The sequence below is a fragment of the Tauraco erythrolophus genome, chromosome 6 (genome assembly GCF_009769465.1).
Source record: "Tauraco erythrolophus isolate bTauEry1 chromosome 6, bTauEry1.pri, whole genome shotgun sequence".
NCBI lineage: Eukaryota > Metazoa > Chordata > Aves > Musophagiformes > Musophagidae > Tauraco > Tauraco erythrolophus.
This window is the reverse complement of record NC_141470.1, coordinates 13,915,715-13,987,803: the sequence shown is the minus strand read 5'-3', so window position 1 is coordinate 13,987,803 and position 72,089 is coordinate 13,915,715.

The following is a 72,089-nucleotide window of genomic DNA, read 5'->3' as shown; positions in this document are numbered from 1 at the left end:
TTTATAACCAAACGCTTCATGGCAAAACTGTATGCCCAAGACTAATATGAAGCTTGACTGACTCTTCATTTGAATAGAATCATTTTTTGACACATCGGTTGTAGCGAATAAAACTATTAGTTCAGTACCTTGTGGAACAAACGTCAAATCTTGTCTGCCTGTTTAAAAGATAGGATACTTCTCTAGACCACGTTTGACATATATTGATATATGCATAGAATCGAGCATTCCAGTCAGTGAACAGGATATGCTGTATGTGTTTGAGGCATGGGAGAAAAGGCTTTACACATTTGATGGTGATTTATCTTCCAGTGTTTGGTAAATTTATATTGATGTTCTTATTTCTTTCATAGGAATTAATTGGGGAATGGGGAGAATGAGTTTTAATTTCATTTTAAAGACCATGGCTTGAATCTTAGATTATATTAAGAATGTTTAAGTAAAATGATACTAAGTAAGAGAGTTCTATTACTACTATCTCCTTTGCTCTCCCTCCTTTTTTCCAAGCTTTCTTCATCTATGAATCTGATAACTGAGTATGTCAAAAGATATTTGCATCCATTTTTCAACTTACAATACTTGCAGGTAAGATATCATTCCCAAATCACTAGAAATGGTTTACTAATGCAGAATCTGAATATAATATGGCAACTTCTGTATTTTTCTTCATGCTTCATCATCCGTATACTTGCAAGAATGTACACTTAGAACATAATGTGGCAATATTATCCCTAATTACTGCATCAATAACTTACCAACACAAGTAAAGATAATGAATAAAGTTTTATGAGTAGTTATTAGACCCCGGCCTTTTATGACATATCTAAGGTAACACTTCAGTCTTGTTCTAAATTACACTTCTGGTGGACAGCCATGGCTCCAGAAAGCATGTATGTCATTGAAAAAGTAATTGTGTGAAGATTTACTGTTCTTCCATCTCCTCCATTCCTGGATTTGGCATTATCCATATGCAGAACAGGGAAGAGCTTCAGGCAAAGACACCTGTTTCAAATGATTGTACTGCTTCAGATCAAACACGTCTAGTCACATGTACCAGATGCTTTAATGAAATGCTGTAAGAACAAGAGGAAGTGCATAGTGATAACTTCCCACTTTTTCCCTCCCAGCTTCTGGCAATCTGAAGTGGAGCTCGGTATTAGAGCTGTATCTTTTTGTTTAGCATTCTTTAATAAATGCTTCTTTCATGAATTTGCCTAATAGCTTTTCGAAAACATTTATGCTTTCCAATTCCACAATATCTTTTGGTGATGAGTTTTACAGTTTAATTACATGTTATATAAAAAAGTGTTAAGTTGTGTTTGTTTAAAATTTGCAGCTGAAAATTCCATGGGATACTTCTCACTTCTTACATAGAGTGATAATTTTCAATTCCCTTCTGCATATCATTCATACTTATATGTATCTCTACAGTATCCCCTCTTAGCTGTTTCCTTGCAAGCTAATCCATTTAATTTCTTTTCGAATGGAAATCATTTTTGGTTTCTGATCATCCTCTTATCCTTCTTACATCTTCTTTAGTTCTACTGTATCCTTCTTGAGATGAAGTGACCAGAATTGCATGAATGCTGTGGATTTCTTTAATAGCAGTAAGGTTTTCTGTCATAAGCTCTTAATGCTTTCTAAATAATTCCTAATGTTCTGTTTGTCTTTTTAGCTGCTGCTGAGCAGAGCTGACATTTTCATAGAAGTATCATTGCAAGATCTGCAATGAGTTCAAGATCTCTTTCCTGACTGGTTATAGATAGATTAGCATCTATCACAGGGTAGGCCTAGTCAGGCTTTTTTTTTTTTCTTTTTTCTTCTCTGTATGTATCACTTTGAATTTACCAAATTGAATTCTATCAAGCAGTTTATCATGCAGTTGCTCCATATTGTGAGATACTTGTGCAGCTCTTTGCTATTATTCTTTTCTTCTTTTTCCTTTTGTAATTACATTTTAGGTAATTTTTTACTATCAGAAAATATCTAGTTTCTCAGCTCCTTTCTGGATCTTTCAGAAATACATTGAGAAGCATACATCACCACAGGATTCCACTGGTAACTCTTGTACATTATGAAAACTAACTACTGAGTTCTGTTTTTCACACTCTGAAATGTATAGATACATAGTTACCTGCTTTCCACTTATTAATGCGTTCGTCTTAAGAAATACATTTAAGAAAGAGCCTTTAGTGAGGACCTTTGCCATAAGTTTGTTAGAAATTCAGGTGTATAGTATACGTCAACTGGATTACTCCTATCAACACACTCGTAGGACTCCTTCAGAGAGCTAATATATTTGTGAGGCTTGACTTTGATCTACAAAAATGTCTTGGCTGTTGCCCACTATATCTTATTTACATGCTTGTCTTCCTATTCTACTCTTCAATATATTTCCACTAACATGTCTATTGTAGAAATAATATTTACTGCTCTATAGCTCCCTAGAATCTCCTGGAACTTTTATGGAGAATTTGCTTCACATTTATTACCTTTCATTTCTTTGTTATTGAGGGTGATTTATGTTGACCACCAAAATATATCATACTTGCATTTCTTTAGAACTCTTGGATGAATTCTGTCTGTTCAGGACAATTTGCTATTATTCGTTCAATCATTTTTTCCTATTACCTCTTCTACTGACTCTTCAATTCCAGACAAATTCTCTGATGCATTCCTCATAATAAAAGGCTCCTTTTGGACAACCTCTTGAGCTCCTTCCTTTGGCATTTTGGTGCAAATAGTTACTTTAACTCTTCTGGTCTAGCGTGATGTTCCTTAACTGTTCTTATTACACTTCTCCTGTGTAAGTCCTAAAGGATTCTTAATAATATTTTATTTGAGAGGAATTTGAAACAATTCTATTAACAATTCCAGTAGCTTACATGCATTGTTTCCTAATTTCCCATGTTTGACCATTCTAGGAATTTCTGTAGATGTTAGACTTTGATGAATTCCCTTTTTTCCCTAAACCTCTATGATGATGTTGCCTAACTAAATAGTCTCCCTGACATCCTTAAAATTTTTGTTCTTTTCACTGCTCCTTTTAATAAGGAGATCTCCTTTTAACAAACAACTTCACTTTTACACAGCTTTCCTTTCTCAAAATGAGTAACTGCTGCAATAGAATTTTTTGTTTGGATGTTTTGCTTTTCCTTTAGATCAGAAAAACTTTCCCTCACAGCCTTCTAGGCAACACATAGGAGACCAAACTAATGCAGATTCAGTCTCACAATCATGTATAAAAATATTCATAGTGATTCCCTTTGGAATATGTCATGACTTCTGAAGTAGCTACCAACTTCTGATTCTGAATCTCCACTGTATTGCAAGTTCTTTATATCCATAAAAATGAATACATAACGGTAGCAATTTATTTGACAATATTTAAGACTCGTTTTCCATGTATAAAATGACACAATGTAAGGGGGTAGATGACACAGAAAGAAAAGCCTTAAATTTATTAAAAGAAAAAAATATTTAATATGACTGGAAATGTGTTACATTAATAAAAAAGACTTAAATGTCTGTCACTGTTCAGTTTACGTCTTGCACAGAACCATTGCTGAATAACAGTTTATACTTGTCATGTATATTATTGTTATCTATTTTGAGGGAAAATGTATAACCATATTCCATTCTGTTAGAATGTCTGTTTTATGAAATTTTGGACTTATCTGAATTATAATTAAAACATTGTTTTGTTATTCTTTTGGATAGAAAGGTACTTAATTTCTCATTCTTTTTGTATATGAGGCTTTGAGCGACCTGGTGTAGTGGAAGGTGTCCTTGCCCGTGGCAAGAGTGTTGGAACTAGATGATCTTTGAGATCTCTTCCAACCCTAACCATTCTATGATTCTGTACACAAATATATGTCTTTCTGGAGGGGTGGAATTTTATGGATCACGTTCTGTTGTTTTTTGGTATTTTTCTTCAAAAAGTTACACTTTATTTGTATGTATTTACTTATTCCATCTGAAGATCTAATGTACTGGCTTCTTTCTCTCTTTAATTGTATTTATTCTGTGGGCTATTTATTTGATCTTTGCATTTCAGATAAAGGAACAGTACTAGTATTAAAGATTTTATGCTATATAATTTTCTGTCATGATTTCAGAGAAATAAGAAAAGCTTAACTGCCTAGGATGAAAAAGGAGCACAACTGTAGACAGTTCTATTAATGGCAAATGTTTTGGAAGCCTCTTAAAATATACCTGTAATATTTGCAAGTTCTCTTTTATTTTTTTTTCCCCAAAGGTGTTTAGTTCATTTAGAAAATGTCAGAGATTTGTGAATATAATTGTAGTTGTTTATATTTTTGGCTCTCTCCTGATTTAAGTAAGAAGCAGGTTTACCATATACATGTAAGTATGTGATTCACTGAAGTCCCTTCAGGCACTCCTCTCATCTCTTTTCTTTTCCCATCTTTTATGGATGTGAGAAAAGTGAATGTTGGATTAGACAAATTATGAATTTGGAAAATAGAAATGTTTATTGGATGGAGAGTGGACTGATTAATTTATTCAGGAAAGATTGTTGATGTGATCAGGGAAAACAAATGAGTCATATGAACGGTAGGGGCAGGCAAAGTTAGCATCTGAATGGTGGCCCAGAGTGTGGAGTGCTGAATAAGCACATGAGTAGTTGACTATCCAAGAGTTAGGCATTGTGTATCAGCAAGCATATAGTTCTTTGTGACTTTGCCACTTTGGGCTAATGTTGACATGGACATACATGCACAAAAATGTGCATGCTTACATACGCTTCTTTGTTAAGAAGATGAAAAAGGGTAAAGGAGTGTGTTAGCAGAAGTTTGTTTCTGTGTCCCCATTCAAGAGTAGATGTAGAAGTGCTAATGCAGTGTTTGTATGGTTACAGATACACATATTGTGGCTGTCAGTGTTCATGCAAAGACAGGCTATGAGGCACTTTTCTGAGCTGGTAAATTTTCTTGACAATTCCAGAAAGTTAACAGGCGTTTTAAATTCTTAGTGCAAAATTAAAGGAGATTTAATGGAACGCATTCTTTTAAAGCATTTTCTAAAAGCAAAACCCCAAAATAACTCTTAAGTATCACATTTTTATTTTTACCCCCACCTAATGTGACACTTCTTAATTTCCTTTTGGCAAGCCAGTTGTAATCTTTAGCTGGTAACTAATTTGGTCATAAAATACTGACCCAGATTTTTCTGGATAATTGGCAAGTCGGGAAAATCAGCAGAAGCAGGTGTAGTATATTTTCAGTACCAGTGGAGAAAAGCAGTTAGCTGGTGTTTTAATTCTCATTTCCAGTAATGAACTATATAACATTCTGGCTGGCTAATGCAATTAGCATTGTCTCTTCCTCCTCTTACTTCCTCACTTTAAAAAAAAAGAAGCTCAAACCAGGAATTTATAGAAGGCCAAGAATTACTGACCCTTTTTGCACTCTTCTTACAGTCATGTTATTAACCTCCTAGATTGAGCCTTTTGTAGAACAGCAATAAAAAATTTATACAAATATGTATCGTGTTACAAGCTGAGACAGAAAACAATGTTTCCATTCTTCAAGCAATTAATTATTGTGATTAATATATTCCTCCTTCTCTAAGCACAATTCTGCCAGACAGAGCCAGCCCATTGACATATTGTAGAATTATAATGCATATCTAATTAAAGGTGACCTGAAAAGGCAGAGTGTTTAGCCTTCCCTGTCAGGACCAAGAAACTGTTAATCAGAAAGTGCTTGCCTTTCACACCACCCCACCCCTCCCTTTTTTTATTTTTGTGCTAATTTCAAATCTTCTCCCTGCATCAGTGAGCAGATGAGATCTTCAGCCAGCTTTCATCTTTCAGAAAAATGAATAGTGCAGAAAGAACATTATCAAATGAGCTGTTGAAGAAGTCAGTGAATATGTCATTGAGTGTGACTGCTTCCAGAATGAATTTAGATTTATCTCTGTTATCTCCCCTCTCCCGACTCACTCTCCACACTCTGTTTGCACTCAGTCCACATGTCAAGCAGGGTGGGTCATAATGAATCATGAGGGACAGTTACTTGTAGTATAGTGACAGGTCCAATTGTGATACAACTTGTTCGGGAATTAAGTTTGTTAACATTATAAATTGTCTCATTTGACCAGAGGTTTAAACACCTAGAAGCTTTTATGCATGCAATTTCTTAAAGTATTTCATTTCCATTAGGCAGCTGCTGCTTTACAGTATTCCACAAATGAAATTGTTTCATCACATCAATAGCTGCACAAAACAACTGTGACAACGAGAAGACTATTTTTGCCCCCATCTTGCAAACAAATATCATTCAAATCAATAAACTGTGGCAACTGCATAACACCAAGAGAAGATATTACTTAAACTCCATTTTTAAGCACATTTCCAAATGCTTATGCTGATGCAAAATTCTGATACAAGCCAAGGAGTTTTCATACTGTCCTGTTAGGTTTCTGTAGAAATAACCCTCTGAGTTAGCAACAGCTTAAGTAGAAAACCAATAAATATTTTCATTTTTCTTTTCAAAGCCACTAGTTACAGTTTTTTCTATATGTGATGCAAAGGTGCTGTCATAGTGAAGATTATTTTTTGCATATGATGGAAAATGGTATGAGTGAATTGCAATATTTTATCCACAGGGAGAAAAAGAAAGACTAATATTTTTCTTTTCATATATTGTCAGTATTACCATGTAACAGAATGTGATATCAAAAAACGTGCAAAGTCAGCACACCGTCTGAAACATTTGTTTTGTGCTGTAAACCCTTTGGGTATTTGACTAGTTACTTCATACTTGTGATCATACTTGACTAGGCTAGTCCTACACAACACATACGTCTTAGATGCTTTTCAGTTAAACAAAATTAATAAGCAGTATCCCTGAAGTTTAAAAATATATTTTACAGTTAATGTTTCAAAATCACCAGAATAACTATCAACTAGGTAGTTGATACCTCAGATTTTTTTTTTTTAAATTTGATTTTATTTTTATAATCATAAGCTGCTTTCATGTTCAGAAGTCACGGGAGTTTCTGCGAAGTTGTTTTCTTGTTGATTTTTCCATGGGTTTGCTGTTTGGCAGGTGGAGGTTGGCACTGTTAGATGTATGTTTTTCTTCAGATGTCTGTGAGAGCGAGTGCACAGATGCACATACAAACACGTGCTATCCTCTCTTTTTTTTCATACACACACAGAGTCTAGATGTCCCCTGGAAAAGCCTGATCAGCTGTGACATGGCCATTTATGCTTATATGTATACCTTAGGCCGGATAAGGTGTTTGGATAGTAATCTGTCATAGAAATATGCAGAAGTCCTGAAGAAGTATTTTAGTGTGAAATACTCACACCTTGGAGTTTGCTTCCCTCGCGATCCTTTGAAATAACTAAGGCAGACTAGTTGTTTGCTATGAAAATGCCTATGAAAAATCAGGTACCAGTCCTATTGCATGCCAGAATAGGAATTTTTAGGTTCAGTTGGTTGCCTGTGCCATGCGTAACCTGTAAAGCTACTTGTCGTATTTCATGCTCTAAAGTTAAGTACTAAAAATACAGTGAGCCAGTAGTGATCGCTGTTGGTCCTGCCAGTTGTCTCCAACTGACATCACTCAAAACTGCAGAACTGTCCATGCTGTTGTGGTAGAAATAAGGACTGCATATCAAAACTTGTGTATTCATGCTAGCCTGAGATGGGAATGTTATCATGTAACCTACTGATCAATCCCAGTTTATCCTGCAACTCTGATGGCAAGCCCATGTTGTCTGAAAAGAATTATTGGAAAACAATTAACATTTTTTTAGTTTTGAATTTTTTTTTCTGTTATTATGTCTGGGTTCCAGTGCTTACATATTGGTCTTATTGATTAATGAATTACAGGCATGTAAAAAGGTAATGAAAATCAAATGCTAAACAGTGAATTGAAGAAGCAATCAAACCCCATCTTAAAGCCAGGGCAAGTTTTGGTCCTAAAATCTATCATTGTGGTGGGAAAACTGCAAAGAATCATAAGTGAAAATACTGTCATTTTTCTCATTAGCAATATGATGTACTTACAGTTCTTCATATTTTTAGCAGTTCCAAATTATATTGCTATATTTTTTTATTCAGGGCTGTAGTTGCAAAAATTATTTACAACCTCTGAACAAGGAAAACATTGTTTTCTTAGCAAGTGCTGTTTTGCAGAGGAGAAACTGCAAGGAGAAACTGCAAAGAGAAACTGAGGCCTGGTTCAACTAAGCAATTTTCTAAAAGACACAGAGGCAATTCATGCCAGAACTGAGAGCTGAAATTCTTCCTCAACCTCATCCATTGCCTTTATTAAAAAGTAATCTTTGCCTTCTACCTGACCCTCCCCCATGCTTCTAAGACTGTAAATAACTAAGGAACATAGCAAAATTGGTAAGAAAACTATACTGAACGTTATTCATCATCGTATCCTCAACCATTAGATAAAAGCACCTGTCACGTGTATTCTTCTGAAGCATTTACAGCTATGTAAGAAACTTCTGACATAGGTGAATTTCTATACAGATTATCTTCAAGCATTAGAAAATCTAATCTTGGTTATTTCTAAACTCAGGAAAGCTGTTTTCTAAGTTATAGCATACAAAGCAAAATGTATATTTTCTTTCCTCTTCAAAATGATCAGAAGATCGTTCTAACATTAAGCAATCCACAAGGAACATATTTTGTCATCTTGGTCACAATGTTAAACATCATTTTCTTCTTCATACAAGCACTTTGTTTTAGGCTATACATATGGATATGCATATATACATACATGCATATATATATACACGTACGTTGTTGACTGTCTCACTTTTAAATTTTCCCCAGCAGAATACGTCTAACTGATGAACAAGAACCATTCCCTACCATGCACTGCTGGCTGATTTTTTGCTTGCTCTTCCTTTGTCTGACCCAGGTTACTGTTACTATTCGCCTTCACGTTTTGAGGATGTATTTTTTTATTTATCTTTTAATAACCGTTTCCCTCCATAATAAATATAAACAAGCTTTTGGAAGGCTAAGTTTTCTGATATAAAATGCAGTGTATAACCCTTCAGTCTTCACAGAGTTTATGTTCAAGTAAGATTCCTATTAATTTCAGTGGGATTTTTGCTTGATTAAGGACGAAAGATTTCAGGATTCCATTCCCCCAGCCTTAGAAAACATCAAGTAAAATGTTTATTGCAATTATGCTAGAAATAGAGCCTGCAGGTAATAAACTATCACAAGCACTGATAAATCACAGAAGTAGAGTAAAGCATTTGAATAGATCAGGAGACACTTAAATAAGAATTAGATGTTGTTTGCATGAGCCCTGGAGTCACCAGCAGTATTTTCCTTTCATCAGATAGTGCTACAATTGATTGTTTTGAAGGTCTTCTAGCTTTATGGTACAAATAAGAAATTTTACACAAACAATTTTGCCTAAATTTAAGAGACACAGGACATGAAAATTTGACACTGAAGAATGGCAACATTTTTGTTGCTTGTAAAGTATCTTACTTGCATAATTATTTATATGACATGAAATAGATAATAAAGATATTTCCAAGGTAAGTTATACCCCTTATAACGCATAAAAAACAAGTTTTGTTAATTATTCAAGAATTCTATTACAGAATACAGTTAGTTCTAAATGCTAGAGATTAAATCTCAGAAGAGATTTTTAAAAATATTTGTCATTTTCCTTATTGTGTGATGGGGAAATCTTTAAAATACTGAAAAAAAAAAACCAAGGAAATGCTGAAATTTTGCCTTGTATTTTAAATCTCTGCTGTGGGAGAAATAAACATCAAGAAATTTTTTGGTTAACTGTTCCAATGTGTACATACTCCAGACAAAAAACCTTTTGTCTGAACTCATATGCCCCTATTAGTCCCGCGTAGAAACTTGTTACTCAAGTGATGGACCTGTTCCGGTCAAGGGGTGATTTCATGGAACATGAAACACGTACAGCTTGGCCTGTGTAAGGCTGATTGAATCTGTGTTGGAGTCTCATTTCTTCATTTAATGTGTACTACTTTCATCTATCACGGGATACCTTAAATCAGCACGAAATTAATGCAATAAAGTATCTTAGGCAAAGACTAAGCCTTCCCAATGCTTTAAGCTTAGGAATTGTCCATCTGAATACTGCGTGCCAGTTGATACTTCAGTTCATAGATAAGACAATGACTGATCATAGCTTCAAGTAGCACTCAGTTACCGCATCAGGTCCTCTGTTACTGGCAACAAAACTGGAAAAAGAGGAGTGGGTTTTGATTTCAGTTATGTGTATAGAAATCCCAGTAATTCTATTTAATTTAGAGAAGTCACTCCAGATTTACACCAGTGCTACTGAAAATCAAAATCTGGCCCATTGTCTTAGCAAAATACACCAAGTCAATATCAGTTCATTACAGAGAGGGAGAGAGAAAGGGAATGAGAGAGAAAACAAGGATTTCGTTAGCAATGCATTCTGTAGTATAAAAGATAAAAAGGAATATCCAATTAACACACCACTATAATTGCTTGCAGACATTCTTTTTTATTTAAAGATGAAATAGCTAAGAGTTCTCATCAAAACTAGGGTCACAGCCTACATATTAAATGAAAGAAATTGATTGGGCTTTATTACACCCTGACTACTGCAAATGTGCCTCAATCACTGATTGCTATAAATTTATTCTTATAAACTACTAATTGCCCAAGTCATAATGGTAACAATGGTATAATGAAATTATCTTGATCAAGCTGATGCACAAATTTTGCTTGACAACATGAGCAGTGTGAGAAAAAAGGAAAGAAGACATGCATACAAATACATAATGTTTCATTAAAATTAAAACCAATGTTAAAACAACTGTTCTCTGAAGTATACAAAGTTCTGTATTAGAAGGGCTTCCTTTAGAAAAATCATTTAAGAAGACAGGCATTTACATTTATAATAAAATGATCTTGCATTTTTTATTTGTCTTGAAAATTAATGACTTACTTAATCACATTTGATCAAAGGAGATAAGTTGATGTAGTCATGTGTTTCTGATTGCATTAAGCCTGATCCAGAGTGGCATGATGGATATTTAATAGTCTTGCTGTCCCTCTGTATCTTGTCACCATTTCTTGATATGCATGGATACTGTAGAGTACACCACAGCACAAAACTGCACTTTTAATAGAACAGACTAAGTTTAGAAAAAAAGGAAATTCTTTGGCACTTACATGGTGGAGCTTTTAGAAGTAAGTTATCACCATCAAAATATTTTTCTATAAAAGACAAAAACCTCACTTAACTCTCTATATAGCCTGAATCATTTTCTTCTTTTAAAACCACATTTTGCTTCTATGCTGCCTGTATTAAAAGATATTGCTATAATAAGTTTCAAGGATGAGACAGAGAGAAAGTACGCAGAAACAAAGCCATCCTGAAAATGTAGGAAATTTCTAGAAGCTGGAATGCAGAGCATTGCGTAAAATGCAAAAAATTGATGCTATTTATATTGAGCTAATCACTGTTTCTACAAGTGTCAGCTGAGCCATTCAGAGGGATTGTTGGTATGTATGAGAAATTATTTCTGAGTAGTTCAAATGTAGTCACAACTGTTTCAGAATTAATCTCACCAAAAATTTTAGTTAAATTCATGTCTAATTCTTTCGCACTGAAGTATTTCGTCAGTATGGAAACGGTCTTTTTTTTTTTCCTGAGCGTGTCTTGCTTTACTCTCTCAAAACACAGGTCCAAGGTTTTATGCAAGGGTACAATGTTTTCATTCTTGAAAATAAATTGCTCATAAAATGGGTATAGTCGATGCAATCCTATAGGAACCCAGAAAACTCAGAGAACACCAAGGTGGCAGGATTTGCGGAGGCCTTCAGTTTAGCCAGCAATTCCCACCCAAGCTGGGCACTGTGTGCAATGAATAGGCTGCCCCACATTTTAAATTTTTAACTGTTGCAGCCTCTGTTTGTCCTAATGCCAGAGGGCTTTTTGCTGATGGCTGACCTAAATCCCTTTTGCTGCAATTTGTGCTTAGTGACACGCGTTCCACGTGTAAGGACCACGGAAAATGGATTATTCCTTCGGTCTTTGCAACATCTTTGGCACGCAGGAGGTCTGTGGCTGTGGCTCTGCCTCTCCCCCGGTCTTTACACACCACGCTCTTCCCGCTTCCTTCGTATCGATTTTTAAGCCCTCATACCACGAGAGCTGTTTTAAACAGAAATAATGTATATACAGAGCCCTGCAGGGGTGGGGCGGGGAGGGGCGCACCCCGGGCACCGCCACGTTCCCGCGCCCGCCGGGGGAGCCGGCCCGCTGCCTCCCGGGGGCGGCCCCGGCCCGTCGGAGGAGCGGTGGGGAAGCGGCGCCACCTGCGCGGCTGCGCAGCCCTCGGCGCTGCCGCCCTGCGCGGAACCTTCGCGAAGCCTCGCGGCGCCTCAGCGCGGCCCCGGGCGGGGCGGTCGTCCGTCCCCAGCGCGGTCAGCCAGCTCCTCACGCCGCCGCGGCGAGCCCTCAGGTGGGTGCTAAAAGATAAGACGCTAAGCAAATGTAACGTCTGGGAGTGAGGGAGAAAGCGTCTTGTTGTTGTTTTTCCTTTTTGTGCGTGTATTTCCCTCGCGCCCCAGTTTAGCGCTCCTCTGCCTTTCAGCGAGGGCTTCCTAAGCGCACGGCTCCCGCCGGCTTTCTTCACTTACACGTGTTGGTGGTGCCTCTGTGGAAAACCGTAACTCGGTTCTTGTACTAACTTGGAATTTATCAGTTCAAAAGGGCTTTTGCATGTGAGCATCCAGCCGCTGGGAGCTTCTTGAACAGAAGTACCTGCTTTTTTGAACTGTTTGTCCATCTCCATCCACCCTGCCTTAACGGAATTTTCCCCAAAGCCTTCACCAGCTGTTACTACCTTTCCTGTAAGACACATGCATAAGCTTGTTACCCCGAAGGGCTGGATTTGAAGCAGGTTTTTAGGACTGACTGGATTTTTCTTTCTTGCAAATTGGTTTTGTTTGTTGGTTTTTCTTCACGAGTAAAGTAAGAGCATGTAGAACTTCAGGGCCAAAAATCATTCAACTCATTGATGTGATAAACGTATTGTTAATTCCATGGCGCTAATTCTATTCTAACGAAGCGTGTGGTGGCAACTAATAAGATCTTACTGAACCATGTTTGTGTGTTTAGTGAAATATTTGGATTTTGCTGAGGTGTTAATGCAGTTGTAGGTAGGGGTTTTTTTGTTTGTTTGTTTTTTAAGAAAAACAAACCCTTGGCTTTAGCATGCAAGCCCTTGGCTTACTGTTCCTGGCTGCTCAGTAGAGAGATCAAGGGTTATAGAAAAGGGAAACGAAAAGTTAATTTCTCTCACTAAATATGGTTTCACATACATAGGTGAGACAGCCTGTAGATCACTGTCTGTAGGTTACACATTCCATGTGTATGTGCAATGCCAGCATGTGTATTTTAATGTTCACTTTAAACTAGATTTTGTGTTTTCTATCATAAGCATTCTGCAGTTTACATTAACAGTGGATACTAAGTAACGTTAGTACTGTGAATATTGATAGTTACTATAGGCTATTTGCATTCCTCTTACTATTTTGCTTTAGGTTGGTTTATTATTATTATTTAATCTGAGTGGAATAAAATGCTTTAGCCTTTTCTTAAACACTGTTGCATGGGGCTTCCTGAAAAAAACATATTTTCACACCTGGAAGCCAATTTTTAGGGTTTTTTTTCCTCCATTGTTTTTTTCTTATCATTATGTTGCTGATTTTCGTTGCTGTTTTCTGCTTGACTTGTCCTATGACCAGCTAGCATTTCGAAAGGTGTGTGTATCTACAAGTGGGCATTAGATTCAGACTAGAGAGAAGAACTAGCCTGTACGGGAGATAGTTGGCGTAAAATTGACAAATCTCAGAATGGATGTCAGAGCACAAGAAATAATGTAACAATACTTACAAGAGAATAGTGAGGGTTTTTTTTAAATGTTAAAATCGGGATTTCAATCTATTATCTACTGAGAAGGTTAAGAAAGTTCCTTAATATTATTAATATAGCTAGTGGATGATATCTGGAATGCTACGCTGTGCAGTATTAACAATTATTTCTGGAATTTGTAGAACATGAGTGCAAAAGTTGGGTTTTCAAAATGGCCTGTTCATATAATGCTGTGACACTTGTTCTCTGTCTTACTCATCCATTCCTTTATCCATCCATCTCTCTATCTATCACAAAATGACAATCCTAACTTACTTTAAACTCTCCAAAGGTATGTTCTTAAATTTTAATGTTGGAAAAGCTTCATGATGACTGGTACTTTGGCTTAATGCGGTATAGCTTCTGACAGCTGCTGCTGTAAGAAAAGCAAAGGATGACTGCATTACTGTCAGTTTCTGTCAGATTCTGGTTGCCAAACTCTTGCAGGGATGATGACAGTGAACCAAACAAGAGTGACAAAAGGAGTCAAAGCTGTGATTTTGAATGAGGAAGAGTGGACACTTGAATTGCATTTTGTTTGTGATGTTCATTCTGTTCTACATGTGGACTTCTGTGTGGCATGGTGCTTGCTCCCAAGGACTTGTACCTGCTTTTGGCACTCTCAAAAATAATAATTAAAAAAACAAAACCCCTTGACAAGCACAGAGTAGGTCAGAGTATGAACAGAAGAATAACTGTAGTTGTGGAATGTACTTGAAGGAGGAGACAATCTCAGAGGTGTGACCCCCAAGTATACTGAAACCTGTCTGGACAGCAGCTTGCAGTTGTAGGTGCATTGAAAACACGACCTTATTTTCAAGCCAAATAAAAGTAGGGGGCATATATTAAATTAAGAAACTATCTTCTTTTGAAACACCACTTAATTTTCCTTTTCAAGCTAATTTCTATATCTTCATTTATCTGAAGACTGTTTCCTGGATGAGTTTCTGAATAAAAGAGCTGTGTGTTAGATAGAACAATAGCCGCAAAAGCCATTTAAACACAGGACGGTTATCTGTCTCATTCGATTTATTTCCAAGCTTTCTCACTCTACGATGACAGAGTAGCAGAGCAAAGGCATAGAAACAACCTGGTTTTACATATTATTACTTTCTTGTAGTGAAGTATAATAGCGTGACACTACCTCAGTTTGCAAATAACTGCAGATTTGTCTAAGTGCCAGTGATTGCCAAGATTAAGGGTGAAGCCGAAAATGTTGCCTGGATCCTGGTAACAGGATTCCGAAGGATGCAGTGAACTTTTCTTGATGCGTTCTATTTCTCTGCTTTCTCCAGTGGCCTCTACTCCCTGTCCTTTCCATCTGTTCTTGACCCTACAGCTGTGATGAATGGGCTGAGTGGGGATAACGACATTATATATGTATTTGTTTTGTTTTGTCCTGTGTTTCGTTGACTTGGTACCTGAAAGAGCTTTCGTTGTGCTTACTTGCTATGTGAGGTTTCTGCAATTGTAGGTGAGTTTCTGCAATTGACAGAAATACAGTTAAGCTACAAAAAGCTCTATGCATAGGTGTGACCATTTTATTGATAGATAAGACAGTTATTTCCCATATTATCCACACTGAGGTAACTATTAGTGCAGTACTCTATCAAATGCTATTGAGAGTTGATACCTATGGCTTATTTTCTAAATTTATATGAAAACATTACTAGACTAAATCCACTGTACGTTTTGTATTTTGTGTCATTGTTCTTCAAAACTGAGATTTGCTATTTGTTACATGTTCTCTGGTATCGTCAGCTGAAACGCGCTGTAGCAGTCACAGGAGAGAATATTGTGACAGATTGCAAAACAGTGTTGTTTATGTTTCAAGTTCCATTAGGAATGAGCTGTTTTAAAAATTATATCAACTGTGGTATTTCAAATTCTGGGAAGTGTTTTTCCAAGGGCCTCGTACTGGGAGATAATAAAAGATTTGTTTGGTTTTTCTTAATAAGTTTGCTTAGTTTTGAACTAGAGAGAAGTTTGTAATACTGAATGTGGAGCCTTGGTGAACCCCAAGTCTGATCCATAGAATCATAGAATGGTTTGGGTTGGAAGAAATCTTAAAGATCATCTAGTTCCAAACCCTTTGCCACAGGCAGGGACACCTTCCACTAGACCATGTTGCTCAAAGTCAGATCCAACCTGGTCTTGAACACTGCCAGGGGGATGGGGCATCTACAGCTTCTCTGAGAAACCTGTTCCAGTGCCTCACCACCCTCAGAGTGAAGAATTTCTTCCTTATATCTAATCAAAATCTGTCGTCTTTCAGTTTAAAGCCATTACCCTTTGCCTTATCACTACCATGCCGTTGTAAAAAGTCCCTCTCCAGCTTTCCTGTAGGCCCCCTTCAGGTACTAGAAGGCTGCTATAAGGTCTCTCCGGAGTCTTCTCTTCTCCAGCCTGAACAGCCCCAACTCTCTCAGCCTGTCTTCATAGGAGAGGTGCTCCAGCCCTCTTATCATCGTGACCCTCTTCTTGACTCATCCAGCAGCTCCATGTCCTCCTTATGCTGGGGACACCAGAGCTAAACATAGTACTGCAGGTGGAGAGCAGAGTAGAGGGGCAGAATGACCTCCCTCGACCTGCTGGCCATGCTTCTTTTGATGCAGCCCAGGATACGGTTGGCTTTCTGGGCTTCAAGCGCATGTTGCTGGCTCACGTTTAGCTTCTTATCAACCATCACTGCCAAGTCCTTTTCCTCAGGACTTCTCTCAATCCATTCTCTGCCCAGCCTGTACTTGTGCTTGGGATTGCCCCAACCCAAGTGCAGAACCTTGCACTTGGCCTTGTTGAACTTCATTAGGTTCTCAAAGGCCCACCTCTTTTAGCCTGTTAAGGTCCCTCTGGATGGCATCCCTTCATTCCAGCATGTCAACCACATCACACAGCTTGGTGTCTTCAGCAAGGTGCAACTTCAAGGTGCAACTTCAAGGGTGCACTCGATCCCACTGTCCATGTCACTGACGAAGACTTTAAGTGCACCAGCCCCAGTGTCGATTCCTGAGGAATCTACTGGTCTCTACTTAAACATTGAGCCATTGATCGCAACTCTTTGAGTGTGACCATCCAGCCAGTTCCTTATCCACTGAGCGGTCCATCCATCAAATCTATGTCTCTCCAATTTAGAGACAAGGATGTTGTGTGGGATAGTGTCAAATGCTTTGGACAAGTCCAGATAGATGACGTAAGTTGCTCATCCCTTATCCAGCAACGCTGTAACCCTATTGTAGAAGGCCACCAAATTTATCAGGCACAGTTTGCCTTTAGCGAAGCCATGTTGGCTGTCACCAATCACCTCCTTTTTTCCCATGTGCCTTAGCGTAGTTTCCAGGAGGATCTGCTCCATGATCTTGCCAGGCACGGAGGTGAAACTGACTGGCCTGTAGTTCCCTGCGCCTTGTTTTTTTCCCTTTTTAAAGATGGGGACTGTGTTTCCTGTTTTCCAGTTGGTGGGAACTTCACCGGACTGCCATGACTTCTCAGATATGATGGATAGTGGCTTAGCAACTTCATCTGCCAGTTTCCTCAGGACCCGCGGATGCACCTCATCAGGTCCCATGGCCTTGTGCACCTTCAGGTTCCTTAGATGTTTTTGAACCTGATCATCTCCTACAGTGGGCAGTTCTTCATTCTCCCAGTCCTTGCCTTTGCCTTCTGTTATTTGGGCGGTGCAGCTGGAGCTCTTGCCAGTGAAGACTGAGGAATAAAAGTCATTGAGTACCTCAGCCTTCTCCATATCCTTCGTAACTAAGTCTCCTGTTTCCCTCCAGAGAGGACTCACGTTTTCCCTAGTCCTCCTTTTGTCACTGATGTACCTGTAGAAGCTTTTCTTGTTGCCCTTGATCTACCTTGCCAGATTTAATTCTATCCAGCTTGATGATGTCTGTGTTCCTAGTTCTAGAGCAGCATTCAAATACTTTTAGAAACAGGGATTTACTGAGAATACATCTTGTTATTTATTCTAGGAAAAACAAAACTATTGTTTTCCCAGTATGTACTTTTTTTTGAGCAATATAATTTGAGTGTTATTTTGTATTCCTAGGAAAGATACGTGTAGCGCTGTCTGAGTTCCCTGGAAACATTGGCTATGCTGGACTTTTCCCTCCATCCCCACCTCCCTTTTTTTTTTTCTTTTTTTTTTTTTTTAAGACCAACTTTGTTTTCTTAGAGGTCAGAATTTGCAATCAAAGCCTACCTGCATAGAACAGGAAGAATATCCTTCTACGGTGTTCCTTAACCATGATACTTGTACTTAGGCTTCCCTGTAGCAACAAAAGCCTGTGTGTGATGAATGGTTAGTTTGTTTTATTTTACCCTCTTTGACTATTGTGGTCACAGAATAGCTGGTTAGAAGAGTGGTGCTCTAATCTGATCTGAAGTTTTTATGTGATCTTAATGCCTTATAAATGAGTTATGTGCTTGTCTGTTGGAGCTATGATGAAGCTTTGTGATATGATTTTTGAAATCAGATGGTTAAATGTAGGGTACTGTATGAGTACAAAGCATGCTCTCTCTTCTAAACTTTCTTCAAGCTTAAAATAGGTGCTTCTAGTCCTAAAACAAGAGCATGATCGAAGGTCACATAGTAATTAACTCTTGGACACAATTCATTGGCATTGGAAGGGTATTCTTCAGTTATTTTGTGATGCAGAACAAATGCTTCATTAATCAGAAACATATCAACCTGAGACTGGAAACTAATAAAATCAAGTGCTATGACTCGACATTGCTGAGGACACCACATAATACACATATTTCTTCATGCAATTTTCAGCATAAGTATCAGGATACTTTTCTTGAATGTGAGGATTGTAGAAGACTTTAATAACCCAGGACTTGTGAGAAAATTAAAAGAGACCAAAGCTGTCTTCAAAAACAGGAAAAGAAGGGACAAGTATTTTCTATAAAATATCTAGACTCTTTATTTCACACACAAATTGTGGCCATTATAGTCTCTTCAAAACTGTGGGGAAAAAATGAAGGCAGTTATATAAGGCCGTAATGAACTACATAAAGGCTAGTTACATTTTTTTTACTCTAGTGAAGATTTTCCATGCACACCAGTTTTGAATATTTTGTTGTCTTTTTATCTGAAAGGAAGGATGAAAAAAAATGAGGCTGAGGCAGACCTCTCTTTCTCTTAGCGGGGTAGAATTTGAGGAGCAGGTCACTTGAGGAAGTCAGCTCCTTGGTTACCTTGCTATTAGCCCTGGGCTCTGAACAGACATGGCTTAGAGTGTGACAGATCATCTTTTTTTTTTTTTTTTTTTAATCCTTATTTAGATGCCTGAAGATTTTTCTAAGGCAGATAATTTCATTTGTTGCGTTTTGTGATTTCACTGTATTTTGTAATTTTGCCATGCATCGCAGTTTTAAGGAAAAAAGAAAGAGTATAGCTAGCAAGGGGAAGAGTCTCCATATTCTTTATCTGGAAAATTTTTAACACTACTTATCTTTTTCTCACTGTGTCAAACGTGTTAACGTATCTGGACCTGAAGTACTATTTAAGTGCTTTGTTGTTGTTGTTACTGTTTATTTTTTTTTTTAAGAAATTGTTGATAATTAAGCCACTTTTAAACGTAGAATTAAGCCACTGTTGAAAGTAGAATTTTCTCAGCTGCAGCACTAGTGTGAGGAGAAAAAAACAAAGACTGAACAAAAAGTCATAAGACTGACTATCACAAATGACTCTTGGCCTAGAGCACTGCAAAAATCACGTTATCTTGTTTTATGTTTTGCTGGTTGCCACTTTTGCATGTTGACGACTATCTTTCAAATATGTTACCATTCAAATATATCTCCATGGCACAAAACATAATTTGTGATCTCCCTTGATATTACCATCTGACTAATTTCTGTGTTTATTCACTGTACTTTGTATACTTTCAAAGAGGAGACTGTTATTTCTATCACTGTCACATTGTTTTCCATTTTTTCCTGGCTAGAACAGTGGCAGAAACAGATTAGGTATACTGTTTTATAAGCGGATGCATGGTTAAGATATCTTATAAAATAAACAGTTAAGCTTTCTATCTGCTTCAACAATCTGAATGTTTCTTTTGATATTTGTTACCTGAGTCTGAAAGATTTAAAACTCAAAAATACCGTCAGAAGCTTCTAGCAGTTTCTAAAATTTACTTTTAAAAGTGTATTTGACCTGGAAGGAAAAATGTTGCAAAGACAGTGCCAGTACTTTTCTTTGCAAACCTTTTCTGTAATGTACGGGCCAACTCTTGAATAAATGGTTGAAAGCAGAGCCAACCCAAACTTCAAGGGTTTGTTTTTTGAAAAATTCCATTCTAAACTTAAAAAAATCTGCTGACATTGGATGACCAATTATCTTTGGTCGGGGGGGGGGAGAAGTCACACAGGAGTTATTTGTTTTAGTCTTCAAAAATTAATTAGGGCAGAGCTATGTGACAGTCCTTCTGAGCCTCACACCCATTAGGTGTGGGACTGAGAATTTAGTATAATGTATTTGGGAGCATGAGGCTATGTGTTACAGAACCTGACTTGATTAGAGTTAATTTTATTTAGAATTACAGAAGATATCTTTCCAACTTAACTGGCTACTGCTCTTGCCTTTCTCAGGAAAGTGTGAGATCAGTCTTACAAGGGCTGCTCTAAGAAAGTGTCATCTCAGAGATTGGTGGGAAGCTTACCTTAATGGTTGTTGTCAGACCTAAAATTTCAGTTCACTCAGAACAGAGATATGTGATCTTTGCTGTCATTAGATCAGTTATTTCTCTGCAGAACAGAATACTGAGCTTTATGGAGAGAGAAGCTTCTACTCCTCTGTGAAGATTTTTAAAAAGTATTGGAGGAATTATTTCTTTGGACTTGATAGATAGGTTGTCTGAAAAATTCCTTATGTAATAGATGGAACAGATAATTTTTAGGTGAGATTTCAGACTTTTGATTTCCTACTGAAACGTAAAGAGAACTTTGAAACTCTACACCATGATGTTGTAAAAACTAGAAGAAAGGGTATGGGTTATAAAAGGTTGTGCAGGTACTTCTTATAGAACTCCACTGTTACGAAAAGAAGTGGAGTAAAAAGTACATGACAAACACTAGAAAGGCATTTTTATTTGTACCATATGGTGATGATTTTATTTAAAAATGTGAGGTAGGAGAAAATATAAAAAGAGAACCAGAGTATTCTGTGACTAAATGAAACGCAAGGGGAGAAAGGCTTTTTGAAACAAAAGGGCCGAAAAGCAAGATTCGTTAATTTTGTTGACGTATGCTGCAAATTGTAACAGAGCATTGATATCATGGTTACTCATGATGGTGTTTCTTCTTCACTGTCATAGTACCTAGTTTAGCAGCCGCAGTACTAACACCATCTCTGATTCCTAAATGACAAATAAAGTCACTTCAATTCATCAGCACAAAGTTCTAGGATGAAACTGGACTCATTTCACTCAATTCTTAAAGAGTCTTGGGCTCCAGTTGTTTGTCCAGCATTTGGAAGAAGTCTGAACTCTGATCTGCTCCCACCATCTTATGAATCTGTAAAGACTATTACCAGCTCAACTGTCCAGGGGGAACATCTGCTACATCCTTTGTCTTACATAGTCATTCCTTTGAGCAGAGAACTTCAGAAGCAAGCAGTTTTGTTCTTTATACTGTGATCTATCCCTTCATCCTCTTAGTCTCTCAGTGCTGAACCTGGTCGTCATGTGCTTCAATAGTTTTAACACTCCATAAATTACAGACAATAAAATGCCTTGGGTTTTCCCACCCACCCATTTGCCTCCTTTGTGTCCTTCATTGCCTTCATGTTCTGTTCTTTGCTTCCTTCTGCATAGACGACTCTGTCTCAGTGGGTTTTATTTCTGTTTCCAGGCTTTGACTCTTCAGTGTGCAAATTTCACTAAGCTAAACCCCGGTAGGGCTGACTCGGCATTCAGTGTCATTTGTCAATTTCATTGATCACTCTCTCACCAACAGCGTGAAGGGAGACTTGCAAAGTCAGCAGCTAGCAACTGGCCTTTTCTAGGATTATACTGTAAGAACCTCCAAATTAAAAATAAAGAGCTTTCTGATTTCTCTGCAGTGGGACTTTCAAAATGAATTTTAAAAAGTCTCCAGTCTCCCAACTCTCTTGCTTCATTCAACTGTAATTTTTCTTATTAATTCTTCCTCATTTTCCAAAAGATGACTCTTGTGGAAAAGGAAATTGTGCTTTACGTGTTTAAATAATCTTACATTTTATTCTATTTCTTGTTATAACTTTACATCTGTATGAGTCAAGAAAGCACTTCACATTCTAGAGTGTGTCCCTGCTCCAGTTTTCAGAGGGGCACGATCTAAGTTTAAAGATGTGTTTTCACTACTCTCTCTCCTCCTATCTCCCGCCCTTCTTTTACATGGCATCATCTCCCTAATCCATATAGGAGAGTGTGTGTTTGAGAGACAGAACAAATGCTTGAGTTGGGGATAAATATGGTTCCTTCTCAACTATCTGACAAAGAAACTATTTTTATTTCAACTGAAGAAAAACTTTGTAGCATCTCGACTGCTACAAATTCTCCCTAGACTGAATTTATTTTCTCAGAGTATCCACATGTTTTGAAGCATAAAGTCTTTCCTAAATAGCTCTTCAATGAGTATTTCCACAGGAGATGGATTGAACAGTCCTTTTCCTGCCTTTCTGTCCTTTCTTTCTCTCCCTATGTATATGCTCTAGACTCTTATCTCTTTGTCAGGAAGCAGATCTGCAGATTCTTCATGAAAGTGTCATCATTTTGTCACAGAGTGGAAGATTTGCACAATGGACAGTCAGCTAGCTGTATTTTATGTTTTCACTTCCCAAATACTACTGCACCAACAATTCCATATAAAGCAAATGCAATCGTTTGTATACATGACATAGTCTCTGTGCATTCCCTTCTCCTCCCCACTGCTCTCTTCTCTCTTTTGCTATTGAATGGGACTCATATATGAAAAGGGGTGGAGTTAAGATCTGGGATTATGTAAGTGTTATTTGTATGCCTAATTTTGTACAATGTAGTGATAAATCAAAAAAATGTATTCCATTGTCATCCTTGGCAATGATATTTTAAATTATTTAAATCTCACTGGGAGAGTAATTTTTAGTCTTGTTCTCTCTGAAGCCTGCAACCCTTTGTTCAGCAACTGGAATGTAAACGTAATTGTTTTCACTACTGTATTCAACAGTCATGAAGATTCTGTGCTTTGTGGATGGTCAGAATACTTTATTGCTCTCTTTCCTTTTCTTCATATAATACAGAACTCTTTTGGAGGATCAGTCTGGCTTAATTTGTTTAACTTATTGATGCTCACTTACTAGGCTTATGATTGATAGAAGTGGTGGAAGATGGTTTAACTGAAGTTGTTGTTCTAGTAACAAATCAGTAAAGAAGTCCTGTATCTTGTAGCATCTCACTGAATTCACTGATGGAAACATAAACTCCTTTCCTTCCAAACTGAATTGTAGCTTGCAATATAAAAATCAAAAGGGAAAAGAATTTGATTCAAAGATGACAAAAACCGCCTTTCACTCTATAATGTTGATCATCAGTATTTACAAAGCAAATGAGCACATGCACAGGGAAATGTTACCATGTTATTTAGTTTTTATACAAAACGGTAGCTGCTGGTTCTTTTTAGTGTGGTTTTGGAAAGATGCCTTTGGTTTTATCTAGGTTATCTACTATGCCCTTTACCTGAGCAATAATGTGTGAGCATCTTCCGATGCAATTTAATTTACGTTTTGAAGGTTTGTACATCCCCTTTCGTCATTGTCCTTCTACATATCACAAAAATATAAATTTAACAACAATAATACTAATTATGTAATTTCACTTTTCCAAATGGCAAGGTAAACTATTTATTAAAAGTTGCTCTATATATTTAAAAAAAAATTGCATATTTTTTCTTGTTTGTGTCTCAGCAGACTTTGGAAGGAAGAATAGGGAAAAAGCAAAACTCAATGTGGATTCTAATCAGGATAGCTGTCAGGATCCTGAACTCCAAGTCTGAAGTTCATCTGCTAGATCTAGCTCCTATAAAACACTTTGTTTACCTCAGCTCAGTACTTGTTACAATGGAACCTAGCACCTTGAAGTCACAGAGGGAATTTGAAGGGGTTTGTGGTGCTCAGTCTCTATGAAAATGATACCATATACTACTCTAAGTTAAATGTGATATTGTTTTGTGACAAAATAGAATGGTTACGAGTAATAGCTGCTTGCTAAAGTTCCACATTGAGTCACATGTTTTCTTTTTTAATTCTGCAAATAGGGTCTTTTCAAACTCATGGAAAAACAAAACAGGTATTTGAAATGCAAATCTGAGAATCCCATAATTTATTTTTCCCAAACAGCCTCTTTGTGAGAGACTTACAGGTACTTGTTTCACAGGTGAATTCTACAATATTTTATACAGGCTGTTGAAGGTTTTCACATAGTTAGTTTGTAATTTGCTGTATATTCCTGTGACAATATTTCTTTCATTAAAAGAATGTCCTAAGCAGAAAAAATATTTGATGTAATGTACAAATTATTGATAACATTTGTTTATTCACCAGTGGCCAGACCAGAATGCCTCCTTGACTGTACATCTGATCTTACTACTTTACTAAACTCCGTCTCTATACCTTTTCTGAATGATAAACAGACACCCCTGCTGTGTGATTATGACTTAAAGTTGTAGGGAGTTGATCTGTTGAGTTAGAGTGCAGAGGAGGAATGGTTGCAGAGGAGGGATGTTTGGGTTTTATACTGCTGTTAAAAGTAAACAAAAATACGAAATTATGTGTTCCAAATATTGTTGGTTTTGTGATTGACTTTCTGCTAAGGAGAAGTTAGCACAGCTCTTCAGTGCTAAATTAACAGGAAACTTACCTTCAGTTTAACAAGCAGATTTGATGTCTTTTTCATAGAACTTTGGCTTGTATCCTATGCATATTATACACCTGTGTCTTGTGCTCTTAGGCATTGAATGTTGTCTGAGTCGGATTAGAATCTGACTCAGCAGAGTCACAGAAACAAGAAAATAATCTGCTTTTACAATAATTTACTAAACATGATTTATATTATATGATTTATTGTAAAGGGCCAGGTTATGGCTAGATCTTGTGAATACCAAACAGTAGTGGAATTGAAGTGCCTACAAGGAAGAGCTCATAGATAAAAGGACACCTTTGGGACAGCCAATATAGGACAAAAAAACACAAACCAACAACCAAAAAAACCCATAAACAAACCCAAAACACCTAGCAGTTTTTAGCTTCTTTCTTTCTTCCTCACCTTGCAATAGGAAGAAAAAAAATAGTTAAAATCATGCTAGCATAGTTTGGCATTGAATAGCACAGAAGGTAAGAATAATTCCAGCAGAAGTTATATGCTTCGTGAATTCAGACTTGGCTGATGAAACTAAGGAACCTGTGGTACCCACGAGGCTAAAACTCTCATTAGAGGTTGCAGCCTTTAGCTTTTTCTTCAGTTGTTTCTCTACAATTCTGATGCATTCAGGACTGAGATTAGTTTCTTTGCCATATTAGGTACTCATTGCAACTGAGTGGAAGGAAGAAGTACTGCTGAGCTGTAGAAACTGGATGAGGCATGTGCCTTTTGTTTGGTCCCTTGTCTATGCTGTCTTTGCACTTTTACACTCCTTGCCCTTAGGAAATGTGCCTCCTGTCATCTTCAGGAATTTTTGCACTTCTAGCACTAGATTGTCAGTTGCCTTTCTTGTTTCATGAATCTAATGTCCCTACATACTAAAGTCTTAGGGAAATGGCAAATAATCTCTCAACCATGAAGAGGTTCCTTCCATCTGTGTGCTGTGATCTCAAAAGCAGATCCTTCCCCGCAGAAAGCTTCAGAGCACAACTGTGATACAACTCTTCCAAGAACACAAAAAATGATGCAATATACATGTTTTATTCCAGAAATGTTTGCATTAAGGTTGAATGTTTAATAAACTTTTGCTAGCTGCCTTTGTTTACAGTAAGGAATTTACTGTACTTTCTTTTGGTTTTTGGTTGTTTTTTTCCCCTAAGTAATTTAATTAGCTATTTGAACTGAAAGTATGAAATGCTTGTGCTGCAAGGTTCAGTTGCCTTTTAAGTAATCAGAATGGATCTTAGAACTAGGGTTCTTTTGAATAACAAATACCAATTCGGAACAGAGACAACAGCTAAGCTATAACAAGCACGAAGATTAGGAACTTCAGGTGAGCAGAAATTCATCTGAGTTCTACACAGAGTTCGGTCCCCAGCTTTCTCCCGCTGAAATGAGTGGCCTGAAGTCTACTGACTACCTCAGTCCCAGATGTATACCACACAGTCTGCTGTGTTACTACAATCCCCCTCCTAATAATGAGTGGTAGAACGTGCAAAGCTTGATATAAAGATATCCTGAGGCATATGCAGAGAGGTAAATGAAAAAAGATGGATACTGTAAGATGGGGACTGCAGGGACAGTACAATATGACAGTAGTAAGAAATGGTCAGTGAGAATAAAGAGGAAATACAGTTGGAAGATATTGCACAACAGTGTTGCTCTTAGTTGTTGCAGGCTTTTCTGTGCTGAATGGTTCACATCTCATTTTCCATGACAAAAAGTAGTTGCTGCAAGAGATCTCTAAGGTGCTTTTGGGCTCCAGATTCAAAGGTATAGTTCACTATTGTCTCAATGCAGTTTTACTTGAGTATAAAACTGGAAGCATGCAGTGATAGCTAGAACTGAAGCCTGTGGTACAGGGTGAATGACTAGGTGAGAATCTTAAATACTAGGTTAACTGTAAGGGAACTTGGTTGGTTTTGGCTGAATAATTCATGTCAAATGTTGCCATTTTATAATAAGTCTGAAACAGCTACTGAAGAAGGATGTCTGAAAAATTCTTTCAAACAGGAAAAAAATTCCACAAAATCCCATGGTTCTCAAAGATGAATATTTGTGTAAATGTCTGAAAGGAATTTGACATTTTCAAAGCCACAGGCTTTTGGCAATTTGCTTGTTTTAATCCCATCAGAGCAGAGCTCAGCCCTAATAAAGAATAAAGCAGCAATAGAAAGGAGAGCAAGTGGCATCGTATTTTGCAGGTCAGTTTTTTACTCAAAAGCAGTGAGTAGATTTAGTAGTGTAAAATGGAAAGAGGAGTTATGTCTAACCACATCTGGACCCAGTGGTTCTCTGCTTACTGTTTGAGTGAGATGTCTTCCTTTGCTCTCAAGTTTGCAAATGCCAGTCTCTTTTTGGGCATGACCAACACTTGTATGAGGAGAAGAGGACCTCTTTCAAAGAGATTTACGGTCTTGTTACATGTTCTCTCTCATATGGGCTATAAAATAAATAAAGCCTAAATATGAATCTTAAAAACATGTCAGTTATTATCTTTGATAACTAGAGAAACTTGCAGTCTTGTATGGACCTGTCTTTTTTATTAAAATCATTAAATGTGCAGTATAATACTTTGTGGCAGTTTAGACTGTAAGAGTTGGACTCCCACAAGGCTGGATGTTTTCATTGTCTTGAAGGCTCAAGGAGAGAATCCTCTTTCATGACAGCAAATAAATGTGGAGTTGAAACAAAACTGTATTAGTTCTCAATTTGTTTTTTACTTTCTTCCTTGCCATGCATAAGGCATACAGGATGGGGACAATAATTCATGCATAAAGTCTTCCCTTTCTCTCTTACGAGTTGCAGTGACAGAGACTATGATGTTTGTGAGTGGGTAAAATGACTATCAGTGTTACAAAGTCAAACATATACATCTAAGTATATATTTCCAGTTGATTTCTTAATGCAAAATAATTTCTTGATACAAAGTCACTGCATGCCTTTAAATAATATTTAAATACTCTGTTAATATTATGGAGAGTTAAACAGTTTAAAATGCTGCTGATCTTATAAATTTAAATAATACTAATATAAAAAAAATTTGCTGACGCAAATGTATTGGAAACAAACCTATATAAAGGAGCAGTTAACCCAGAACTATTGTGAGATATATAATATATTGTTTGACATACTTTCATATGAGCAAGCAGAAGTACCCTATCCTTTAGACTGTGGTAATGTGCCTTATTGTTAAATTCAATAGGAAAAGCTATTCATACTGTAGTATGATTGAAAAGAAAATTGAATCCTTTTGATGTTATAAATGTGTCTATTACTGCATGTGCACACAAATTTTCCATGGAAATTATGGTGAAAGTAGTGATTCTCCTAGAAAAATGCATTAGTGTTGACATGTTCAATTTTAGCCACATCAGAATATAAATACCCTTTAACCATGGTCAAATTGTTGGGAATGTATATAGCATATCTACATAAGTCAGTTGTCTGTCTGAAAATATACGTTCCTATAGTCCAGTTATGTTCTCTGTTTCAGCTGAAAGGGAAATTAAAAAGGACTAAAACGTGTCACTGTTTTTTTGCCATGTTGTGTTTCAAAATATTTCAGTATGTGAAGTGTATTTTATATAGCTGTTCATGATTACATTTAATTTTGAAAAACAAAATATACTTAACAGGACTTTGGTTATGAAGCAAATTATATGTGAAAGGTTGACTGTCCATTCACTTGCATGGCAATTGATATTGTGTACCAAGTGCTAAATTTCTTCCTAATAGAGATAGTCTGTGCTCCTTTGCATTGACAATTGAATTAAAAAAAATAGCGTATCCAGCAGCTAAAGATTTACGGTAGTGGCCCTTTCAAAGTTTGCCGTTTGTCCAGGATCATAACTAGAAAAAACAAATGTTTTTTTTCTATCTGTGAAGCCTGCTGTATGCTGTCAGATAAAAATTACACACACTTGTTTGAAATGTATCACTCATTGCACTTTGTATATTAAGGTACATTAAGTTATATGGCATAATGCAATAAGAACTAACCTGACATAAGCAGACATGGAAACTTTATGTATACTGCATTGGAATTATATGAAAACACCAATGTTTTTAGGAGGGAAAATTTTAATTCTTCAGTGAGTAATTATACTCAATTGGTATGGCTATGGCAGTAATACTTCCTGTTGTCTTAACCCCAATGAAAAGTACACAATATATGTTGCTTGCACTTTTTTTGGTTTGGGGAGGGTGGGGGTAGTGGTTTTTTAGGTTTTATGGACAGAGATTTAACTTGCAGAGTATTCTAGCTAACTTCGCAAAATGATAGAAACCTAAAAGGGACCTCAGAAAGGCTTGCAGTTCCATATTCAGCTGACAGACAATTTTATTTAATACCTGCATATTAGCATCTGCTCTAACATCGGTTTCTCATACTACTGCAGCATGATTTATTTTTTTCTGCTTGAGTAATGGAACTAGTTACATGAATGAGATAGTGCTAAATGCAAAGTGCACAAGAAAATAAATTTTTAGAAGCACTATCTTGAATATTTTTAATTGAGAAGTATTTCTTCTAAGGTGAAAATTTAGATTGCCTTTTTTTTTTTTTTTTTTTTTGGTCCTAGAAGATTGAAGAGCCAGAGCTGTAAATGTTTTCCTTTGATGGATGGTTTCCTATGCTGGACCCTGATACAGATTTTTGGGTTCTTTAAACTGAATCATTGATCTCCTAACATTCAGGACAAATGTATGAAAAGGTCTTTTTAACTTAATAAGAGTCCTGCTAATTTTTGTTGTCTTTTAGGGCAGAATTCTGGAAAAAAAGATATGATCAGTTGGTCTAATTTTTCCATATCTTACTATTGTGATGTTTAAAATTAAACACTGAAAACAATGGAACAGAAATAGAAGAGTGATACAATGTTAAGTAGAGAACAGTAGAAGAGGTTAGTTGGTAGCATTCAGATAATGGAAGCAGCAGCCTTTCATGGTAAATCCCTGAAGCTGCTATTTAGTGAAGAAGAGAGCTGTCACCAAATCACAGAAATATATATACTAACTAAAAGTGAAACAATTATGCAAAGAATGTACGGAGAACATAAAGGGTTGATTTATTTTACAGTAAACTCTGGATTCTTCTGACAGAAGGCAGTCTGCCTTCAATGTTTTGGACCCTTGTGAAACAAGGAACTTGGTCATTAAATTGTTTTTAACACTGTAACCTCTGAACTCTGCTTGTGATTTGGACAGTGATAATGGTTGAAACAGTTTATTGCTTAAAGCTCAGTGGAGTCATGTATGAGTATGGGAGAAAAAATGAATCTTGATTCATAGAGGTGACTTCTGCATTGAAACAAATGATCTTAATTGCAATTGCAAGAGAGAAGACAGTGAAAATTACATTATTATATTGATTAGCTCATTGATATCCTTTGTTCTAAATCATGAGGAAGTTTAGCTGGAGAAGAGATGGAAAATATTTCTGCTCAACCTTTTTCTAAGAACAATAGGATTTTCAAACATGTTTTAATGACTGGGGAGAGCAAATTCTTTTGATGTTTAATAAATCATGTGCTCTTAAACAGTTCGGAGTTTTGTGTAATAATATTATTTTTCTTTTTTTATCTTTCTCCAAGTCTATCCATCTGTTCCCTCAGTTTCTTTTAGTAGTGCAGAGTCTTAGTAGCACGTGACAAACCATTGCTGAACACCGATAGTGATACTGACAGTGATCTTAGCAATACAGTTTAAAGATCCTCCTTGTCTTCCTCTCAATACTTTATTGCAAGATGAGCCTAGATGTTTATTTAAATAAATTATACAGTTTTAAAATTAAATTTCTGAATATACTTGAGAGAAAATTAAATTATTTAACAGAAAATAAACTTCAAGAAACATTGTAAATGATGAACACTTACAAAGATACACATAGGCTATTTCAAAGTGAAAATTGCTTTATACCCATCTAATTCCACTTGGTGTGCTGAGTTTGATAGGCTCAGTACAGCTGAAATACTCTGAGTGTTTTGAAGTATTGTTACCCCTCCAATAGAATGATAATTTCAAAATCATCTTCATCTATAGTCAGTTATCTAATATATAAATTTTCTGTTGTAGTACCTGAACACCTTTCATGAAATTTAAACATATTGATCTCTGTCTTTAACCCTGACAACATGGGCGAACTATAAAGTTGTTGTCATAATTTGAATATAAAATATATTGATGGGTACATATAATATAAAGTGTGAGTGTGCTGGTATTTTGGAAAATAATTTTGTACTTGTCTTTGTTTTTGTTCTTTAACTCCTCCCTTCCTCTCTTTCTCTCCTCTGTCTTTCCATGCTCATCATCTACGTTAGTGTATCTTTTCTAAATCGTTCAGAATGCGAGTATGGGTGGATATATTTACACAGAGTGAATTATGTCTGGATGCGTTCCTATGTCAACATGAGCCACGTTGATTTCTTACAAAGTAGATCATTATTCTGTGTGGCATAAATAGTATTACCAGACTGATATGATTAAAGCCAGTGAGTCATTAATTAGCATCTAATTAAAAGAGACTAGCAATGTGTCCATGTATACCCGCTATTGTGTTACATTTTCCTTTACAGGAAAAAGTGATTCAAGCTTGCATGACAATATGCAAGTTACGTGTCTCCATTATATTGTATATAATATAATGGGAGGGATGTGAGTCTGAGTGTAATTTGTAAATTTTGATGGAAAATTCTGTGTTATATTTGCAGAAACTAAACCCTAGGTTATAAGAAAAATATACTTTGGCAAGGGATATCTAAAAATGCAAAAAGCATTTCTCTGAACACAGTCAAGGTAGATGTTTTATTGTTGTGTGACTATACTGGCACACATGAGCGATTTAACTGTTAATACAGGTGCAATAGGATCACAGTCTTTTTGTGTTCTGAGACATTTGTAAGGTAAATTCACGGTGAGGGAGGATAAGACACTGTGAATACAATGAAGTTGCTTAAGCCTAGACTGACTCTTCACTTCCCACTTTTCACTGTCAATTGATTATTAACGTATCGTCATGGTCTCATAGTGATGACAATTCAGAAGAGCATCATGTAGATGAATCACGAAGCATGGAGACAAGGGTTTAAGAAAATCCATAAAGTGTGGGTGAAATACGTATACTAGGCCAGACTGAGTATTTCAGTTTGACAGGTTTGCTTGAACATGAATTTTTTACAGAATTGCATGATACACATTCATAGTTTCTTCATAAATCACTTGATTTTATTCCTCTGTTAAAAATGCATTACTACTATACGTTTAAGACCGTATAAATGAAACTGCAATCAGAATATTATTAGCATTGACAATTTCTTCTTCCAACTTTAAGACAATGCTTTAAACTTGGTTTTGTCTTTCATGTTTGCAGCCTAGAACCTACACTTCATACTTACATCACAAAAGTCAGTGTGAAGACTGGAAAAGTTTTTGCAAATACAGATTTCAGAAATATTCTAAAAAATCATGATTTCTACTCTGATAATGATGCATCAGAAAAAGTTTTGTGGGAAGGAATTTGTCTCCTATTCAAAGCAGAATATAGGTTTATTTTGCATCACCATCCAAGTTTTCAAAAAGGATATCAGAATCTCACCTACAGATATACACGTGCAGAAAACGACATGTAAAAATTGAGCAACTAAGACTTGTATAAAGTAAATTATGCTAAATCCCATAATTTAGACATTAACCCACTATAGTGATTATCTTTGGTCATTTTTGTCCAAAATGTTTTTTCTTTTTAATGTCTTTTCTGTTATTCTCTACTATGTCCACCTTTCCCCTTTCACACTATGAATGAATTCTAAAGTTTCTATGAAGTTTCTAGTTACTAATGTTGTCATTTTAGACTAGTATATATTTGTGATCAGGGGTTCTCAAAGTGATTCCCAGGCATTAATTGTTTAAGCTCATTAAATTTCTGTTAGATACAATAGGTATATCTCTTCCAAGTTATGTTTTTCAATTGGATAATTTAAGACCAGCTATGAAGACATTAAGTTTAAGCTTGATACAGTACTAGGTTTTTAGATGCCTTGCTCTGCTGTGTTGAACCTTCTGTTAAAGATTTCGATTTTTTTAATGTAATGCATTGTCGTGGTTTTAGGCTGATCCAGCAACTAAAACTTACACAGTCTCTCCTTCTCCAGTAAAGTGGAGAGGAGAAAAATATAATAAAGGGACTGAGGGTTGAGACAAGAACAGAGGGAGCACCCACCAACCGTGGTCCCGGGCAAAACAGGCTGGGCTTTCTTAAAGCAAAACAGTTTATTATTGGTTACTTAAAAGGACAAAGGGAAACAAAACCGGTTACTTGAGAGGATAAAAAGAAACAAAGACAGATCTTAAAACAGACACCTTCCTCTCCACACACCCCCCCGCGCGGCTCCACCATTCCTTTTCCTCATGGCTCTATCTCCTTCCCCCAGCGGCGCAGGGGGCAGACACTGGGGGAGTGCAGGTCAGTTCATTCCGTGCTGTTACTGCTGCTTCTTTCTTAAAGGAGGAGGAGTCCTTACACCCTTTTCCCCTGCTCCAGTGGATCCCCTACTCACGAGGAAAAATCCACAAACTTCTCCAGCGTGAGTCCAGCCCACAGGAAGCAATCCTTCCCCACGGATTGCCCCAGTGTGGGCTTTACCACAGTCTCGGCTTCTTAGGGAGTTGTAGCCATTTGCTCTGGCATGGGTCGTCACGCAGACTCCAGATGCCTCTCTGCCTTGTCGTGCGTCCCAACACAACTGTCCTCAGGCTCAGGCATCTTCTCCCCACGGGCTGTGAGTGGGTCTCTACTCCACCGAGGCCGTCCTGGTTGCAGGGGGGCCGCCTGCCATCTCACCACCAGCTGCAGGGGAAACTCAGCTCCGGCACACCTCCTCCCGCTCCATCCTCACTGACCTGCTGTATGCAGCTGTTTCTCTCAGATCTCAGTCCTCTCCGGGTGAACTCAGCCCAGTGGGCACCCCGGGAGTGGGGCGCTCCCCGAGTTCCCCAGCTGGCTCCGCCGCAGCCATCCTCAGTGGGCGGCGCTGGCCTGACGCAGGCAGCTGCCCGGCCGGGAGCCAGGGAGCGGGGGCAGTGCTCTCCTCCCTTCTCTCCTCGCTCCTGGGCAAAGCACCTTTTCCAGTTCCTTTGTCCCGACTTAAATAGGGCAATTCGCAGAGGAGCTGATTGGCTCAACCCCGAGGGGTATGGGAGTCCGATCTGGTGGCCAGAACCAAGTCTAACCTGGTTCCAAAACCAGGGAGGTCACAGGGAGCAAAGCCCCTCTCCTGCCACTAGAACCCCCACCCCACCCCCATCAAACCATGACATGCATGAATAAATAAATAAAAATCAGAGTGAGATTCAAAATTTCAAACACAGAGCAGAAAATTAGCAAGTCTAAGATATTGCTGTTCCTTCAGGGCTTTGATACCTTGGTTGGGGCTGCAATGAGTTTGTTTAAATGTTTTTTTTCTTACTTGTAGCAGATAAGACACATTTTCCTTTCAGGAGAAGAAAAACGAGGGGAGGCATTTGCCCTGGAAAGTGAGATAACTTAAGGTCAATGACTTTTACAATCTGAGGTTCTTCAGTCCACATCTTTGGTCTCAGGGCAGTGCCACACTTAACAGGCTCCAGGCTGGGTTGAAGATGCTTCTCACAGAAGTCATTGTACACTGTACTAGCAAGAGCAAGAAATCTGCTGAGACAGACAAAGTGTAAAAGGAAACATGATCTTCTATATTAATGGTCTTACAGCAGTTTCTGTATTTTCTATGAAAAACTCTTTGTTGTCCTATATGTATCTGACTGATCAACTACTTATATAAAAAGATGAGCACAAACACATCACTATAGTAAAATAAAAGCATTAGGAGCAAATGCATTTTCTTAGGTATCCTTCCCAGGTTTATTAGAAACTCAATTGAGTTTATGAGAAATACAACTGAGTCAACTTTATTAGACACTTGCTCAATTGTAATCCTCAGTTGGGTCTTGTTTCTGGATCCAAACCATGCTCAAGCAAGGTGTAGGTGACAGAAGCAGTGTCCTCGCATTTTAAAGGCAGAGAAAGATGCATTTTTTGAATTAAAACCTTCTCAGAGTTAAAACAGTTGTGAGGTGTTTGGTTTTGTTTTGGTTTCTTGTCTCCTAGGTGAACACTGCATTTAGGCAACCAGTTTCTGCCCATTCTACTGTCAGTGTCATAGCCTTTGACGGGGCTTAATTCTAAATGACTTTTAAAAAGTGGGACAAGGGGGCAGTGGCATACTCAGAAATAAAAGTGGTACTATCTTGACCTCTTAAATCTCTTTCAAAGACTACTGGAGTGTTTCCAAAGTCCCCAGTTCCTGTCTTTAATTACTAAACTATTGTAGTTTTCCCCTCAATAGAGATTTCTGATTGTGACGATTAGGTCTGTGATCTTTGTCAGACGTCAGTTAGGCAGAGTTGCCTAGCTCATAGCCATATACTTACACCTTTCCCAAGAAAACAATAGTTCCATTACAGCAAGATTTGGAAATTTATTCTTTGTGGTTCTGGTTTGCTTGCTCTGAAGCCTAGGAATTAGATGACTCTTCTGACTTCACATTTGAGTTTTCTAACTTAACCCACCACAGCAACATTTTCAATCTCTCATCTGAAAAATATTATTATTGGCAAAAGTTAAGCTCTTCCAAATTTCCAGAGACTGTGAAGATCCTAAAGAAATCAACGAATGAGATGAAACCCAAGCTTTGAGAAACTTGGAATTCCTGTGTGTGTTTGTAAAAATCAGCATTAGGGCTCAGAAAATTTGTAGCTGAACCACTGAGTGAAAGATTTGGCAGTGTCTAAACAAGCACACGTTCTAACTGAGCTGCAAAATGCATTGTTTTTGTTTCAGAAGAAAACTAGATAAGTCATCTGGTGCAGACAAATACACTTACCATCCCAAAATGAGCATTCAAAATCGAATGGAAGTCATTGCTTGTTACAAATATTATCTTTTTCATACTGATTTTTACTTTGTAAACCAGAAAGTTGAAAGTAGTCATGAACAGTGTAAACCGCAGAAACAAAATTGGCAGAATCCATATAGATGCAGTTCCCCACTTCTGGAATGCAATTCGTGGAAACAGTAGCTTTGGAAGTACTGCCAAAGTAGGCTTTAAAGTAGGTGTGTATATACTTTCTTGGGGGGGAGAAGTGAAAATAGACTGTTGGAGATGGATGCTGTCATGAAGAACACAGAAAGAAACTTATTTTTACAACATGTTATTTTAAAACTTGTTTGATCTATGCCTACAATGTAGTATGTTAGTTTCTGCCACCTCTTTAGTTGTGACAAACTGCTAAGTTTTGTGGACTAACAAACATTAAGCATCCCAAGTTAGTGCCTATGTATAGATCGTTGTCCCATGGCACTTTTATAGTGGCTATACAATAGCTCTGCGTCTTTCACTGTAAGATTATGTGGCTTGAATTATTTCACGTTTATTGTGGAACACACGGGACAGGAGAGTGCTGGTTGAGGTGTGGAGCAGTGGTCGACACTGTCTTGTTTGCACACAAAAGCTTGCACTCAGTCGACATATTGCTTTTTTCTAATGATCATACTCTTATTTAGTCTTACTAAGGGCACAAGAAATGACTGAGAATAGCTGAACATAGCTCACTGTGTACAAGCAGCACCCAGGAAAGTTGATGTCTAAAATGTTTAATAAACTTTTCACAGTTGTTGTTATATCAACAGTTTGAATAACAGAAGATTAAAGCAGCTACTCCTGCTGTCATTTACCGGGGTTAGGGCTAAGTCTGGAAGACTATAAAATATGTTACACTTGTTCACAGGCCTGTGTAAAACTGATGTGAGAATTTAATTAGGCCCAAAGTATCACTGGAGTAAGGAATATAAGCTGGAATATAGATTGCTTGTTGCTAACATGTAAGAAAATTAGTCTCCTTAAGTGTCTTTTTACACTAAATTTGAGAAACAAATTATAGTCAATAAAATCAGTGCTAAAACATAGTTGTATTCCAGGTGTTTCAAGATACCAAGGGTAATTCATTCAGGGAAATATCCATTAATAACCATACAGATGCAGTTTTTCCATTGAAATCCAAGAAGCTGTGGGCACTCGGCATCTCATAAGAGACTGCACTGCCACCTCACAGCAGAGGGTGCCTAATTGCCTTTCATCTCACTGAAGTTTTAAATAGAATGTGGTACAAATTACTTTGTTTTTCATCAGTCAGCAAGCTGTTTATTGCAGTAAATGAGTCATGCCCCTGTATTTCTGCCATACTAGTTCAGAGGTCTACAGGTGTGATACCAACAATCAGAGATCTTATTATAGCCTGTAGGTGTAAAATTATTTTTTTTTCTTTGCATTCCTGCATAGATTTCATTTGCATTTTTTCCAGTATGCTTTCATATCCATCATCAGAAGTTCCCAGTAGTGATTACCAGCTTTTGTTATCGTATGTTGCTTTTCTACTATTTGGTAGAGTCTATTTTTAATATTGCTTCTGACTACTGCATGTGCAGGCTTGTCTCAGCAGTTCAATCCCGAGTGTCAGGCATTCAATTAAACAGGGTATTTTATTTTATTCAAGGAGACTGCAATGTGTCTCGCCCGGTAACTATCTGAGTGTGTAAGAAGGAAGGCAGGCAAATATTTCTCTTGAAAATGGCATAACATCTGCAGCCAAATGTGAAAAGATCACAGGATTAGCTTTTCTTTAACACTATTATTTCCTTTCAATAGAGTGTAAAATTTTGAGGGATGAAGTTTAATACTGGGTGTTATTGCAATAAGATTGGTTTTGCATGTGTGACATATCAGCAATAAATTTGTATATTGGTTTTGGATAATACTAGTTGGGTATATGTATTTTATGTTTTTTTTTGTGAGTTCTTATACAAGACCATCTTAAGGCATGCTTTTTCAGGTGTGTATATACCGATCTATAAGTAGTATCTTGGAAGTTTTAAATTACAAGCAACTCTTTTTTTTTTTTTTTTCTTCTTCTATATGTTTGAAGTTCTTGACTTCACTTGGACATTAAAATTTGAATGCAAAAGAATTATTCAGATTGAAGAGAGTTTAAAATTCCATACTTCATGCTACAAGTACGGTGTTAACAAAATGTGCTCACATGAATAATTATTCCTTAAGCTGTAAACTTTTAAGAGGCATCCAATGACTTAGTAGCCAGTGACCTGTTTTCAAAACCAACTTTATATATTTAAGATATAGCTGTGTTTTCTTTTTAACCTTACCTAAAACATGTTCCTGAGGCTCATCGTCAGCATTACCTCATCATCTTGCCAGCATTGCCAACCTACTGAACTAAAAATAAATGGATGTGTTTTAAATAGCTTAATAACGTTTTGCCAGCTTGACTCATGTTGGCTGAAACTGGTTATTGAGTGTTCTCAGAAGAAAACCGCTGTTGGAGGAGAGGAAACGGAGCTTGCATAAGAGTGTGTTAAGTAGCTGAGGACTCAAGTTCATATCCCTTCCCTATCCCAGCTAAAGATGAAGGATTCCATGTGCCCATGACATAAAATAACTTTGATTGACTAGACACCTGAAAAACTGTAAAGTCACTATTGAAAATACGATTTGAACTTACAGATTTTCCCTGAAATAGTCTTGCTACAAGAGTTAGTAATTCAAGTGGGGCATATATTGTTACATATATTCAAATTTTAATTTTGAATGTAATATATCAAATGGTCTAAGTAATAGTATAACTAATGCTTCACAGGTGATTAGAACATTGACAGCTTTTACTGTACATATAGATAGCATACAGAGTGCCAGCTACACCCGCAATCTGAGTCTGCATTACAGTTAATTGCCATTCAGTAGCAGTATTTTCCACTGGAATTTATTTGCAGGTCAAATGGCAGAAAACTGATGATGTAAAGTTCATAGGTCCAAAAAAATGAAACAGAACAAGACAAGCTTAACATCTATGTACAAGACTAGTCAGGTGAACATTTCTTATATGAACTACCTAAGTGGAATTGACATTTCTGAGTGCAATTTCATTTAATAATGCAGCCCTACTTACATCCAACTTTCAAAGACAGAAATACAGTAAGACTAGATCTGCTACTATAAGCCATCTCTCATGATAAACTCTTACTTCTCAAGCAGTTCTGTATTTTTCAACCTTAATAGAAAGAAGTCAAAAGGAATGACTTTTTCTCAACAACAGGCTGCTGCCTTCTCTTTTCTCTTCAGATAAGGATAATGCATTGTCAAGAGCTGAACTAGCTCCTGCTGGTGTATTAATTAATACAACCACCTGGATCTATCAACAGCAAGACAGCCAGGTTCACACTAGGGGATAAAAAACAATCTGCACCTTGTCAGCCCTGCCACACTGGGAGTAGTCACAGGTCTGCAGCCCCTGGTAATTACTCACCCGGGTCTTCACACTGCCTGCATTTCCATTTTGATTGTTGACATTGCACAGTACTGCCTCATCTGCCTAAAAAGGTGGGAAAAAGTGAACAAAGTATGTCAGGCCTGGTAATTACACCACTGTCACCTCTCACTCTCCCAGCTATTGGACCCCATCAGTAAAATGATAGTTGTCAGTCTCCTGTTAACTGTTTCATTAAAAGGGAATGATTATGTTAAGTTGAGTGAATGAGTTGACACTAAGAATCAACACCTTCTGAGCAGCTGTGAAAACATTTAGAATGGATTTATGTACCAAGACTCTAAGTAGAATGAGAAAGGAAAAACTACAGGTTGAACAAACGAGTAAAAAAACAGGAAAAAAATATCTTAATTCAAATTAATTTTGTGTGTTTGGAAGAATGGGTTCAAATTCCTGAAAAGAAAATAAACCTGTATTTTTAAGAGTCTGCATATATTTAACAGAAAGCACCTATAAAATCATGAATTAAACTCCACTGAGAGGGATTCTCTGTGTTCTGCCAGTAGATTTGTATTTCCAATATATTACACTTTTTTAAAAGAATATTTGTGGTTTTCATCTATTTATATCAAATAGACCATTTGTTTCAGGACAGAAGAAGGAAATGTCAGTGGTTTCTGCATAAACAGAAAACCAGGCTAAGAATATGCCAACAATTCTGACCCATATTTAAGGATTGACAAGATAACTCAGTGCATGTTCTTCTTGTGGATTCCACAGGATGAATCATTAAATGTTCATTAAATCTCACTCATTTGGATTTGTTAATACAGAAAGTATCATATCAAAACTGATTTACAGTATAGTTGATAACCTGATTTCAGAGACTGTGCCAGTGATATGATTAGAGAACTTCAGGCATGCTTCTACTTTTTTTGTTGAATTCTTTTAAATTGAATAAAACAGAAGGAACCTGTTAACAGTGTTGATACATGGAGTGATAAGGCTTATATGGAGAGTCAATTGTTAAAAGGGATCTTGTTTTAAGGTTATGAACGTCTTCACCACTTGTGGGATATTGGAGGAGATATGGATGGAGGTCTTTGTGAGTCAGAAATCTGAGATAAGACTGTTAAGCCTGGTGCTGTTTATTTTCCACTTTTTAACAGAATGAATTGTCAAGTGAAGATCAGCTATCACTAATTTAGATATATGTGGAAAATGAAGCCTTGCATGTACCATGAAGGTAATGATGGCTAAATGCTATTTAATGAGCACTTAATGGTGTTTGTAACTCATATTAGTCACCTGCTGTAGCAAGAAGAAAATAATTCCAAATTTATAGTCATCTTGAAGTCCAAGGTATCTCCTGCCCATACCAGTAATCAATAGGACTTGTGTATTTGTTAAATTTTGTCAGAGAAAAGGTAATATAGATATTTATACTCAGTTCAGAGGCCAAAGATTCTCCCATGCTTCTGCTACAAAGAACAACCACCTAACCAACCAAACAAAAGGGTTACTGTCAGCTCCAGAACAGAATTTAGATCCCCATAATGTCCATTTCTCATGTGCGGCTTTATTATTATTGTTTTTGTTGTTATTATTATAATGAAGAATAATCTTTGGAATTTCAGCAAGAAATATCCCTTTTGATGGTCAAAAATGCAAGTTTGTTGAATCAGAATATTTCAAAAAGGTTCAAAGAGAACACATAGCTTTGATGGAGGGATAGCACTTTCTAGTGATTTCTTTTCCTGAATCCTTGTTTGAGGAACACTTATATTCCCATTTTGTGCCTTCATTCTCATAGGTAAACTCAGTTAAATAATATCTGTACGTGGAGATGTACAGGAAACAGCTTGACAGAAACATCACATACAGTGACCAAAAATATTCTAAGGGGCAAAGAAATTCTTTGTTTCTGCCACAATGTCTGCAGCAACCTGATATGGATGAGTTCATTGTTCAGTCAAACTAGATTTTTAAGTTTACAGCACTTTTGTTGTCAGTTCTACAAAGCATCTCCTAGGTGCTTTAGTCTGAGATAAAAGGTAAAAAACATTGTCAAGGCAAGGACCAGCTTTTCAAACAAAATAGAATTTGCAGTCAAACAGAAAAATTAAATCTATACGAAGATTCCCCAAATAGTCATACTGGGATATGCCGCTGAGTAAGAGGATACCAATGCTCAGCTATTGGCTTTCTGTTTGTTTCTGTTGGAGTTTCTGTGTTTGAACTGCAAATCTGGCAGTTTTGGTCCTCCTTTGAGAGACATGTCTCTGTGTCAGCTTTAAAGATCAACAATAAAGGGGCTCATGCTGTAAGCTGTTGGGAGATCAATAGAGGTTAAATGGTTTTAACTTTAGAAGTTTCTTTTAATTTGCTCCAGATTTTCTAACCTTCAGTATCTTCTGCCAACTCTAAGTCAGGACACGTGGTGTTTATCAGTGTATGGAGTGTAATGGATTGGAGAGAGGGCTGAATGTATAGTTCTTCACTGCTTTGAGAGTGGAAGGCTTCTCTGGAGTTGGAAATGAGGCACGTGTTGTTTCTTAGACCATACTTTTCAGGCTGTTTTGTTGCTCGAGAGGGCTGGGATAATAAGGTGTTGCTTTTAGGGACTGAATTTTGTGCTTCAAAACACTGCATGTTATTAAATCTCTTGCCAACTGTTAATTAGGAGGATGACAACCAAACCAAGACATCGGTAGGCACTATTGGTTTATTCCTAGTATGTTTTTCTCATGCCTGGTGCCAAAGTAACTGTCTGTGTATTACTCTGTATTTACGTAGTGCCAAACCAAGGAATTCTGAAAAATGGCATAAGTAATAGTTAAACAAAAGCTTTCAGACAAAAATGGTTAACACAAAATAAATAAAAACTGCTTGGAGGCAAGCCTTCCGGAAATACAATTTGAATTCACAAAACAGAATTCCTGTCAAGTTGTATAAACTGCAGGTAATGTAGGTAGAGAGCATACATTGCCCTAGCTGTGTTTCTATTCTAAATAAATGTGTTTGTGCATCTGTTCCTTTTTTAAAGCAGCAAAATAAATAGGCTGATGAAAAAACCAATACTCTGACAGCAGTTGTGTGGCTAAAGGTACTGCTCATTCTAGCTCAATTTTTAACTCTTCCATTCAACTTTCATCATCTTCAGCCACTTAAGTATCATTTACTAGGAGACGTGGTGGTAATGTAGTACTTCACAAGCTACTTTTCTTGCGCCTCATGTTTTTGTGTGATTGAGATTAGATAGATTTTGAAATAATTTTGGAATGATCCTTGTAAACTAGATGCAGTGAAGTGCCAGAGACAGTAAAATTACTGCATCATAGCATTGGCAAATAATTTTAAAAACTGAGACATGACTTTCAATTTTATTTCAGTTTTAAACCTATTAAGGCTAATGAGTGAGGTCTTCTCTCATCTTCTCCCATCTTGTAATTGCTGCATCAGGTCACAAACTCTTTATATAAAAGTCATATAATAGTAATAAAAAAAGCTCTCAGCTTGAAACAAATGAGTCAGTAATCCTACTGTAGCAGAGCGTGGGAGCTGCTTTTTTAAACCAATGTGTAATATATCAATATGCTCCGAAAAAGAGGAGAATGTCCTTTTCATCAAATATAGTTAATTATTAACCATGAACCAGTCCACAAATAGATGCATCCTTGTTATCTTGTATTCCGCTTATTCTTTCCTTCCATCAGAGGTTCTGGGAGTAAAACGTCCGCTGTCCATAACAAAATGGGAGTTATGGACAAAAACTAATGAACATTCAAAGCGACCGGTCTACTATACAGCACCATCATGACACTGTTTTTAAGGAGGGATCATTTGCATTTGAAACACAGAATTGTTGACATAAACCATTCTCGTTATGTTGTTTTGAGTTATAAACTTAACTCTGTAGGTTTTTTTGTCTTAAGTTTGTTTTGTCATGATAAAACTTTCATTGATCCAATATCTTCTCCTGCATGTTTTCCCTGTCTTTTTTACTTGTAATCTATTATTAAAGTGCTTATTTGAATTGAAGGGTAAAGACAGAAACTATTTTACTCTATTAAAAGTTTCTGAATGTACAGGCAGGCATCTACTCAGTAGATCTACGCAGCTGAGGAATATACACCTAGGAACACATAGCAATTAGATACAAAGAGAAGTCTAGAAGTTATGTTTTGCTAATTTCTGCATTCTTCTAATATAGTTTATCCATGTAAACAATTGTAGTCAATAGTGTAGATCACAAAAAGTGATCAGAATTTTAAACTTGTATTTATACCCCAACTCTGCTGATGCTGTTAATACCTTATCTTCTGGAGTTCTTCCTCAAAATTTCAAAGATTTCTGCCAATAAAGACAAGCAGCGCATAGATGAAAGTCCAGTATATTATATGTTTAAATCAAGCAACAATTAACATATGCTGACTTGTAGACTGATGATTCCCAAATTACACGTATTTTGTTAGTTAGCTATTTTAGACTTTACATGTTCACACACTTAAAAAACATTTAAAAAACACTCCTAACAGCTTTAAGTAGATACACTATTTTGGATTCCCCGATATAATAAACGGCATAAGCGATAAATATACACATGGTGTATAATGAAGACCAAATTCTGGTTTGATAGCTTAATTAGAACTAGAATTCTGGTTTGTTGTTTGTTTTCTCCCTCTCACTGACACATTTTCCTCACAGAAGTCAGAAAAAATATTCAGTCCCTATTTCTTGTTATTTTAATGTCTCTGTGATTTAGTCTATAATGTTTTTGTGCGTTCTTTTTCCAAAGTATGTGCACTGTATGTTTTTATGAGTAAGAGAAGATGCCCATTTGATTTATCTCTGAACAGGGGAGATCTAGAAGAAAGAACCTAAAACTATATTCCTTCTGCAAAATGTAATGTTCAGGCTCCAGTGATTTTTTTTTTTTCAGAGAGCTCCATTAGGTAAGCCTAGGAAACGATGTGGTTTTAAACTACTTATTCTTGAAAATTTGATTATCAGAAAAGAATAACAACATTCTCAGAGGGATATTTGTTCTCCATCCTCCCCACCCTCCCCCCACCCCGTCCCTAGGATACAATAGAAAAAACCCTCCTGATACTTGAGAGACTTTACTAAAAATTGTTGACATGAAATATGACAACCTGAAAGAAATTCCTTTTTTAGAAAATTACAAGGGAATGGAAATAGGCATTTAAAAATAACAAGTTTCAACAAGAAGTAGTTATGATGTAGTTCTGGCAGATGCAACAAGATGTCTTCAGCTCAAATTTCTGAAGATTTGAGGGAGTAAATCTCTGCCTCAGAATGTTCTTAAAATGTTGGACCCTGTTCTGCAGTCTCCAGGCACGGAAATGCTACAGAAAAAGTCCAGTTCTGTGGATATCTCAAATATGGAGAAATTATAATGCATTGAGATTAAATCTTTAGGTTTAAAAATGTAGAGAGATTCTCTTACCAGCTCTGTCACACACCATACTGTATCTAGATCTTGCAGAACTGAATCAGGCTATAAGTCTGTATGTGTTTCAACTTCTTCTCTAACATGGAGAATAATAATACTTACGTGTTGATCTCACATGGCCCTTGAGTGGGAGATGTTGAGAAACTGCTATGATAGTGTCTCTGTTGTCATGGTTTAGCCCAGCCGGCAGCAAAGCCACCACGTGGTGCCTTGCTCCTTCCCCTCAGTGAGGTGGAGAGGGGAAAAAAATGTAACAAAAGGCCTGAGGGTCGAGATAAAAACAGGGAGGGATCACCCACCAAACATAGCCCCGGGCAAAACGGAGTCGACTTGGCGACAAATCAATTTAATTCGTTAACAGTTACTTGAGAGGATAACAAGAAACAAAGCCAGATCTTAAAAACACCTTCCCCCTCGTCCTCGCTTCTTCCCCTGGTGGCACAGGGGGATAGGGAATGGGGGGCTTGTAGTTCGTCACATGTTGTTTCTGCTGCTCCTTTCTTAAAGGGAGAGGACTCCTTACACTCTTTTCTGCTGCTCCTTTTGATCCCTTCCTCACAGGACAGTCCACAGACTTCTCCAACATGAGTCCCTCCTGCAGGATGCAATCCTTATGCATCAGACTGCTCCAGCTTGGGTTTTTCCCACAGAGTCACAGCTTCTTAGGGTGTAGCCACCTGCTCTGGTGTGAGGTCCTCCACGGACTTCAGATGCCTCTCTGCTTCATTGTCAGTCTCCAGCACTGTAGGGTTCTTCCCATGGAAACAATCTGTGACCTCTTTTAGGCGCAGGCATCTCTGTTCCAGCACAAGGCTCTCCACAGGCTGCGGGTGGATCTCTGCTCCACCGTTAATCTCCACAGGCAGCAGAGGGGCTGCCTGCCATCTTCACCACGGACTGCAGGAGAATCACAGCTTTGGCGTATCTCCTCCTGCTCCATCTTCACTGACCTTGGTGTCTGCCTAGCCGTTTCTCTCAGGTCTTGGTTCTCTCTCTGCTGCAGCCGCACTGGGCCCAACAAGCCTCAGCAGTTCCATCAGGATGAACTCTGCCCAGCGGGCACCCTGGGAGCAGGCTGCTTTGGAGCTCTCCAAGCCGTGCTGCCATGGCCATTTCCAGTTGAGCAGCCGCAACCCAGTGTGGACAGCTGCCTCCTGGGGCTGGCTCCCCCAGCCTCCTCTCTCTCTTCCCTGTAGGTCCTGCCCGGCTTGGGCTCCTTTGTCCCCTTCTTAAATAAGGCATTCCCAGAGGCACTGGCATCCCTCAGCCCTGGCCAGAGGGCATGGGGGAGTCTGACCTGGCCAGAGGCTCATCTGACTGATTTTGGAGCTTGGCAAGCTTCTCACAGCTCCTTACAGTGCTACCTCTGCAGCCCCTCTTCTGCTACCAAAACCCTGTCGCATAAAGCCAGCACACTCTGTAAATACAAACTTTACTACAGTGCGTTTTTAAAAGCGATGTTAGTCTATATGTATTTGTTTGATTAGTTTAGTCTGTGCGAGAAGATTGTGGTCAAAAGATAACTCTAGAGTTTTTAAGCTACATCATGCAGAGTATTTTGACTTTTCCCTTCCCTTCATATGTCTAGTCAAATATCTTTTAACAGTAGCCATATGTAAAATTCTCGTCATTCCTTAAATTATTAAGACCTAGATGATGATACCTGTTTAGCACTATATATCTAGCAATGTGCTGCTGTGCAACAGCGTCTAGCAATGACGGCTTAATTCATTTTGAGCGGCCAAAATCATTACACTAGTAACGTGACGGTTTGGGATTTTGGGTTCTTTCAGCATCTGTAAATAAAGCAAAGTTTTTGTTGCTTTTCTTAAATTGTTAAACATGTTTGTTTTATATGACCTTCCATATACTTCTTATTCCTTCACTAGCAGATTCCAGAGTTGTTGGAAACATGTAAACATAGCATGACCAGATAGAAAGGTGTTAATAAACTAGAAAATATTTATTTTGGCATATTTTTTTCCTCAATAAATGATATATTTCACTACCATTATATGGAAATCAGCCACACAAATGACTTGCGCATCAATACGGAAAATTAACACGTCTGTTTTTAGAGATCCTAATTATTAAGCAAATACATCAGAGACAGACAATATGCAATATAAGCTGCATGTATGTAAGTGGATTTCTACACAGTGGCAACATATGAATTTCTTTGAACAATATTAATTTTTACATCTTTCCAATTCCCAGTTGTTTTCTTTTCTTAAGGTCTTCAGTCCAGCCGTGTAATGTCCGTTTGTTCATTGTATAGTAAAAAGGAGGCTCCCTTGTGTGAAAAGAGCTCCTTTTATCATCGTGCCTGTGGAGGATTGAAAGTGAAGTGGGAGTATTGCTTCATAGTGTCATAATTCCAGTGATTTTTTTTTTTTTTTTTAAAAAAAAGGCGTCAGTTGATGATTTACAAGAACATTGCTGTTAATAACAGGGATTTCCATGACCTGTTTTACTCCATTTAAAAAGACAAAACCCAAAATACCTTCCAACACTAATCAAAACTAAGTCAGGACAATTGAACTAGTGTACTGAATCTGTCTTGGAAAATGCAGTTTCTTTGCTGTACACTATAGATGTGTATTCTGTTTTTATTCCCCTCCAGACTTCTTAAAATCACATTGTTATCTTAGTCTTTGAAATGTAAAAATGCTGGGACATCAAAGAAATATTGTGATGGTCAAAGAAATTTAGAAGGAGACTGTATATAATGAATACTTAACACTGGAGGTTTACTTCATTTTTTTTGTGAAGATATCCATTGTAGCAACATAGAGCTGGAAAATGAGGCATGAAATTGTTTGTAGAAGATTCAGTAAATTGAATGTTAAGCATTTGTATGTTTGTTGCAAAGCTAAGCTTGCAATTTTAGTCATAATATGGGTATCTTTGCATTTGTTCTGTAGCTTGTTTAACAAAAAGCAGATAAGAAAACCTTACAGCAGCTGAGAAGAACACTTTGAGGAATATAGGAATAATAGAAAGAATAATGGCTCTTCAGGAGGTACAGTTGAAGACAGCCTGCTTGATTAAAGTGGTGTTTTGCTCTAGCTGAGGATCTGAGAAGCATGATGAATTAACCATCTCAAAACTTCTGCGATGAGCTTCAAACCCACCGTATGATATAGAGCCAGATAGACTGCCATTATACCACACAAAGTTACTCAGATCTTCTGCTACTGTTTATACAGCTTGTCGTATTTGAAGTTGCTTGTTTAAAGCTTGCTTCGTTGCCTTTGCCAGTGTTTATTCCCACAATACTTGCCTTTAGGAATGTTCTGCTTGCAGAAGTCTGAAATCTCTCTTGATTCTGTTGCCTTCAGTCAATTTTGCCTGTTGTATAAACTTTTCGCGAATTTAATAGTAAGTTGCATCATAGAGTGGTTTGGGTTGGAAGGGACCTTAAAGATCTTCTATTTCCATTCCCTCTGCCACAGGCAGGGACACCCTCCTCTTGATCATGTTGCTCAACGCCTCATCCAGCCTGGCCTTGAACGCTTCCAGGGATGGGGCAGCCACAGCTCCTCTGGGCAACCTGTTCCAGTGTTTCACCACCCCCATTGTAAAAAAGTTTCTTCCTTACAACTAATCTAAATCTGCCCTCTTTCAGTTTAAATCCATCACTACACACCCTTGTAAAAAGTCCCTCTCCAGCTTTCCTGTAGGACCCCTTTAGGTGCTGGAAGGCTGCTATAAGATCACCCCGGAGCCTTCTCTTCTCCAGGCTGAACAGCCCCAACTCTCTCAGCCTGTCTTCACAGGAGAGGTGCTCCAGCCTTCGGATCATCTTCGTGGCCCCCCTGCTGTATGACTAGAGGTACGCACGCTTGAGGCTGCCTACAAATGTTAATGTGCTAAATGGCATATTTGAAATGGGAAAGAGGCACCATGGAGTGATCTGGTTTAGCCCAGCCGGCAACGAAACACCACACAGCCGCTTGCTCACCCTCCGCCACCCCCGGGGATGGGGAAGAGAATTAAAGGGGAAAAGGGAAGGAGACATTGTTATTGCAGGCTGCCATTTAGAATTCTTCTTGACTAATTAATGTCTTGCACCATTTTTCTTTCTCTTTCCTTGACATTTTTAGATTATTTTTGACATCTGAGGAAAAAGATACATTCAGACGATTAGAATGTCGCTGCCTGGTGTCCGCTTTAGTCAACCACAAGTCAGTTAAAAAAAAAACAGTAGAGGAAGAGGAAATTAAAAGGCAGTGATACATGATCTCTTTTCCATGCTGCTTATTGAAAGATTGGGGGTATGTTATCTAGAAAATGCTTTTGCCTTTCTTGCTTGATTTTTGATCATGAGATATTCATACTTGTATATTTTAATCTCTCTGTAACTTTAACATTGACTGTTCTCCACATCAGCTGAGGACAATTTGGGCAATTTACCACTGTGTTTTAGTTTCCACACTTGTTGGCCTCAGTGACAATATGCTGTGACAATGCTTAAAAGACTGACAGACTTTTCCGAAGGTGTTATTTTTGCCTTTTACTAACAAGAAAGCAGAAATGCCAAGATTTACTATAGTTACCTAAGGTAATCACAGGTAGCTATGTAAAGGGTAGGAAAAAAATTGGTTCTGTTGAGGATTCTGTCAATTCTAAGATCCTGATGCATCCAAACGTGATTTTCTTTTTAATTTTATTGTATAGACATCAGTCCATCACAATACAGTGTAACAGGGCACATGACTAATATGAAATCTGTTCTCCTTCTTTACAAAAAGAATGTGAAAACTAAATTAGGAATTAGGTCCAAGCAAAAATAAGATGAAAAAAATAATATATTGTTTTTCAGTGTCGCTCTTCTGCTTGCTTGCTTACTTGTTTCCCTGTGTACTCTGTGTTGCTGTTTGCTTATGCTCTCCATTTTCTGTGAACTGAATTTAAAGCTATTCACACTTAAAATACCTCTTAGAAGCTGGCATTTTTTTTTTTATTTGGGAGATAGGTTTGTAGAGGAATACTTACTGAACTAGTAAAACGCGTAGATTGGTAGAAGTTATTAAAACTAAAACATGTTACGCATACAGAATCTCCATCTCCAGAATATTTTTAATGAGTCTATATGTTCCTAATTTTGGTATTAAAGGAAAGACAAAGACGATGCTTTATCTGAAACTGATTATATGATACACAGCATGTCTCTTCTTTAGGCTACATCTGCTTTCTAAATAGTTGTGCACATACTGGACCTAATTTTCTATCTTTGCTCTTCATTTTAATTAATGTAGAGAAAATAGTTTGGCTGCATCTAAGTTTTAGGTAATTACTTCCACTAAGAGAAACCTAGCTGCTGCATACATGGACCAGCTCAGTATGTGCTATTTCACCCCATCAGGCCCAGAGCAATTTGGTCCCCCATTTATTTCAAGACATCTTAAAGCAGAGTCCTTCTGTGATATCATAACTGAGGAAAACCTTTGGGAATATTGAGAAACTTGTAAATTTACAACCCATTTAATCAGCATATTTTCATGAAGCTGTGATCCAAAATAAAATGGCAGTGCGGCCAGGATTTTGCCTCCAGGTGTGTTGAAAAATTCTGCTAATGAATTGGGGTGGACAAGAATACTCAGTATATCAAAAGAAACCAAAGAAACCTGATACGTTCCCCACACAAATTTTTTTTTTTCATTTTTTAATTTAAGGCTGATATCATATATATGTGATGTCAAAACTGTTTAGACATCTTCGATTCAAAATAATATTTTCAAGGAAAGGCTCCCAGTATAGATGGAGTTGATGTACAATGATGTCAGTCTATTTTGCATGTTTAGTCTTTTGCAAAAATGAAAATTCTGCTGCTGTGCATGAGTTGCTTCAGATGCCCTCCTCAGATATACTTTATCTGCCTGAATTAGGAGCAGATCTAACGCGTCATTGTTTGTTCAATTGTCATAGTTCAGATACCAGCTTTATATGAAGTTTAATAATGTTACGGACCAGATACAAAATGAGCGTGTGTAGGTGTACACGTATAGTTCTCTCTTATCATCTGCCTATAGACACATTTCTCAGGACGTTAAGTACATACTTTAAAGACTCAGTGGTAATTTCAGTCTTCGGTACAATACTTGAGAGGGCAGTTAAAGAATATCTATTATCCCTTCCTCCCTCAGGAAAGATAAGTGTGGGAAATTAGTTCCTATTGCCAAATTACACTTTATCCTGGAGGAGTGGTTAAAGAAATTCTGTTCTTATATGTTGCACATTCTGGCATTCTTCCTTCATTTCGTGCACATTCCTTCATTGGTTTACACAGTATGAAAGAACAAGGAAGATAATATCCAATCAGTTCCACTCTCATTTGCACACACACCCATATATTATAGTGCTAGTTAATTTTATCCTCAGTTTCATTCAGTTCCCTATATGAAATGAGTTTGGGCTTCAGTGGCCTGATTGAAATGTAATTGTTTTCTTTGATGCCAAGGAGCAATATACCAAAGGCACGTATTTGGCCTGTATGGGTGCATAACACTTGTTTCTTTAGGCCATTTGATGAAAGATGCTACCAGTTTCAGAAGCTTCAGGGTCTGAGGACAGATTGAATATATTTTATATGAACAATCTGAAAAAGCAAAGTTATTTTACTTTTTTTTCACTGATATGTTTGACTAATGCATTATCTTCTATAATTTTTAATTCTTCACAATTTAGTAATTCAAACCTGTGCAACAAAATTCATGGAAAGATTACTCCTCCTAATTTGCTATCTCTTTTCCTTCACTGTGCAATGATAACAATTGTTATATAAGATACCTAATAATGAGGAATGTTATCCAGGCTATTCTTTCCTGTCCACTCGTATTTACATCAAACAAAGAGTAATACTTTCTATAGATTTATGACTGCCCCCATCCCAAACATGAGACCTAAGAACGTGGCTGGATTTTCTGTTTTGATACATGAAGATATAAAACTTCTATGCATACAAAGGTTTACATTAAAAGAAGGACAAAGAGAGAGGGAGTGTAGGTAAATCAAGCCCATGGTGGATTTTACACTCAACAAAGGGAATAAGGTAAGACAAACACCATAGGCTCAGGCAGTGAGGAAACTAATCTGCACTGGTCGTGCTTTGAGTCAGAAATGTGCCCTTGTGGCAAAGAAGACTAATGGTTTACCTGGGCTGCAGTAGGAGGAGTGTTGCCAGCAGATCAGTGGAGGTGATTCTTCCTTTCTACTCAGCACTGATGAGGCTGCACCTGGAGTACTGTCCAGTTCTGGGCTTCTCAGTACAAAAGAGAGATGGACCTACTTCCTAATGGCCAAGGACCATCCCAGCCCAGATGATGAAGGGATGGAACATCTCTCATCTGAGGAAAAGCTGAGAGAGCTGGGATGGTTCAGCCTAGAGAAGAGAAGGCTTATGTATATACTTACATATACTTAGAGAAGGCTTATATACCTATCAGTGTACATAAATACCTGAAGATAGAAAGAAGATCAAGATAGGCTCTTTTCAGTAGTGCCCAGTGACAGGACAAGAGGCAACGGGCACAAACTGAAACACAGGAGCTTCCATCTGAACATCAGGAAACTTTCTCTACTGTGAGGGTGACTGAGCACTGATTCAGGTTTCCCAGAAATTTTGTGGAGTCTCAATCCGTGGAGATATTAAAAAAATATCAGGACGTGGTCCTAGGCAGCCTACTTTAGGTGGGCCTGCTTGAGCAGAGGGGCTGGATAAGATCACCTTCAGAAGTTCCTTCCAACCTCAACCATTCTGTAATTCTGTGAAGACTGAAGATAAATTACATCTTCAAGGGCAAAACCCCTTTTTGTTCTCCAGAGGAAAATATAGGCCACAGCTATCCCAATTTTAGAGGCTCTTGCTTACCAGTATAAGCAATGCTTACTATCCTTCTAAGTACATATTTCTTAGTCAATGATTTAGTTTGAGCTCCTATTTCTGTCAGCAACGTTTGGGGCTGAATCTAAGATCAATAGCTTTGGGGTGCTGAAGAGAAGAAAATAAACTATTAAGCACTGTGTCATAGTTTTCCTTTTTCATGATGACTAATTTTATTTACTTCATTAACTCATTTAAACAGAGGTTAATTCTAATAATGAAGGATAATAGAAGTTTCTGGTTTAAGATTTGCTCGCTTTGTAAATGTACCTCTCCTTTATTTCCTGTACTCATGGGAAAGAAAAAAAAACTTTGCTATTTGATTCTGAGAAATACACAGTCTCTTAGCCTGTCTGCCTCCATAAGCGGAGGAAATCCCTCCTTTATTGGTGAATACTAGGTTTGGCTGGTTTTGCTATCCAACGATTTTTGCCTCTGTGGTCTGTTCTTCTTTTTAGTATTAACATTTCAATTGCACTTAAGACTCATGAGTAGGTCCCTGCTGTGCTAAATGCTTTATGGACACGTGCCTCAAACAACTTAGAAAAAGAGAAAAAGAAACAGTAGTTCAGAAAAAGTCAATGGTAGGGCTACGAACGGAGTCCAGGCCTATGTTTTGGATTAATACTGTGTGTATGGGAGGATACTGGATGCCTCTGTGTCCTTTCCAGCCCACCTCCCAATAAACATAGACTGTCTAGTCCAACTTTGTAGAGCAGGAAAACACAGAGCAAAAAGTTTATTCATTTTATCCTTTCAAAAGGCCAAGGAAGTTAATACTGCCTGAAGTTACCCAATTTGTGCTTCTTGCAGTAACTTTGGAGAAGCATCCGTGGAAGGCCGTGCACCATGCTTTGTGGAGATCTGTCAGGAGAATAAGTCCTGGAGAATACAGGACAGAAGACTATGGAGTCTCATACTAGGATGGATAGGACTCTGACTCAAATTTTATTTCATGCATGTAGCGTGTGCTTGTGCAGAGAAGAAGATTTTACATGCTTATTCTGTAAAACTTCGGATAAACCTCTGTCTTGGATTAGCCCAGCTGGCAACTAAATGCCACACAGCCACTTGCTCACTCTCCCCTATGCCCAGGCAATGGGGAAGAGAATTAAAGAGGAAAAGGGAAGGAGACCCATGGATTGAGATAAAAACAATTTAATAATAATGTATGAATATATATATGTATAATGATAATAATATGTATGAACAAGTGATGCACAGTATACATGTTAACCACCCGGTGATCAATGCCTATCCTGTCCTGGTAAAACGATTCTGAAACAGATAATTCCTGACACCACGATCCCAGACAAGCGAGAGGCCTGAAAAGAGAACGAGAGAGAGACAGCACTTCAAGAGTCCAAGAGTGAGAGCCTCCGGAAGAGCAAAGGATCTTTTTTCCGGTCAACCCTCAACTGTATACTGGGCATGACATTGCATGATATAGAATACTTCATTAGCCCTCAATCCTAAATCTGAGTTCAAATCATAAGGGGACTTGCAGACCTTTTGTCCTGGATATGCTCCCCCTCCAGCCTGTTGCGCTCTAGCACATTGACAAAAAGACGGTAAGCTGAAAAGTCCTTGATGTCTCAGTACCAACTAAAACATCAGTGCACTATCAACATTCTTCTCATAAGGAATCCCAGACTAAAACAAAAAACACAGAGCTCTTCTAGCTGCTAAAAAGGAAAACTAACTCTGGCCCAGTCAAAGCCAGGGCATCCCACAGAAGAAATATAGTAAGGTTACTATTCATTATATAATTTTAGTTTAAAGAAGGATCAGTTATTTTCATAAATACCTCTACAGCTTATATGATGTAAATAAGTGATATTTTTACTTCTGAATTCAAAATGTTTTCTCCTACTAACAGATATTTTTGTTTTAAACAAAATTAAAGAAGCATTAGGAAAAAAACTTTTGTGATATAAAATCAAGAGATCTTCTCTATTCAATGGTACAGCTCCTTTTGGTATAGAACTTATTTTAGAGTAATTTGGGTTTTCTGCTGGGCTATTTTAGAGTCAGTGTGTGAAGCTTTTGGTTTCACTCATGAGCTCTTGTCTCAAGTAATCACAAAGACTTAGTAAAATTACTGCTGGCCAGGGACATCAAAGGCAGCAAGAACAACTTCTATAGGTACATCAGTGAAAAAAGGAGGACTAGGGAAAATGTGGGTCCTCTCCAGAACGAAACAGAAGACCTGGTTACCCAGGATATGGAGAAGGCTGAGGTACTCAATGACTTTTTTGCCTCAGTCTTCACTGGCAAGTGCTCCAGCCACACTGCCCAAGTCACAGAAGGAAAAGGCAGGGACTGGGAGAATGAAGACGTGCCCACTGTAGGAGATGATCAGGTTTGAGACCATCTAAGGAACCTGAAGGTGCACAAGTCCATGGGACTTGATGAGGTGCATCCACGGGTCCAGAGGGAACTGGCAGATGAAGTTGCTAAGCCACTATCCATCATATTTAAGAAGTTGTGGCGGTACAGTGAAATTCCCACCAACTGGAAAAGGGGAAAGATAGCCCCCATATTTAAAAAGGGGAAAAAGGAAGACCCAGGGAACTACAGGCCAGTCAGTCTCACCTCTATGACTGGCAAGATCATAGAGCAGATCCTCCTGGAAATGATTCTAAGGCACATGGAAAAAAAAAAAGGAGGTGATTGGTGACAGCCAACATGGCTTCACTAAGGGCAAATTGTGCCTGACTAATTTGGTGGCCTTCTATGATGGGGTTACAGCATTGGTGGATAAGGGAAGAGCAACTGATGTAATCTACCTGGACTTGTCCCAAGCATTTGACACTATCTCGCATGACATCCTTGTCTCTAAATTGGAGAGACATGAATTTAGCAGATGGTCCACTTGGTGTATAAGGAGTTGGCTGGATGATCGCACTCAAAAGGATTGCGGTCAACGGCTCAATGTCCAAGTGGAGGCCAGTAACGAGTGGTGTTCCTCAGGGATCAGTACTGGGGCCAGTGCTATTTAACATCTTTGTTGGCAACAAGGATAGTGGGATTGAGTGCACCCTCAGCAAATTTGCTGACAACACCAAGCTGTGTGGTGTAGTTTACAGAGAAGCTGTGGATGCCCCATTCGTGGAAGTGTTCAAGGCCAGGTTGGATAAGGCTTTGAGCAACTTGATCTAGGGGAAGATGACAGGGGTGTTGGAAGTAGATGATCTTTAAGGTCCCTTCCAACCCAAACCATTCTGTGATTTTATGATTCTATCAGCTACTCAGCAATATGAAGACATTGTTTTAGAACCCAGCCTATAACTTGGATACATAGGGGGAATAGTATTTGCTCTTTGAGATGGTCTGTTTATTTTTTTATTTTTGTTTTAAAAATATTTAAATACTTTATTAGATATTTTTCTGTTTTTCAATATTTGACGTTTTGTTTTCTTGTTTTCTTGTTTTGTCATCCATCACTTTATATAGAAATGGGGAAAAACTAAATCTCTTAATGATCATACTGCATAGGTATGAATTGGTGAATTATTTAAAGGAGTAGTACCTTCTTATTTATGGACAAATAAGTCTAATATGAAGGTGCTTTTTTTTTTTTCTTTGTTTTAAATGGAGAACGTGTTTATTTTGTGCTGCTCAAGGCAATTATTTTTCTATAGTCAGAAAGCAATCATATTTCATATTATACAGATACCTTTTGGTCCATTAGGATAGAAAACTAATATCGATATTTTCTCATTTGTTCCTGGATACTTTCCATATGTATTTTAAGTGAACTTTTGTTGTTCCTGTTAAGAACAACATAAACCTCAGCTGGATTCTCAGCTTCTTAGTAACAATGGCCCAATTTTCATCCTCACATCCTTTCATTTCAAAATTGCTTGTGCAGGTGGTTGCAGAACAGTGCTTTTGCTTTTACGCAACTATAATGCATGTGATTTGTTACCAGTCTGGTTTTAGACAAGGCTACTTTGCAGGGATTGCTCTAGCACAAGTCTTTAATGATTGATTCCTTGCTGACCACTGCCGGCATCCCACAGGAGCATTCTCAGTGCTTGTTGTAGTAGGTCTCACTGCCGCTTTGATGCAGTTGAAGTCTGTTCTTTGCAGCTTTCTTGGCCTCAATGTTCAAATACTTTACTTTGTTAAGGCTGAAGCAAGCTGCTGTTCAAATGAAATTGCAGCACATGGCCTCCAAATTTGAAAAGCCATTTTTTCCTCAACAGGTCTGTGTTTTCTATGTTCCTTCTCCTAATCTCTGTATATTCTTCCTCCCCATCTAGTGTCTTTCAGATGGATAGCTAAAAAATGACCAGCAGAAGATTTTGCATTCCAAAGCACTATATCAAACTGAATTTTTTCATGACCATCTTGTTACTGTCAGAAAAAGGATAGGAAAAATGGAGTGTTTCTTGGTGGGAAATTATATTCTACTTTCAAGATAAGTGAGCAAAATTATGTCAGTATCCTTTATTAATGTTTTGACGTGTACATTTCTACCTAAGTCATTATTAGCTATGAAATACAAAGCCCTCCAATTTTTTTCTAGCAGCAAGGTCCAGTCCTGACGCAGAAAAGCTAAATCAACATTTCTGATTTCATGGTATTTTCTCTTGAATGCGTGCTATGACTATGGTCTTTGAGATACAAACACAGTGCTACTTCCTGGAGACGGAGGTGAGACACTCACTTCCCAAAGTATACAGCAGTTATTAGATAGTAACTATATGCGCTAGGCACAAAGTTCCAAGGGAAAGCTATTGAACTTTTCGAACTAATCCTGTATCTGAGTCACTCTTCCTAGACACTTATTCACAGGAATGCCATGTTTGTATTTAAGCATTTTTGCATGAAGACAAAGTTGTTCATATAATGTTGTTTTCTTGCATCATATTTGAAAATTCCTCTTAATTTTAAATCCTTTTGATAACAAACAGTGATTGCAAGTGTGTTGTGAGCTGCCTTTCCTGTAATACTATTAAGAGGAAGCAATCAAACAGCATTGATGTACACTAGAAGGGGAAGGAAGAAATAAAGAGAAGGCAACTCTACGCTGCAGCAATATGTCTAAAATTCATTCTGTTTTTCCAAATCCGTAGTAGATACTGAGCCAGGAATTTTGAATTAGTAACACCTGTTCATGGCAAAGCTGAATTCCTGTCTGGTTTTAGTTTTGCCTTTGTTTTTGATGGGACTTCAGTTATGAACTGGTTTGTATTTACATTTACACTCTTAGGTGGAAATGTGCAAACTGGTCTGCCTCTCACGATAGTCTTGAAGTTCATAACCGAGCTCCCAAAGTGCAAAGCGCAAACAGTCATTAGCTGTTTTGGAAAACCTTGACTTTACAGATTGGAGTTTGGTGGTTTGGCGGGGAGGAGGGGGTTGTTGGTTTTTTGAGAGGGTGGGGTTTGAGCATGACACTAGACAAGGAAGAAAAGCATTTTCCAGCAAACATCTTCCCCTAACTTTTTTTTTAAGTTGAAAACATAAAATACTGGACTTCTTTAATATTAGGATGTTGAACAAAGTTACTGTCTTATAGAATCCTGTAGATATACAGAGACAACCTGTTTGTCAGCCATCTGTTTCAGAACAGCTTTCCTCTTTAGGTAGGGGTTAAAGGTCATCAGATGGATAGCACTAGAAAAGATGAGTCCTATCACAAGGAGTTCAGGCATATTCCCTCCAGTAGAGGGCATAGATACTTGAACATACAAGCCTAAATTCTTTTAGAATAGTGTTACTAACAGGAGAACTTTTTTTCCACCCTACGGAACCAAAAATGAATGTTGTCAAATTTATAACTATCTTTTCACCTGTGTCTTGTTTATCTCCCTGGGAACTGGAGAAACAATTTTAATTTTTTTTTTTTCAGCTATCCACATAACATATGTGAAAAGCAATTTACAGCAAATTCCAATGGTAAGTAAAAGAGAAAGCTTTTGAGAACAATTGCAAATCAGAGGCTAATACTATGGGAGAAAACAGTGCTTGGTGTATGTATGAGCTCAGTAAAAGTGTGACCTAGCTATAGAGGAACCTGTACAGGACAAGTGTAGAAATGGTAACTGGCTCTAGAGTCTATAAAATAGAAGTGATTCTTTATATAATTAAAACAACCTGTGTGCATGATCATTTTTCTGATTCTAAGTAAGAGTTATAGGACCTGAGTACAAAAGTATATGTCTAACAAAAAAGGAAGCATATAATTGGCGATGGCTAGCTGATGACCTAGTGTGAAAGAGCTGCCTAGTGACAGCATTGAAATTCTGGGTCTTGGTCTCACTCTCTAGCCAGTAAATGTTCCTACATTCCTCTAGCATACATTTCTTCAAAATGTTGAGTCTTGTTCGTGGTCCGTGTGTCATAAAGTGATGGTGATAGTCAGTGGGAAGAAACAACCCAGTGCAATAGGTGTTTTGGGAGATGTTCACAGTGCTAGATGATGCCAATTCAGTCTCTTATACTCAAGCAATCTTTTCCCTAAGGCAGCAGAGGAAGGAAGAGGTCCATGAAGGTGATATTAGTGATCAACATACATTTTTTTTTGTGTCTACAAGAGATATAGGAATATTTTCCTGTAGGAATGTGTTTAGTTTTATAGCCTTGTTTCCTTATGCAAGTAAGTGACTGTGATCTAGCAACCTGAGTTGAATAGCCAGTCCTTTAGGTCTTTCACAGGCTATGAATACAGTAAGAGCACTCAACCCTTCTGAAGATATGCAAATGTAGGCATTTAAAAGATTTACATTCATCTTTCACAGGCCTCAGAAATATAAATATGAAATATCCAGAACCTTGTCACTTCAGTAATAATTAAGCTGATGGCCTATTATGTTCGATTGCAAATCAATATAGTATCTTTTGGTGCCACTTGAGTTCTTGAGGGTTGGCTTGGGGCCAGCACTAGTTATACAATTGAAGAGCTGCAGCTGCATCGAAAACTTCTCTGCCATTTCCATTCAGAAAGAATAGACTGGTAACAATGGTGGCCAGCCTCTTCATAGTAATTGTGTGCAAGTACACATTTTGAAATAGTGTTTTTGTTCAGCAGGTGCTGTTATTTTAGTTTAATTTGAATTTTGAAATGTGGAGGAGAGAAGGGGCCTAATCTTAACAGCATCTAACCTACAGCTGTTCAGAACAGGACAGCAAACAGCATATGTTGCTTAGATGAAAATCATAATTGCTTATTCTTCCTGGCATATTAGCAGACCAGTGCTGAGCCTCTGAAATTATCTAGCATTTTCAGGCTTTTACTTTACAAAGTTATCTACAATACTCTGGGAGAACAATTCTAGAACATCCGACTGTAAGTTTGCCCACAGGCAGCTACTTGGTTTTGCATCAGGCAACACAGAATGGATAGATAGTTCACCAAGGCAGCCTCAGAAGCACTGACCTCTAGAAATATCATTAAAGCAATGCAAAGTCTATGTTATTTCAGTCCACTGCGAAAGCTGAGGAAACAGCTTGCAAAATGGTGATTTCTTGGGAAATGTTGTGTGTTTGCCTCTTCTCCTTTCAAAGGAAAGAATGTCTATGGGGTTTGAGGAGGACAAAATGGTCACAAATATTTGGAGCATATACATTAGTCAAAAATATTTATAGATTTTTTTTGTCCAGTTTTCTTTATTTCTTTTACCTGTTGTTTGGAGATTAAAAATCTGAGATATATTACTTATATTTCTTGAAAAGTTTCTCTGTATAACTCTCTCTTTTTAGAACATATGATATACTAGAAAAGGCAAAACGAGAAAGACACAGAAAAGGTGCGATTAGAGTCAGAGTTCAACACTTTAAATTCCTTTTATCCTAAGTCTGTCTCAAAGATCTGACTAAAAGCGTGTGATTAAAAAGGTACTGACTGATGCTTAACTTGAAAAGTAATGGACATGAATTTTAAGCACTCCAGATCATCTAACAAAACTTGCATGGTCTAAACTAAGGTATGCTGTTTAGCTCTTTACAAGTTCAGGGCTTAAATGAGAATTTCATGTGAATGAACAACTTTGGAATTGGAACTTTGTTATTTAGATGCCTTAAACCTAATCCTTTTCCTCATGGGTGCCTGCTCATGCCAGAGTCTCCTTAGTGGTCATTACAGAACGAATATCACGTAACTTATGTCACGCAACAGTTTGCCTAAAGCAAATTCATTAAAAGACTTCAATGACCATTCCATATATATAGTACTATTCATTTGTTTCTACTTTGGGATTTGTAAAAACAATATGAGAGTTTTTTCACAACTAATATCCTGTGAATTTCATCAAATAATTTTTCGCTGTAATTTCATTTAGAACAAGATCCTGAGGGAAGAGAGAGACGTGCATATGTATTACTGTGCTGCTCATCAGCCCCACTGAAGGTGCTGGTTTTGAGCTAGCCTCTGAGGAAAACATAAAATAATACACTTGCAATTCAACATGCAAATAAAAACAAAGAATAAGGTTTCTTCATGAAACATTTCCCTGGAAACCCAGAGGTTTATATTGTTGAAAATGTTAAAGGAGAAAAGTATGATAGATGAGACAAGCACTGTCTGTTTTTGACAAAATAACTTCTTTAAAAATGAGATGCTTTTTTCTGAACACTTTCCAAAGGAAGACAGAAAGTCAAAAGTACTGAATAATGTACAAGAAGATTTTTTTTTTTTCATACACCTTCTGGGAAGGCTGACTAGTTGAGGTGTTCTGCTAGGTCTGCTACTCATGAATAAAGAAGAACCACTTGAGATGACAGTCAATGGCAGTCTTTGCTGCAATCACCAGGAAATGCTGCGACTCAAGATCCGGAGGGAAGTGATACCTATAAGCAGCAGAATAAAACCCTTAGTTTTCATAGTGCTTCAGCTTAATTAAGGAACTGGAAGGTGGGATAGCGTGGGAAGGTGCCCTTCATGGCAGAGAAACTGGTTAATTATCAAGGGCAACCACCTCAAAGCACAACAATGACCTATAACAGTGGACAAGAAAATGAGCATGTGTGGCAGAAGGCCATCGTAATTGAACAGTGAGCTCCTGACCAGGCTGCAACGTCAAAAAGAAGTGTGTGAGCAGTGGAAGCAGGGACAGGCTGTGAAAGAGAAGCCTGCTTGCAGATGTGGTAAGGTAATTACGAAGGCCACAACTTGGATGGAGATAAAGCTGGCAATAGATACAAGACATAGAATCATAAAACCGTAGAATGGTTTGAATTGGAAGAGACCTTGAAGATCATCTAGTTCCAACCCCCCTGCCATGGGCAGAGAAATCCTCCACTACACCAGGTTGCCCAAAGCCTCATCCAGCCTGGCCTTGAACACTTCCAGGGATGGGCCATTCACAACTTCTCTGGGCAACCTGTTCCAGTGCCTCACCACCCTCACAGTAAAGAATTTCTTCATCAGATCTAATCTAAATCTACCCTCTTTCAGTTTAAAGCCATCACCCTTTGTCCTATCCCTACATGCCCTTGTAAAAAGTCCCTTTCCAGCTTTCTTGTAGGCCCCCTTTAAGTACTGGAAGGCTGCTAGAAGTTCTCTCCAGAGTCTTCTCTTCTCTATTCTGAACAACCCCAACTCTCCCAGCCTGTCTTTATAGCAGAGATGCTCCAGCCTTCGGATTGTCTTTGTGGCCCTCCTCTGGACTCGCTCCAACAGGTTCATGCCCTTCTTCTGTTGGGAGCCCCAGAGCTGGACACAGTACTACAGGTGGCGGTCTTGCGAGAGCAGAGTAGAGGAACAGAATCAGCTCCCTCAACCTGCTGGCCACACTTCTTTTGATGCACCCTAGGATACACTTGGCTTTCTGAGCTTCAAGCACACATTGCCTGCTCATGATGAGCTTCTCATCCACCAGTATCCCCAAGTCCTTCTTCTCAGGGCTGCTCTCAGTCTATTCTCCACCCATTCGGTAGTTTTGCTTGGGATTGCCCCAACCCAAATGCAGGACCTTGCACTTGCCCTTCTTGAACTACATGATGTTCACAGAGGCCTACCTCTCAAGCCTGTCAAGGATGGCATCCCTTCCCTCCAGCATGTCAACCACACCACACAGCTTGGTTTTATCAGCAAACTTACTAAGGGTGCACTTAATCCCACTGTCCATGTCACCGACAAAGATGTTAAACAGCTCTGATCCCAATACCGATCCCTGAGGAATGCCACTCATCACTGGCCTCCACTTGGACATCGAGCCGTTGACCACAACCCTTTGAGTGCGACCATCGAACCAATTCCTTATCCACTGAGTGGTCCATCTGTCAAATCCATGTCTCTCCAATTTAGAGACAAGGATGTCGTGTGGGACAGCATCAAATGCTTTGGACAAGTCCAGACGGATGACATCAATTGCTCTTCCCTTATCCACCAATGCTGTAACCCCATCATAGAAGGCCACCAAATTAGTCAGGCACAATTTGCCCTTAGTGAAGCCATGTTGGCTGTCACCAATCACCTCCTTTTTTTTTTTCCATGTGCCTTAGCATCATTTCCAGGAGTATCTGCTCCATAATCTTGCCAGGCATAGAGGTAAAACTGACTGGCCTGTAGTTCCCTGGGTCTTCCTTTTTTCCCTTTTTAAATATGGGGGCTATCTTTCCTATTTTCCAGTTGGTGGGAACTTCACTGTACTGCCACAACTTCTCAAATATGATGGATAGTGGCTTAGCAACTTCAAATGCTAGTTCCCTCTGGACCCTCAGATACATCTCATCAGGTCTCATGGCCTTGTGCACCTTCAGGTTCCTTAGATGGTCTTGAACCTGATCTCTTTCTACAGTGGGCGGTTCTTCATTCTCCCAGTCCCTGTCTTTGCCTTTTGTGACTAAAGCACTTTCCAGTGAAGACTGAGGCAAAAAAGTCATTGATTAACTTAGCCTTCTCCATATCCTGGGTAACCACGTCTCCTGTTTCGTTCTGGAGAGGGACAACATTTTCCCTAGTCCTCCTTTTATCACTGACATATCTATAGAAGCTTTTTCTTGTTGCCTTTGACGTCCGTGGCCAGATTAATTCTCTTGGGGCTTTAGCTTTCCTAACCTGGTCCCTGGTTGCTTGGAAAAATTTCTCTGTATTCCTCCCAGGCTACCTGTCCTTGCTTCCTCCCTCTGTAGGCTTCCTTTTTGGTTTTGAGTTTGTACAGGAGCTCCTTGTTCATCTATGCAGGCCTCCTAGTGTTTTTATCTGACTTCCTCTAGGTCTTCTACAGGTATGTCAGCAACAAAAATGAAGACAAACAAAATTCTTGTGCCACCGCTGAATGGGGCTGGTAACCTTGTAGTGGGTTACTCAATGCCTTCTTTTCTCAGTCTTTACTAGCAAGATCTGCTCTCTAGCTTTACGGGTCTCTGGGCCTAGTAGCAAAATGTGGGAGGGAAATGTACTACCCATGGCAGAGGAAGCTTGAACTAGAGTTGAACTAAGAATGCCTTCAAGTCCATGGAGCCAGATGGAATGGATTTGAGGGTGCCACTGGAGCTGGCTGACTCCTTTAGGAGGCCTCCATTTTCTTGGAAAGGTAGTGTCTACTGGGAAAAGTCCCTGTGGTCTGAAGAAAGACAAATGCTATGCCCATCTCCAAAAATAAGCAAGAAAGAGCATCTGAGGAACAACAGGCTGGTCAGTGTAAGACAATGACATCAAAAATCGTAGTGGAAACTAGGTACATGAAAGATAAGAAGATGGTTTGTAACAGTCTGCACAGACGATTTATCAAGAGCAAACAAGTTCTGATCAACCTCATTGTCGTCTATGAGAAGATGACTGAATCTGCAGAAAATTGGAAGAGCAGTGTGCATAATCTACCTTGACTTTAGCAAGGCTTTTCACGTCTTTGCACAGTATCCTTATAGCCACATTTGAGAGACATGGTCTGGATGGGTGGACTATAAAGTGGTTGGACTATTGGTGTAAAGTGGTAGTGGTCATTGTTTCAAACTCTCAATTGCAGCTGGTTATGAGTGGCCTTCCTCTGGGGCTGATACTTTTTTATGTCCTCATCAATGACCTGCACAACACATTGGACTAGGACAAGGGGCAATGGATTTAAACTGAAAGAGGGCAGATTTAGATTAGATATAAGGAAGAAATTTTTCACTCAGAGGGTGGTGAGGTACTGGAACAGGTTGCCCAGAGAAGTTGTAGATGCCCCATCCCTGGAAGTGTTCAAGGCTAGGTTGGATGAGGCTTTGGGCAACCTGGTGTAGTGGAGGGTTTCCCTGTCCATGGCAGGGGGATTGGAACTAGATGATCTTTGAGGTCCCTTCCAACCCTAACCATTCTATGATTCTGTGATTCTCATCAAGTTCATGAATGATCTCAAATTTGGGAGCATGGTTGCTATAATGAAGGTGTAGGAGGCCATTCAGAGAAACCTTACTGGGCTGGAGAAATGAACTGACAAAATCCTCACTGAAACTTGAAAAAAAACAGATAGAATGTTATGTAGCTGGGGTGGAACAACCTCATACATCAGTAAAGGCTGTGAGCCTTTGAAATCAGCTCTGCTTAGAGATGACCTCCAGAGATCTCTTTAAGCCTTAGTTTTCCTCTGATTTAGTCTCGAATTTCATGCACTCACAGGCCATTAAAAACTGACCTTTACTCTTCAGCTTAGGTAGCCACTTAGGTTCCACTATATATGGAAGAGTTTCTAAGTAATCTTTCCAAGGAAGTTCACCTATTTTAGATTTAATGTGAGGACAGAAGATCTTTTCTTTCACCTCCAAAGTGACTTTTCATTCGTGGGTGCATTGTGTTAGCTCACGTGCAAGCAGCAAGTCTAAAAATGTGTCAGTTCCTTGTTGAAATTATGCCAGAGTGGAAGGCCACCTCTTGACACCCTCCACAACCATGTGTGGTTCTCTAGTGGAGATTTTTCCTTTCCACCCACTTATATGCAGCTGACTGTATATTTTGGTTTTGTAAGTTGAGCATTTTAACATGCAAGATCTTTCAGGATAAAGTCTGCTAAGCATATATGATCATCAAACTGTATAGCTGGTTTAAGAAATTATGGATACACTTAGAAGGAACTTTGCAAGTGAAACGTAAAGTTAAGTGAGGTTGGAATACACAGGTTTATCACATACTTCAGCTACCTGAAGTGCTCTTCGTTGCTGTCTGACACAATATAAAATGACAGTTGCAGGTTCTCCCCCTGTATAAAACACCGTGCTTCTAGAATCAGTAAATTCCAAGCATTGTGATTTCACTAATGGATGCACTGTGAAGAAATACAGTTAGGGCTGTGCTGATGTGTAAGGTCTTCAGAATTTTGTTTTGCTGTCATATAACAGCTGACCTCTGTAACAACTTCAGCTCTTCTTCCCACCTCCTCCTCCCTCCTTCTTCCTTCCTGTCTAGGCGAACCTGTAACTAAATGATTTGGTTCTGGCATCTTCAAGTAACAGTGGGACCCAGAAGTGTTAGAACTTTATATGGAGCAAAGTCTATTAACCTCACTATATCCTATATAATCCCAGCAAGTATTTTACAATTCCAGTGATAATAAACATCAATTTTTGTATTCGAGTTTCTGTTACTATTGCACTCTTTGTCAAAGAATGTCTGTATGTATTGCTTGGTACCTCTGTCCATTATAAAGTTTGCCTGATGGTTTGTTACGGGACAATGTTTTGAGAGCTTAAAACTTGGAAAAAATATTAGCTGCTTGATTTGAAGTTCAGCATGCTGATTGCCTGTATCAGGCTGAATATTTTTGAGAATATCAGCTAAAACAGTTTAACCATATTCAAGACCAAGGCAACATTTTTTAAAAAAAAGTTTCACTTAAATTTAAAACACCTGTTACTCTTTCCTTTTAAACAAGACAAATATTTTAGTACTGAACATTTTTACCTTTGAGCGTTTGACTTTTTAAATGTAATAATATTATCTGAATCTATTTCTCCTTTGTATTCAGAAACTGAAGGTAGAGGGGGAAGAATCATGAATGAGGCTACATGTTGTAGTGTACTAATGTTGTCAATACGTTACATACTTAGTACATAAGTTACTGCTGATCATGCATACTTCTGATCAGCAGTAGGCCTGGAAATCACAAGTAAGGTCACAAATTTCTGTCTTTCTATTGGGTATTTGCATAAATGTTACTGTTCTGAAACTGCTTCAAAGTGCATCAGATGTGGTTGAATTGAGGAACAGTAATGAGCACCAGTCTCTCAATCACATGAATGTCTTGGAGAGAAGAAGCAGGAAATTAAAAAACAAACACCACTGCCCTCTTCCTCCCCCTCCCCCACCCCCCTTATCGTCAGAATTTAACTCAGAGATTTTAAAAATAAAATAAATCTTGTTTTATTTTTGAGTAGAGATACAGAATGCGTAGTGAGAGACATGAGGAAAGAAGGAGGAAGTAGGTGAAGGGCAGAAAATAGGTACATATATAAATTGAATGGAAGGTCACACAGTGGGCCTGTCTTGTATTGACAGTTGTTGGATGGGATTTGTATGTTGCGTTGCTCAAATGTATGTTGGCAGGTTGTCTGCAGAGCTGACTGGCTGAGGCCAGTATGGTGTGAGGGGTACTATGTGGACTGTAGCTGGCTAGTTTGGAGTGGACACAGGAGGAACTTGATTTGTGCAAAAGAATTGTTAAGATCTGCAGCTCGTCCTTGCACCGCTCAATAAGCAGAAAGTGATTCTGTAGCCTCCCATACTCTGAAGTTGGAGAGGGGTTTTCTTGATGACCAGATCCTCTCAGTCTGACTTAATAGAAACTGAGTCACAAAAATCTTACTCGGATTGTCTAGAGTAACATATACAAGTAAAAAATAATACTAAGATAATTTCTTTGATCTTCCCTATCCAGGACCCCATTACTTGGTGTTCTTGTGTCCCTTCTTTGGTTCATTAGAACTGTCCAGACAGTGTAGTAATATATTTCTAATATCTGCTGTTTCATTATGTGAACCTGGATCTCATTACACTTTTCGTTTCTCCTCTCCACTTCTGTTAAGGACTACACTGAAAAAATTTCCCAGTATTTCCTCATTTAGTATTTCAAAGCTTTTTCTGAAATTTTGTGGCCTATTAGAGAGATCACCACAAGTTGAGTAAATATCCTTTGATAGCAATTATAATTCTTCAGAGACTAGGGATATGCTGTGGTGAACAGAGGAGATTTTGAAAGAAAGTCGTATTATGCATCAACTTTAAAAAAAATAAATAAAAAGAATTCCATCAATTGTTCTAGGACAACAAAACAAATTAGTTATGAGTTATTTCAGTCAGCAATTTAGAAGCAGGAGACTGAAGAGAGCCAGCAGATTTGAGCATCAGTTAAATTGCTTGTTGATGGCAGTATTTATTTTTTAATTTTTTTACAGATGAGATCAGCCAATATTTTACAGAATCTTTTTTCCTACTGAAACAGATTCTACTCAGTTCCTTCCTCTTTTTCACTAGCAAGTCTCCAGCTGGCCTGGGAGGCTTATCACCTCTATCTGGTTATTAACAGTCCATTTGCTTAAGTACCTACCATAATTACTTTGTATGGTTCCTCTGAGAGACGCTTCATTTAAGGAACTCTAGGAAAAGTTCTGGTCTGACTGACGACCACACAGTCACGTATCTGCCACCTGCTAGCATCTCTTAAGCCAAAATAAGTTTGTGGGAGAGAGATCCTGCACTCATCTATATTTTAAAGATTTTATTTCCCAGCTCTCTCTTCGCATTTTCTACTCCCTTTTATACTGCCTTTTTTTCCCAGCTTTGGCTCTTTACATAGTATCAGCACTGCATTCTGATACTAGCTGCTGTTCTAAATTTTGTAGGTAGGGTACTGTGCATCACACATAAACCAGAAGGATTGCATGAACTGAATGTAGCAGAATTTGGATCAGAACAGCCGGAAGAATGCTGTGAGCAAAGGTCCACAAAGCCTCCTGAGGATGAAACATCGCAAAATGGCTGTACTATGTAACACATATCTGAAGAATGATGTAAGATGTAGTTTTGATTGTTGATGGGTGTTTTTGCTAGCCTGCAGAAGCTGTTCCTTTACAGGAAGCACAGGTGTCTTGCTTCACCTTGGCATGTTCACATAACTGCATTGTCTCTTCCTGACCCTTAATGTCTAGAGAATAATCTTTAAAATTATTCTCCAGAGTAAGTAGAGGTTTATAGTAAAATATAATCTTTAGCATGTCATGTTAGTTATTTTATTTTCTGGTTGTTTATTTTAGTTTCATTTTCTATAGGTTCACAGTCCTCATTTTCTTTAAACTTTACCTAAAATGTTAAAATGAAATGAAATAATGAATTCCTTTATTACCCCATTCAAACAAACAATACCACACCTTTCAAAGGGCTTGAATCAAAGCCCTGAATCAACTACTTTATCAAAGTTAGGACCAGGTTAACGCAGCCTCTCTACATTCTTTTTACAGATTTGCCCCGAGTTTTGGGTTTGTAGCAGATCTTGAAATATAAATGAGCCAGAATACCTAAGTCTGTGCCCAGACACAAATTTTCCTGAAATAATGTTGTCCAGGATTTCAGGCTTTTTAGGCTCAAATGAGTACAACAGAAGGAATGAAACTGAAAACTGGATTTGAGAATGTAAATATGATTATAAAGAATGACACGTAGCCTTTCCCTTTTGAATAAGAAGTTATGATAGTTAAATCATTTTTACCTCTGACAAGTCTCTGCCTGAGTGAAAGTGTCATACTAACCCTATCAAAGACAATGGAAAGACTCAGTGGATTTGGATACAAACACTATGTTCAAACCTCATGTTTCCTTTTTTATGCCTGTGTTCCGAAAAGCAAGTAGGAAAAAAACCCCACCAAAACCCCTAAACACAAAAACACCACACTGCTATATTGTGTTAGGGTAATAGATTTACTCAAAGATTTCTGAATGTTATTCAACTGCCGTTTTCTGTAGGAGAACAGCAATAAGATATTCATCCACCAGATGTGACTGTAATGACTATAGCCATTAAAAAAAGAAAAAAGGCAAACTATCATTATGCTTAGGTTAGCCAGTATGGAACATGATGAATGCTCTTGTTCAGTCACTTTAATGCACCACAGTGTAAGCGCAGTAGATTTCAGTCTCGTGGACAGCAGAGCTGTATCTTCTCTTTTATATCTTAACTGTATCAGTCAAATAAGTATAGCGCATTGAAAACAAATTTTGGACCCATGGATGAGGCAATAGTACACCTGTCAGAATAGACAGCTGCCATAAAAATGGCCTTCAGCAGGGCATTATATAATTTGTACTTCTTTTGTGAGCCTTTTCTTGATAGTTCCAGAAATAGGAGTTTATGCTGAAGACTGACCTAAGTTGAACTGGAGAGGTGTGAACAACATTACTATGGCAACACTAAACGTTGGGTGTGAGAAGAGGCAGGTGAGACCCCTGTGGATCATCAAATGCCAACCTGGCTATTATAATGAATGGTAATTGGTTAAATTATTAAGCATCCTATTGCTTATCCCACAGTAACTAAATGGCTTTGCAGTTGCTATATAATTACTGAATGACTGATGGCCTGTTTTCTCCTTGAGATTTTTGTAGAATCTTGTCTGTCACAATAACAAGAAGAGAGTCTAAAGCTTTCTTGCCAATCATGGGTCCTGTAAGGTGCTGAATGCCTTTGATTCATTTATTTTATAACGAGGCTGGCATGTTGAGTTAGTTCGAGGATTGATCATCAGAGTACTATAAAACAAAGTATTTCTGCCACAAGGAACGGATCTTTTTGTTAAGGTGCTGATCTGAGATTTAAGCTTTGTTTATGTTCTCTGCTAAACCCAACAAAAAGCCTGGGTTTGTACTCTAACTTGTCATGTATTCAGATTACTAAAACTCTCATTATAGCTTTTACCTGCATAGGTCCCATGATGAGTGGGAAGTTTGTCCACTTCATTCAGCTCTGTTCTACTCTTTGAACAGCTGCTGAGTTGCAGCCAAGAGTCACGTTTGAGAGAGGCTCTTAATTGCCTCTGAGCCATTAGGTGCCACTTCTCTGCTGAAATCAAAGCCAAGTGCACATACCTCCTTTTTTTCATTGCTGAAGTGGCAAATTCACATCTCATCTGGGAAAAGGATGCAGTTGGCTATTGCCTCCCAAAGGCATAAGGGAGGAGTGCAGTCCTGTGTCCACACTCAGATTCGGTTATGAAGTTGCAGCTGACGGCTACAACTTCCCCTTTGAGACTGGAACTATAGTTTACCTTCTCCCCTCCATTATGGTGAAGCAAACTCCAGTGTGAGCTGAGGAGTGTTTTCTTAACTCTCATTGCTCAATGCTAGCAGAATTTGGCTCCCAACAAAAGAAAAGAAGAGGAGAACTTGGCACTCTTAACTCCAAGTTCCCTTGTTAACTACTGCCTCGCTCAGTCTACAGACATCCAAGTCTGACTTTGAACACAAAAGGGGAATATAATTTTTAGGTTAAATCTTCTCAATCAGACTAGATTTGATCTCTGTTATAAACATAGAATAAAGAAACATGGATTCAGTTTCCGTTTTGGCTGCTAACTTAGTACATGAGCTTGAGTAAGTCTTTTTCTGTGTTTCCACACTCCATCTGTAAATCTTGCATAACACTTCTTTTTGTCATCCTTTGTCTAGCTAGTCTGTTTAAATTTAGGGATGTCAGTGTCAGTGGGGGTGTGTTTTTGTTGTGTATTTCTGCCAGACTTGGCTCATTAGATTGTCTGTGTGGGGTTATTCAAGTATTATATATTGAATTTTGGTATCAGAACACATAGCTCATTCTGGTAGTCTGCTTTATACTATATTTGATCCCCTTTACACTTAGCTATAGTAACTGCACACAGGGAAGGGATCGGACAGATTTGTATGATAGAAGAACTGTGTCAGATATGCCAATTAACTGAAACACCTTTAGGACTAGTTATAAAAAGTGATTTTAAGTTTTCTTCTGAGCAAACTTGTAGTCCTGTGGCAAAAAGACTCAAAAATCCTGACTTCTCTAGCCATATGTAAAGTGTCAAGCATACTTGAAGCAAACTGATAAAAGGGCAGAATAGGCTATCTTCATGGGAAACAAATTGCTCAGGGTAAATATGCTCTTAAAAATAATAATAAAAGGCAGTGCCTTCCTTTTTAATGGAACTTTTGATCTTTTAAGACTCGGCATCCCCTGAACATAAGTGTCAAAAATAGCCCTCTCTCATGCCTTCCTAGCTGAGGATGGAATTTGGAGTTGAGTTGTAGATGATCTGGCAAGTTACACTGATGGTGACAGGAATGAGTTTGAGTGTCTAGTTAAGAAGAGGGATATACCTGCTAAATATCGAAGTAATGCAACTGGGAGTTACCTATAAGGGTTAAGAAAGCTTGGAGCTGCAGAACATGGTCTCATTACTCACTTCAGCAATGCCTGAACATGATTGTGTACAGATAGCAAGATTCAAATAACTTAATTTTAACATTTTTGGTAGCCTGGACTGCTGTTCTTTGCAGAAGCTTAGGCCAAGTTTTGAGAATGGAATTTGTGTTTTTTAGTGGAAGGATCACAGAGCTGAATTACTGCAGTAATTTGAAGGGTTCTGT